Consider the following 60,948-nt stretch of genomic DNA (forward strand, 5'->3'; position numbering starts at 1 on the left):
GCGAGCAGAGAGAGTTGGCCTAAAGGAAAGAAAGGACACTGTTAGCATTTTCCGTAGAGCATTTACTAATGCCCACCACGGCTGGCATGGCTAGTAACCCTCTTGTTCCATTCCTTGACCATTCTGTACGTGCTGCTACACTTTCTATTGGTAAGCAGGTGTGCTCCATTCATTCAAACTAACTTTTCTCTTCAGTGGAAGGTTACAACATTAGTTAGAGAAAAAAAGTATTTTCTTCCAATTTTTGTTGTTTCTCGAGCAGTTTCTTTAGGACCATTTGCTGTGTATTTCTCATTCATTTTTCTTGGCCTCTTTTGAGAACCATGTCTCCTCATGTACCACAATGCACTCCATTATGATCCATTAGTGCTGCTACCCCAAAATGCTAAAAGTCCCGCCTCTTGTTTCCACTCTCTTTGGTTTGAGTGATGAGATTGAGTACATTTACTACCCCTCTCACCGCAGCTCTGTCCCTGTGGTGGTTAGATTGATGGGAGGGGGGGGGGGGATGCACTGAATAGACCTGCCTCTCTGTCCTGTTGAATAGGCCTAGGCTACACTGTGTGTGTAGAGAGAGAGAGTAAGTTCTATTGTCTTTTGGTTACCATGTATATGTGTGAAAAATCTCTCAATGTAGGGTGTGTTCATTAATGAATACCTTGAATCTCTTAGTGACTTCAAATGTAAGCCTCCTTATGAATATAGCCTAGCATTTCGGGCATTGTAGAGTGTGTACCTAAAACAGTGACCATTCAGCCAGAGTGAAGGGGTGTTTTAGAAGAGATCTTATATCACATTCAGTGAAGTTTAAAAGAGAACCACCTTGAATTGCTTTCGTAATATTTACACCTAATCCAACACTACACACAAAGCCAGCAAGGACTTTTTTGTGGTAATGCCTAATCAAAGCCAGCCAATAAGTAAGTCATTATCCAAGCAAACAGTGTTCCTCAGGCAGAACGCATTCAGAAGTGTCTGTTTTTGTTATTCAACCTACCCTTTTCCGAATACCCTATTTCAACCTCCTCCTCCTCTCACCCCTGCCATCTCACTATAAAGGATACAGAAGATCCCAGCATCAGTCAGGTGTTTTAATATGCAGCATGGACCATGTGAGGCGACAGACCTTAATGAGGCACAACTCTTTCACGCCACAGTAGGGGTCACGACCCCCTGGCCTTCGTGGCTGGATGGCCTTAGTAGATGTAGGTAATTAGAAACAGAGGTCAGAGAGAGAGAGAAAAAGTCTGAAAAGGGATGTGTGTGGAGGAGGGTTGAGGGGATAGACTGTATAAGCACATGTCAGCGGGCGTACAAGCCAGGGGGTTCTGTTGGGAGTGGATGTATATGCGAGGGGGCCAGTTTGGATGACGGTGGCTGTGCACTGGATGACAATGTACAGACTTGTTGGTTTGTGGAGATCATCTCTGTTGTTTGTCCTCTGCAAGACACACTGGGCTCCACTTGTATAAACATTGGCGGCAGCGCTGAAACCATGTGCAAAGGCCGTTTTGGTAATTCTGTGTCACCTCAACCAACACAAACTTTGCACCAATACAGACGGAGGATTAAATGGGAGCGTTCGAAAGACTTGTCAAGGGGAGTGAGCAAATTAGCCATTCCACGGTCAATTATGAACAATAGGTGAAAATAGGCACTGTTTTGATCATAACAGGCACAGCAGTGATCAGGAATAAACCCCCCTGGCCCCCGCTCTGTGCCAATCACTAATGAAGTCATGCAACTGTGATGGGGTGTAAAATCAGGAATTTGGCGAGCCCCTGTAGGCTTGTTGAGTGGTTAGATTGTGATGATGTAAACACTTCAGCCTGCAACTGTTAAGTATGGACCATTTGATTGCAGTCACCCCCACCCATTGTCAGAGACCTGCTCACCGCCTCCATGCTAACTAAAACTTTGCTGAAAGAAATGATCAATGTAGTGTCCAAGACAACTAAAGTTAGCGGAAGCAAATTGTGTGTGTGTGTTAGATTAGATTAGATTCAACTTTATTGTCATTGTGCAGAGTACAAGTACAGAGACAACGAAATGCAGTGTGTGTGTGTGTGTGTGTGTTGACAGATGAGGAGGACATGACAGTGTGTCTGGGTGTTTCATAGGGCCTGACCGTGAATGAGTGCAGCCAACTGAAACTAGGCCAGATGAGCCCGTCCACACACACACGTGACACACTCACTTTCACACAACATATCTTTCTGAAACGCGCAGACTCAGATAAAGCTTAGCCTAGCCTAATATGAAACTTAGTTGCTCCAAGCGAGAATAAACAGCTTTTGCGTTGACCTTTTGTTATCTTGTTTTTTTGTAATCGCTTCAGTATCGAATCTTCGATAATGATCAATGTTTCTCTGCTCTCTTCACTCCCCCCCCCCCCCCCCCCCCCCCCCCACACACATCCTCTTCCTCCTTTCTAGGCTGTTCCTCCAAGTCGTTCAAGCTGTACTCCCCAAAGGAGCCCCCCAACGGTAGCGCCTTTCCCCCCTTCCACCCGGGCACCATGCTGGACAGAGACGTGGGGTGAGTAACAAACACAGGACGTCCTTCACTTCATATTTCAGATATACTCCTAAATATACGTTATTGCAACCAAAAGACCATATGATATTGCACAAAGACAGAATAGGCCATGGAGGTGGATTGCTGACTAACGTCCGCAGTTTTTTCTTTGCATTTGTTAGTTTGATGTCGCGTGTACACGTCTGTGTGAGCGTGCGTGCGTGCCTGCCAGTTTGAGTGTGTATGCCTTGAGTGCATGCCCGTGTGTGTCCTGCTGAGTCAGCGCTCAGCGGTTAGCCTCTCCTCTGAGATAAAGGAAGCAGGAAGTTCTGTGGAAGCAGCTGACTCTCTGGGGAGGATTGATCTGGTGGTGCTTGCTGTTATAGTGTTTCTGTGGTGGCTGTGTTGTTATTGGGATGCTCTATCCTCTTTCGTTCCCTCGGGCGATGTAAGATGGAAGCTTTCGGGAGAAGTTGCTGCTAGGCACATATCTGGGATCAGCTTACCTTCTAATTGTCCTCACCTTAAAGCCACACTCCGGAGTCAGTGAAATGGCGAATTGGCTGGCCCACTGCACGTTAGTAAAACCAGAGAGACTGTTTAGCACCGCGACTGCCCTCAAATGTTTTTATTGTGGAATGATAAGGAAACGGCAGCGTAAGGTTACCTGTGCAGTATGCATCTTTCTTTCTGCTCAGACCAGTCCAAGAGGAAGTGTGTACACAACAAGCGCTTCAAACCTCAAACCTCTCTATCATTTTGCAGTAAAACTAAGATGCAGGAAGGTTTTTTCACACCTTAGGACGTGTGTTTTGTGTGAGGGGGGTGCATCCGTATGTTCTTGTGTGGCAGCCCTTCTCTCACTCTGAGAGACAGACAGCAGTGACAGTTGAAGAGTTTCTGTAGACAAACCCAAGTATCAAAAGGGAGCATCCCTGCCTGTATGTGACATTCTTTCTCTCTTCTATGTCTCTCTCTGCAGCCCAACCCCAATGTACCCCCCCACATACCTGGAGCCTGGAATAGGGTAAGAGTCACCTAGGTGTCACCTCTACTTTACCAGGGGAGGCTGCTAGAGGGAGAAATCCAAGGAAACATGTGTTTGACACCATTCCTCATTCCATTCCATTCATTACAATGAGCCCCTCCACTGATTTCTGCCTCCACTGAGGGAGACTACTGCTGGACATGAAGTGTGAATGTCCAGAGATGAAGGTCCTGGTCCTCAGGCCTTAACACTTGTGCTGAACTGAAAAGATGGGATTGGTGGAGCCATAACCTGATATTTGGTAGTTTCAGAGTCTGCCGTGTCCCTGTGCAGCATTTACAGCCATGCAACCTCTGCAGATGTCAGGGATTATACAGGATGTATTTCACCGCCGACCATCAACCAATCAAGTTTTAAATTGTTACAAGCACTGGGAGATGCATGGCATCGCCATACGGAGCTGGATTTGGCTTCCGCGGGCTGTCCGTAAGGAGCCTCCACACCCTAAGTGCTGCATGAAGCAAAAATGGGCTTTAAGCATTATTGTAAAAGATCCTACCACAATTTCAGAGCGCAAAATGGGGCTATAACCATGTTGCTAACACCTATCAAATCCTCTTAGGTCTCCACAAGGGGTTAAGGCTGAGTTGGGTTTGGTGAAAAAGGGATGTCTTGAGACTTAGCTGTGTTTATTTGCAGTTGGCTAACTCCTCCTCTCCCCTTCAGGAGGCACACGCCGTACGGGAACCAGACAGACTACCGGATATTTGAGCTCAACAAACGGCTACAGAACTGGACAGAGGTAGGAGCTCATCCTCTTCTTATCAACCCAAATCTTCCTTGTTTGAATAGTTTCATCCAGCACTTTTAGGAATAGTCCCTTTTGGGCTGTGCAAAAAAAGGCGATTTGTCCCCAGAGTTATAGTGCCCTGTGTAAGTAATAGGACAGTGAACCCTAACCCTAACCATTTTGGCTCTACACTCCAAAAGTTTGGATTTGAAATTGAACAATTACTATTAGGATAAAGTAGAGATTTGATTTGATGGTGTTTGTGTAGATATTGGTTTCACCATTCAGAAATTACAACACATTTTATGCACATTTTATCCCGCTATTTCAGGTACGTGATCGTATTGTATTGCCAGGTCCTTACCAACACCCAGCCCTAGTTCCTTATTGATAGCTAGAGAGCATCTGTACACTGTAACCAGCCACTCTGTTGACATGCCACACAGTGGACAACTGTCAGGGTTAGATTGAGGGTAATCTCGCCCCCCAGCCAGCTCTCTCTCTCTCTGTCCAGCCATCTGGTCTCCCAGCACCTCAGAATGGGACTTGACTTGAATACACATTTTAAATTGAGTCTATAACACAACAAAATGTGGAAAAAGTGAAGGGGTCTGAATACCTTCTGAAGGCACTGTAAATTCAAGGGCTGGAATAATAGTTTAATTCCATGTTTTTTGTGTGAATTTTTCTTCTTTTAAATGTAAAAAACAATGTTGAGACGTGACAGAACCTTACTACACCGCTACATGGCAAAAAACGCCGCTACTGCAAAATGCAGTTAAATTGATGGTTGAACTACATGTAGTGGAACTACTCCCCAACACAGCCACTGGTCCCATTAGCCACTTTACTCCCAGTACATGTCTCCAAAGAGACGACATAGGTTTCATCCTCTTTGACATCTCAAATATCTAATTAAAATATGTAGTCAACAATCTAGCTAAAATAGCATTTACCACCCTGCCACCCTCGATTTGGAGCCAAGCTCAGTCGTGTGATTGACTCTGGTTTTGAATTAATGATGATGTTACCCAGTAAATCCACTTCCCCAAGTCCCAAACAGTCAACACTGTTACCAAGCTCTATGCACTATACATTCCAGCCTGGGGTGAGATTAGATTGAGGGTGATTGATAGGCTGTGGGATTTTTCTTTACTTCAGATTGGATGCGAAAGTCTGGTGCAATGGTAATCCGAGAAATCCGATCTCCTTTAGAGTTGGAGCATCCTCTCGATTTCGGATTGTTCTGGGTTTTTTTTGTCACAGTTTGCATTATTTCGCAAAATGTTCCTGTAAAAAAAATAAAATTAAAAGATCAAAGTACAGTTGATCTGTCCCATCTGGTTGAATGCTCGGTTACCGGTTGCCCTCAATGCTCTCTCTCTCCTTCCGTTCTCTGCCTGTTATATTCTCCCACCCCTTCTCTCTTTCCATACCTCCCTCCCTCCTCTCACTCCTACCCTGACTTCTCTCTATCTCCTCCCTAATTCACCCCCTCATCTTTCTTTCTTTCTTTCTTTCTTTCTTTCTTGTCTTTCTCTCTCTGTTCTCTCTTTTCTCTGCTCATGCTCTCTCTCCCCTCCGCACCCCCAGGAGTGTGACAACCTGTGGTGGGATGCCTTCACCACAGAGTTCTTTGAGGATGACGCCATGTTGACCATTACCTTCTGTCTGGAGGATGGCCCCAAACGCTACAGTAAGTGTACACACACACACACACACACATCCCTTCATGAAGTAACATACTGTAACTCACACCACACACTAAGAGCATTTTTTTAGATCATTGTATGGTTTGCTATCCTTACACTTCCTCTATCTTTCTCCCCTCCACAGCGATTGGTCGGACATTGATTCCACGGTACTTCCGGAGTATATTCGAGGGTGGCGCCACTGAGCTGTACTACGTACTGAAGCATCCCAAGGAGTCGTTCCACAACAACTTTGTCTCTCTGGACTGTGACCAGTGCACTATGGTCACTCAGAACGGCAAGCCCATGTTCACACAGGTGTGTGTGTGTGTGTGTGCGTGCACGCTCGTAATAGACTTTGTGTGTGTGCGCACGTTTGTGTCTGCCTGAACACCGTTATTGACCTCTGACCTGTGCCCTCTCCTGTAGGTGTGTGTGGAGGGTCGTCTGTACTTGGAGTTCATGTTTGACGACATGATGAGAATAAAGACGTGGCACTTCAGCATCAGACAGCATCGTGAGCTCATCCCTCGTAGCATACTGGCCATGCATGTGAGTTTTTTACACACACACACACACACACACACACACACACACACAAAGGAACACTTCGCCCCAATGCCAGCTAATCTCTATGAAGTGTACTCTGACCAGTGGAGGAAGAAATCGGGCTCATTGTAATGCATAGAATGGAATGAGGAATGGTATCAAATGACATGCATTACAATGAGCCTGTCCTCTGTTTTCTACCTCCCCCAGCCTCCCCCTGACCCACAGTTACCCTCCTACTCTCCTCCAGCCTCCCCTGACCCACAGTTACCTCCTACTCTCCCCCCATCTGACCTTGTCTGTTCTTGATTGCTCACATCCTCTGTCCTCACCTTCTCAATGTTCATTGGAGGAGATGATCTGAGGCTCCCTCCCCTTGGACACGCCTCTCCAATGCATGTTGAGAAGGAAGCGAGGAGAGAGGACAGGAGGTCTAAAAACATAAAACTAAAACCACAATCTATTTTTATGTATTGTACAGTGTATTGTTACCACGTAAAATGCACGTTCAGCTGAATAAACGTGACCCTTGTGTTTGCCAGGCCCAGGACCCCCAGATGCTGGACCAGCTGTCCAAGAACATCACCAGATGCGGCCTGTCTAATTCCACCCTCAACTACCTCCGAGTGAGTACTCACACATATACCCACTACATTACCGGTAGAGGTACAAGGGCTAGGGCCAAATACTGAACAAAAAGTCTGATTCACCAGCGTCATCCATTTTCAGATATTATCCGGCACCGGACAGGATTCCTTTCTAAAAAATAAGTACGCCATTGGCCAATTTAGCTGTCTGTAAACCAATGGGAGATGTGTGCGATATACCTGCTGCCATGATTGGATCAGAGCATTGAACTGGACGCTGTGCCTCCCCCTTCCCTCACGCCGTCTCGTTCACCTCAGACAGACAGTTTGAAAGAAGCCAGCGGACGATGTGCAGCTGCAGCAGTCAGTTTTTATGTCAGCTAAAAGCATATACCTTCCGAAACGGTGGTAATATTGTACAAAATTAAATAAAAACGATTGATCTTTGATTTTGTGCGCCAGGTAATACGTATATATCAATCATTTATGCATTTGAAATAACAGCAATTCCTCAGGAGGAATAGCGACAGTCGTTACACTAATATCGGTTCTGATCGATTTGCGCAGCTCAAACAGAACCATCATTTTAAGCATTTAAATCACACCGTCAGTTGTCTGATCACGAGTATCAGCCAGATACGAGCATCTGGAAGTCTGATAAATGGATATGCGTGAGTGTGAAGACTCCTGCACAACCCTAGTTACTTGTAAAGTAGGCATTTCAGTAACACTTTCTAAAAGACACACACATTCATACTCATTATAATGTCTTTAAAATATATCATAATGTCATGTCTCTGTTCGACTTTTTCTTTTTTTTTTCAAATGCTGGAAAAAGCTGCTAATAGCTCTGGACCATTATGAGATGTAAGACATTATTATGCAGTCATACATGCTTATAATGTCTTATAATGCGCTGTCCTATAGAAGCATAGGGATGGACATGCACGCGCAGGAAATCATATCGTCAACATCTCCCACGGACACAAAATGAGTTGCTAACTTCTAGAGGCTTGCCGATGTTAGCTGTCATCATTAGCTATAGAGATTTATTTACATTTATAGAGAGCGCAGTCTCCACCTTCATTCTGAGCCCCACCTCTCAAAACTTGTGACTGGCCGGTAGAGGTGTCTGTCTGTAGGAGACCCTCCCTGGAATGTTATTTTTCCCTAATGCACTATAAGCACAGTATAATGGTATTGTTGTTCTCTATAATGGTGTTGTTGTTGTTTTTAAGTATTGTGTAATGTTGTCTGTTGTTCGAAATATTATTTGATTTGTCTGTTTTAATTAGTTTTATTTTATTTCAATGACTTGCCTGATTCTCTTTGGTTGCTTTCTTTCTGTTTGGAATTTTACTTATGCTGATGTATTTATATTCTCTTGTTTAGTAGCACGTTGTAATCTTGTTTAGAAAGGCACAATATAAATAAAAGTATATTATTTTATTAGTTTTTATTAGTTTTATTTATGCCTGTATACAACTTCTCTCACAACCAATTGTGTTACACCAGTAACAATCAAGATACTCACCTTCTTATTGTGGAGAGTGGAAACCTTCAAATAATCTCACAATAGAATTAAGAATAATTTAATAAAAGTTATTGAACATAATTATTTTTGCAGTGCGTCCCTGACTATTCAAAATGTAAAAATACATCACAGTAAAATGAATGTATTCTTATTATTTAAAATTGTACTTTTTTGTAGGATAAGGAAAAATGCAAGCAACACTTTGGAAAGAAGTTGAATGAATTCTAAGTTGAAGCCAGTTGCCTATCCCTGCTCCATATAATGTGGAGAGGGAGGGAAGGAGGAAGGGAGGGAAATGAATGGATATGCTGTGGTAGAAGGCTTTATTCAGACAGAAACTGAGAGAGAGAAATTAGAGGGAACACGGTATCTAAGGCAGTAGAATTGTTATGGGTGGCCTGGCCCCGCCCACTTGAAACCCAGGCCCAGCCAATCACCTTGCTCTATTTTTCAATTTCACTCATTTTTTTAATGTGAAAAATACAAATTTCACATGTGACATTGTGACTGACCACTGAAACCGGAGGTCATTGACTGCATTACCTTTTTCAAAAGCATTACAACATATAATGAAAGGGTTCTTGTTTCCAACGTAATGCTTTGCACGTCAGTCACTACATGGTTAGATTATTTTCATCTGTGAAAACCATGATGGCAAAACAAAGCTCTCTCTTCAAATTCTTCAATAGACCAGGTACAGAAGTCAGTGATGAATTCTCTGTCCTTTGTTAAGAACATCCTGGTTCTGCCATGTCCTACTTGGCACATAAAAGCACAATGTCTATTTCTACTTTGATGACTTAAAAAAGACGTGCTCAAGGCATGCATAAGATAGGTTAGCAATTTATAGTTGTCGCTAGCTTGATTAATGCTTGATTGGTTTATGATGGAATCACTGTAACATCATCGCACATAATTTGACAGATAACCATTGTAAACCACAGCCTAATGCCTCATTGCCCACTTGGTTTTCAAAGTGCAAGGCACTGCCGACAGGTCAGGTCTCAGGTAGAATTTTACACCCAGGGACAGGGTGCACATAAGAGAGTTTCAAAGGACGCTCCATACAGGTGCATCGGTCTGTAGGAGGAGGAGTTATATCATACCTAATTATTGATGAACAGTAGTCTAATATATCAGAAATGGCCAAATCTTGTGTGGCCTGGGGTGGTCCAGTGGTCTAGCACCATGGCCTACAGTGCACACATATGCCAACGTCGACATGGGTTACAATCCGGCCCATGCCCTGCTGACACACCCCCTCTTTCTCCACTATCTCTATGGAATAAAAATTAAAAATATAAAAGTGGGACTGCCCCACTAAAGGAAAAAAAGAAAAGAAATGGCCAAATCCTGATGTAGACAAAACAAAAATCTCCCATTAGTCATTACGGGGACATTTTACCAGACCACGTTGCCTACCTATGATTAAATGCCTCTCATGAAATATGGAAGGACATTTATGCTTAGTTCCAGTGGTTATGTTGACCACAGAGGCACTGTAACTTGTTATGATTGGTGGCATACATAGAACCTAACCACAATTCTAGATATTGTCATATCATTTGTAAAAAATCGGACACCCTGCGAAAATCCAAATGCCCACTGGCTCTTTGTGATGCGCAATACAGTTGTTAGCAGATGTTGCATTGGCTGTGTTGTCTAGTTATGCACAATTGATGTGTGTCTTAAAGTGTGTAGGGCCTATTGGTTTAAGTGCTTCAGTTCTGGCCCACCCATGAACTCATTCACTGATATACGGTGGAAGAGTTCCCTGCCGCAAGGTGGTACGCGTGGCCCACCCGGTGTCCACTTCCCCACTCGACGCTCAAGACCCACTCTGCCCATTTAATATGTTACAAAGTAATTTAACTTTTTTAATGAGAGCCACCATCTCTTGTGAACATGTCACTAATATTGAACCAGTAAAAAACATAACCTATTTACTTTGAAATCACTGCCCTGAGCGGTGCTGGAGCAGAAATGGAACACAAGTAAAGGCAGATGCTCTGACTTTTTCAAAAGTGCACTCCATGCTCCAGGCCCCAAACCCCCCCCCCCCCAAAAAAAAAAACATGTTTGTTTAAATAGTGTTTTCTCTCTCTCTCTCTGTATCTCTCCTCAGCTGTGTGTGATCCTGGAGCCCATGCAGGAGCTGATGTCCAGACACAAGACCTACAGCCTGAGTCCCAGAGACTGCCTCAAGACCTGTCTCTTCCAAAAGTGGCAGAGGATGGTGGCTCCACCAGGTAGGACAGACGCATACACACACACACACCCATCCACATATACACAGTTATTTATTTAATCCCTAACAGGCTGCATCCTCTCATTTGACTGTTTTGTAGGTAGCTTTTTCAGCCCATTTAGGCTTTCCTGACCTCACCTGCACATGCCTTGTGTTTAACCTGTACTTTGATATTATTTTCTATATGCAAACAAATCAACTAAACTAAACTGGCCCATCTCCCTCCCCAGCTGAGCCGGCGAGACAGGCCCCTAATAAGCGGCGGAAGCGTAAAATGTCGGGGGGCAGCACCATGAGTGCGGGCGGGGGGAACAACAACAACAGCAACAGCAAGAAGAAGAGTCCTGCCAGCAGCTTCCCTCTGTCCAGCCAGGTCCCGGTGAGTACATGTCTGACTGTGGTTCGGAGCTCCTGTGGTGGGATATAAGATAGATTTTTTAAAATCTAGGATTAATGTATGTTGCTGTATGTCATTATAATGTGTGTCTACATCTGTAAATTGTTTCTGGTGTGTATGTCTAAGTTGTATACAGTGCATTAAGTTGTTTATTGTCACATACTGAAATGTTTACACAGGGCCTCAACAGTGTAATACACAATATACAATACATAATAAATACACATACGCTGAATTGCATAATATGAATACACGTTATTAGCAATAGATTCTGACATGAACAATATAAGGGTAGGTGGAATGGGCCATGGAAAATACTGTATATACAATAATATATAAATATATCTATCCGTAGTGCAAATTATCCAATAGAAAGCAGCATTATAAAAGTCGATATGAAAAGTAAATGTATCTGTGTGTGCGTGTGCATGTGTATGTGTGCATGATTCTGTGCGTGTGTGTGTGTGTGTGTGTGTGTGTGTGTGCGCGTGTGTGCGTGCGTGCGTGTGCTATCACCGTTCTAATAGTTAATTCCTATATCATAACCTGATGGTGGCTAGAGACGGGAGTCGTTGTATGTTTATGACCCTCTCTCACCTCCCCCACTGGCTGGTCACTCATGGTCTCTTCCCTCTCTCTCCCATTTAGGACGTGATGGTGGTGGGTGAGCCCACCCTGATGGGCGGGGAGTTTGGCGACGAGGACGAGCGGCTGATCACGCGGCTGGAGAACACACAGTTCGACGCGGCCAATGGCATCGACGATGAGGACAGCTTCAACAACTCCCCGGCCTTGGGCGCCAACTCACCTTGGAACAACAAGGCCCCGTCCAGCCAGGAGAGCAAGAGCGACAACCCCACCTCCCAAGCCTCCCAGTAGAGGGTGTGTGTGTGTGTGTGTGCGTGTGTGTGTGTGTGTGGGGGGCGGGGCAGGGTGGGGGGGAGGGGATATTTCAGTGAAGCAAAATGTTCAGGGCCCCAATTTCCTGAAAGCTTTGTTGCGAACGTGGGTTCTTTATTTCTCCCCCTGACTCAGACCCAGACCCATGGCACCTGAATAACCGCAAAGTGCTTTGACCGTAACACATTAATCTGAAGAATTGTTACTCTCTGGTGACTGTGAGGTTTACAGATAAATAAAGTACCATGTAAGCTACCGAGCTTTAGTGAAACTGGGCCCCGGACGCAGCAGATAGAAATACAATTTATAGAGCTGACATTGACTCCCACGTCCACATGACAGACACTCATACCTGTTCTACATGGCACATTTCTATCGGAACGCTCTCTAACGTTCCAACCTCCCGAACAGGCCCCATATACCCCTATGCCTGCGTCCTTACCTAATTCTCCACCCTTCAGTATCCTCAAAAGTGTCTACTCACTGACCCTGTCCAGAAACAACCTCTAGCCCGTTCTCACTAGACATCTGTGTAGACCTGAAAGGTTAGGATAGGTTAAAGCAAGTTGGTAGTAGTTCCATCTTGCCACTGAAAGGTTATTTTTATGGTATTTTTCACCACCTTTCTAATACTACCAACTTCTCTCAGAAGTGTGTAGAAAGTAGGGCCTCTGGGTTGTTTTTGTACAGGATGGCCTAACCCTTCCCCCTCATGGACCTGTAAAAGGGATGGACCATAAGATATACGGTGGTAACTGTAGCCCTTGCATTACACAAGTGGAATGCTTTTAACCCCTCCAGGGGGGGAGTGAAGGAATGCAGAGGGGGATGTTGTGGGAGAGGTGGAAGGGTTTTTGGGGGACGGCGAGTCATTTAGGGACGACTCTACCCATCTACCTTCAGAAGAATCATGTTCACATGTCACTCAACTGGTCCATGTTGCTACTGGATGGGTCACTGTGTGTGTGTGTGTGTGTGTGTGGGTGTGGGTGTGGGTGTGTGTGTGAGAGAGAGAGACAGAGACTGTTTTGCTGGAGACCTAGTCAGAACAAAAGCTGTGGACTGTGCCAGAGCTAGTGGACTGGTGTTGAAATCCAATCTGTTTTGAGGATATTGATATATACACACACACACACACACACTGCCAGTAGAGCTTACCTGTGGTACCAGGGCTCCGTCACCACCATTCTGTTCTGAGAGATATTACACACACACACACACACACACACACACATACATATATGCACACACACACACACACACAAACAAACCCCTTGAATGAAGGAACTTCGGACCCCTAGTGTCCAAGCTCGTTCCGGTCACAGTGCTGAAGATTCATCCTTTTAAACTGAAAGCATTTAAAGACACAACATTTTAAGAGTTTTATACCAGTCTCTATTTCCCTAGAATGTTTTTTTTAATTTGTATTTCTGCATTTCAGTTACTTTTTATTTTTGTTTATTTTCTACCGATATTGAAAAGCTACAGACCAAGGAGCAACAGGACTTTTACCCCCCAAAAAATATATTTGTTTTTTATCTTTTATGTTTAAAAGAGAAATAATTTAGTGTGGATGTTTTTTCTTTTCTTCTTTTTTTGTTCATTTTTGGAGATTTACTTCTGTTTTTGTGTATTTGTGCTTGTATATTTAAGGTAGTAGCAAAGTTCTGTATGACTGTAATGATATGTATTCTTACTTAGAGTTACCTAAAGCCACCCTGATCTAATGTATAGAAAGAAAAAAAAAGAAGAAAAAAACACATGAACCTTCCCTTCTTCCCCCGATCCTCCCTCTTTTTTTCTCTCTTTTTTTTTTTTTTTTTTTTTTTTACTTGTGTAAATTAAATTACAAACCCTAGGGTACACAGTCACCATTGAAAAGTCATGTTGGCATTTTTCTGCTCTGCAGTTGTTTTATCTATTTATTTTCTGGGCATCAAACATACATTCTGTTGTTTATCCAGTCCTCTGACTTGTAAGCACACTGCTATTTTCAGGCAAGCTTCCAAGCCAGTTCTGTGTACTACTTTTTGAATGTCCTCTTCATAGACTCTTTATTCAAGGAAGTTAAATTATTCAATTTGTTGTATTCATGTTTGATATACAAGTTGAAATCAGGATTTAATGTCCAGTACATGTATGGGCGCTTCATTTTGGCATGAGTTGTAATTGGTTTCATTCAATGTGCATGTGTTTGGTAGCTCCTTTGGAAACACACTAGAGCAATAAGACCTGCTATTTAGACAGAGAACACCGACAGGAACCTCTTAAGGTCTACCATTTCCTCAAAAGGTACTCAATTGGTAGCAGTGTTGCTTTGTTGTTTTCTGTAAAGGCAATTCAAGTCTGTCAAAATATGTGCGAATATGTTTCCATTTAATTGCTTTTCTTGCCAGGAACAGTTGTAATCGAAAGAAAATGGTGACTTGTACCCTCTTGCAAACCCTGTAGAAAAATCCTTGTTTGATATATATTTTTTGATTTGGTTAGTTTCTGCCCTTGATAATTAATTAATGTATGGTACCAATAAAAAAAGATACATTTTCACTTTAAAAAGAACTGTGACTTTGCCTCTGTTATTTGCATTCACCTTTTCTGTCAGGCTATCCAAGGTCATTAATTGTGATGTATTCAAATAGAATGTTGAGACATGTTTAGAACTGTCGTGGTCATCAATGATGACAGGTCAGATGGATAGAAAGACAACATTCTATAGTTGCCATGGTATTTCTTTGTGGACATTTGTTTCATGACTTCAATATCCCTCCAACCTCTTGTGATATAGCCTATATTGTCCACAGCTGGGATATCAAAATCAAGGATTCACAGAAAACTTTGAATTGAATGGAAAATTAGAATTTGTCTATGGAGAGAAAGTTTCTCGCCCTCAACATGACCTAACAAAGTCACTGTTTTTGAATGAATCTAATATCTTTCTAAGGGTATCACCAACATGTGAGAGTCCTCTGCCGTTGCACCTGTAGTGTGAGGGATGGAGGAGAATTGCTGTAGGCCGAGACCAGGCCTCCGGTTTGTTGCTCTGGCTGCCATGGTGGCACTTCTCTTGGGCTGCTGCTGAGCTGAGGAGGGCCAGAGATCCAATTAGACCCAGATCCACCAACACAGAGCTAACAGCTCCTCTCACGCCGCCTCTGACGGCTTCTCTCCCTTCCTCTTCATAGATGGTCTCCAGCAGTTTCCTCACTGTGATCCAGAAGAAGCCCTTCCCCCTGGGTGAGAGAGGGAGGGTTGCAGAGAGGGAGAGAGGAAGGAGAGACATTAGATACAGCATTAGATATGTGGATATTTGACAGTTAAAAGGCTGTCAGTAAAAAATATGTTTGGTTCTGTTTTTGAAAAATCTTTTCTGTTACATTTCCCCCCCCCACCCCCACACAAAATTACTGCATAACATCTTCAACTATGCAGTCACACAGGTAGGTGTAGGTCTGAGCCTACGTATGTGCGTGTGTGTGTGTGTGTGTGTTCAATATCTCTCAGAACAGAATGGTGGTGATAGTCAGCATTCACATTGTACGGCGTTAAACGACCCACTTGCCACTCCCATCTCCCACCACCTCCCTCCCCTCTCCCCTCTCCCCCAGACCGGTCACTGGTGCATGTCAGAGGTGTTGGATTACGAGTATGGTTGGTGGGCGTCTCTTCGCTGGGTCTGTTCTATACCCTGGTGCTGCCAGTAGGTGGCCTAGTGTTAACCTGTCTCAGACACAAGGGCAGGTGTCATTGGCTGCAGTACCAGGAGCCCCACCAGGGACACCACATCCTCCATAAGACCTTCCTCACCCTTAGCCTCCTCCTCATCCTGCTGCTGCTGTAAGGACCCCCCTCCCTCTCCCTTTCCCCCTCCTACCACTACTCCCCCACTCTTTCTTTCTCTCTCTCTCTCTCTGTAGCTAACTTGTTGTGTGTGTATATGTATATACAGTGCCCTCCATAAATATTGGGACATTTGAAGCATTTGTTTTTTCTCTATGCTCAATCTAACACTAGAAGGGTTAAATAATACATTCGTTTTTATTCCTTTGGGAACGTTGTATTTTTTCGCCTCAAACAGTGGACCTCTCCCGCGTATTCTCTTTGATCGTGTTAGAGCGGGCGCTGTTTTGAATAATTCCAAAGCCGCGCTCATACGTCCGCTACTTTCCAAGGTAAACTCCGATCGTTTCCATTGAAATTGTTTTGGGTTCCTAGTTTTGTGAGGAACTCATTTTTATTCATTTTTCCGCTGGGAACCCTGTCTTTTTTCGCCTCAAGCAGTGTACCTCTCCCGCGTATTCTCTTTGATGTGTTAGAGCGTGCGCTGTTTTGAATAATTCCAAAGCAGCGCTCATGCGTCCGCTACGTTCCAAGGTAAAGTCCGATCGTTTCCATTGAAATGGTTTTGGGTTCTTTGTTTTGTTAGAAACACTGGGATATTTCATTTTTATTTCGTTTTTATTCCTCTGGGAACCCTGTCTTTTTTCGCCTCTAACAGTGGACCTCTACCGCGTATTCTTTTTGATCGTGTTAGAGCGGGCGCTGTTTTGAATAATTCCAAAGCTGCGCTCATACGTCCGCTACGTTCCAAGGTAAACTCCGATCGTTTCCATTGAAATTGTTTTGGGTTCGTTGTTTTGTGAGGAACTCATTTTTATTCATTTTTCCGCTGGGAACCCTGTCTTTTTTCGCCTCAAACAGTGGACCTCTCCCGCGTATTCTCTTTGATCGTGTTAGAGCGTGCGCTGTTTTGAATAATTCCAAAGCAGCGCTCATGCGTCCGCTACGTTCCAAGGTAAAGTCCGATGTTTCCATTGAAATGGTTTTGGGTTCTTTGTTTTGTTAGGAACACTGGGATATTTCATTTTTATTTCGTTTTTATTCCTTTGGGAACGTTGTATTTTTTCGCCTCAAACAGTGGACCTCCCCCGCGTATTCTATTTGATCGTGTTAGAGCGGGCGCTGTTTTGAATATTTCCAAAGCCGCGCTCATACGTCCGCTACGTTCCACGGTAAAGTCTGATCGTTTCCATTGAAATAGTTTTGGGTTCTTTGTTTTGTTAGGAACACTGGGATATTTCATTTTTATTTCGTTTTTATTTCTCTGGGAACCCTGTTTTTTTTCGCCTCAAACAGTGGCCCTCTCCCGCGTATTCTCTTTGATCGTGTTAGAGCGTGCGCTGTTTTGAATAATTCCAAAGCAGCGCTCATGCGTACGCTAAGTTCCAAGGTAAAGTCCGATCGTTTCCATTGAAATGGTTTTGGGTTCTTTGTTTTGTTAGAAACACTGGGATATTTCATTTTTATTTCGTTTTTATTCCTCTGGGAACCCAGTCTTTTTTCGCCTCTAACAGTGGACCTCTACCGCGTATTCTTTTTGATCGTGTTAGAGCGGGCGCTGTTTTGAATAATTCCAAAGCCGCGCTCATACGTCCGCTACGTTCCAAGGTAAAGTCCGATCGTTTCCATTGAAATTGTATTGGGTTCCTTGTTTTGTGAGGAACTCATTTTTATTCATTTTTCCGCTGGGAACCCTGTATTTTTTCGCCTCAAACAGTGGACCTCTCCCGCGTATTCTCTTTGATCGTGTTAGAGCGGGCGCTGTTTTGAATAATTCCAAATAGCGCTCATGCGTCCGCTACGTTCCAAGGTAAAGTCCGATGTTTCCATTGAAATGGTTTTGGGTTCTTTGTTTTGTTAGGAACACTGGGATATTTCATTTTTATTTCGTTTTTATTCCTCTGGGAACCCTGTCTTTTTTCGCCTCAAACAGTGGACCTCTACCGCGTATTCTCTTTGATCATGTTAGAGCGGGCGCTGTTTTGAATAATTCCAAAGCCGCGCTCATACGTCCGCTACGCTCCAAGGTAAACTCCGATCGTTTCCATTGAAATTGTATTGGGTTCCTTGTTTTGTGAGGAACTCATTTTTATTCATTTTTCCGCTGGGAACCCTGTCTTTTTTCGCCTCAAACAGTGGACCTCTCCCGCGTATTCTCTTTGATCGTGTTAGAGCGGGCGCTGTTTTGAATAATTCCAAAGCAGCGCTCATACGTCTGCTACGTTCCACGGTAAAGTCCGATCGTTTCCATTGAAATGGTTTTGGGTTCTTTGTTTTGTTAGGAACACTGAGATATTTCATTTTTATTTCGTTTTTATTCCTTTGGGAACGTTGTATTTTTTCGCCTCAAACAGTGGACCTCCCCCGCGTATTCTCTTTGATCGTGTTAGAGCGGGCGCTGTTTTGAATAATTCCAAAGCAGCGCTCATGCGTCCGCTACGTTCCAAGGTAAAGTCCGATCGTTTCCATTGAAATGGTTTTAGGTTCTTTGTTTTGTTAGGAACACTGGGATATTTCATTTTTTATTTCGTTTTTATTCCTCTGGGAACCCTGTCTTTTTCGCCTCAAACAGTGGACCTCGACCGCGTATTCTCTTTGATCGTGTTAGAGCGGGCGCTGTTTTGAATAATTCCAAAGCCGCGCTCATACGTCCGCTACGTTCCACGGTAAAGTCCGATCGTTTCCATTGAAATGGTTTTGGGTTCTTTGTTTTGTTAGGAACACTGGGATATTTCATTTTTATTTCGTTTTTATTCCTTTGGGAACGTTGTATTTTTTCGCCTCAAACAGTGGACAATGGATCGTTTCCATTGAAATTGTATTGGGTTCCTTGTTTTGTGAGGAACTCATTTTTATTCATTTTTCCGCTGGGAACCCTGTCTTTTTTCGCCTCAAACAGTGGACCTCTCCCGCGTATTCTCTTTGATCGTGTTAGAGCGGGCGCTGTTTTGAATAATTCCAAATAGCGCTCATGCGTCCGCTACGTTCCAAGGTAAAGTCCGATGTTTCCATTGAAATGGTTTTGGGTTCTTTGTTTTGTTAGGAACACTGGGATATTTCATTTTTATTTCGTTTTTATTCCTCTGGGAACCCTGTCTTTTTTCGCCTCAAACAGTGGACCTCTACCGCGTATTCTCTTTGATCATGTTAGAGCGGGCGCTGTTTTGAATAATTCCAAAGCCGCGCTCATACGTCCGCTACGCTCCAAGGTAAACTCCGATCGTTTCCATTGAAATTGTATTGGGTTCCTTGTTTTGTGAGGAACTCATTTTTATTCATTTTTCCGCTGGGAACCCTGTCTTTTTCGCCTCAAACAGTGGACCTCTCCCGCGTATTCTCTTTGATCGTGTTAGAGCGGGCGCTGTTTTGAATAATTCCAAAGCCGCGCTCATACGTCCGCTACGTTCCACGGTAAAGTCCGATCGTTTCCATTGAAATGGTTTTGGATTCCTTGTTTTGTGAGGAACTCATTTTTATTCATTTTTCCGCTGGGAACCCTGTATTTTTTCGCCTCAAACAGTGGACCTCTCCCGCGTATTCTCTTTGATCGTGTTAGAGCGGGCGCTGTTTTGAATAATTCCAAATAGCGCTCATGCGTCCGCTACGTTCCAATGTAAAGTCCGATGTTTCCATTGAAATGGTTTTGGGTTCTTTGTTTTGTTAGGAACACTGGGATATTTCATTTTTATTTCGTTTTTATTCCTCTGGGAACCCTGTCTTTTTTCGCCTCAAACAGTGGACCTCTACCGCGTATTCTCTTTGATCATGTTAGAGCGGGCGCTGTTTTGAATAATTCCAAAGCCGCGCTCATACGTCCGCTACGCTCCAAGGTAAACTCCGATCGTTTCCATTGAAATTGTATTGGGTTCCTTGTTTTGTGAGGAACTCATTTTTATTCATTTTTCCGCTGGGAACCCTGTCTTTTTTCGCCTCAAACAGTGGACCTCTCCCGCGTATTCTCTTTGATCGTGTTAGAGCGGGCGCTGTTTTGAATAATTCCAAATAGCGCTCATGCGTCCGCTACGTTCCAAGGTAAAGTCCGATGTTTCCATTGAAATGGTTTTGGGTTCTTTGTTTTGTTAGGAACACTGGGATATTTCATTTTTATTTCGTTTTTATTCCTCTGGGAACCCTGTCTTTTTTCGCCTCAAACAGTGGACCTCTACCGCGTATTCTCTTTGATCATGTTAGAGCGGGCGCTGTTTTGAATAATTCCAAAGCCGCGCTCATACGTCCGCTACGCTCCAAGGTAAACTCCGATCGTTTCCATTGAAATTGTATTGGGTTCCTTGTTTTGTGAGGAACTCATTTTTATTCATTTTTCCGCTGGGAACCCTGTCTTTTTCGCCTCAAACAGTGGACCTCTCCCGCGTATTCTCTTTGATCGTGTTAGAGCGGGCGCTGTTTTGAATAATTCCAAAGCCGCGCTCATACGTCCGCTACGTTCCACGGTAAAGTCCGATCGTTTCCATTGAAATGGTTTTGGGTTCCTTGTTTTGTGAGGAACTCATTTTTATTCATTTTTCCGCTGGGAACCCTGTATTTTTTCGCCTCAAACAGTGGACCTCTCCCGCGTATTCTCTTTGATCGTGTTAGAGCGGGCGCTGTTTTGAATAATTCCAAAGCAGCGCTCATACGTCTGCTACGTTCCACGGTAAAGTCCGATCGTTTCCATTGAAATGGTTTTGGGTTCTTTGTTTTGTTAGGAACACTGGGATATTTCATTTTTTATTTCGTTTTTATTCCTCTGGGAACCCTGTCTTTTTCGCCTCAATCAGTGGACCTCGACCGCGTATTCTCTTTGATCGTGTTAGAGCGGGCGCTGTTTTGAATAATTCCAAAGCCGCGCTCATACGTCCGCTACGTTCCACGGTAAAGTCCGATCGTTTCCATTGAAATGGTTTTGGGTTCTTTGTTTTGTTAGGAACACTGGGATATTTCATTTTTATTTCGTTTTTATTCCTTTGGGAACGTTGTATTTTTTCGCCTCAAACAGTGGACAATGGATCGTTTCCATTGAAATTGTATTGGGTTCCTTGTTTTGTGAGGAACTCATTTTTATTCATCTTTCCGCTGGGAACCCTGTCTTTTTTCCCCTCAAACAGTGGACCTCTCCCGCGTATTCTCTTTGATCGTGTTAGAGCGGGCGCTGTTTTGAATATTTCCAAAGCCGCGCTCATGCGTCCGCTACGTTCCACGGTAAAGTCCGATGTTTCCATTGAAATGGTTTTGGGTTCTTTGTTTTGTTAGGAACACTGGGATATTTCATTTTTATTTCGTTTTTATTCCTCTGGGAACCCTGTCTTTTTTCGCCTCAAACAGTGGACCTCTCCCGCGTATTCTCTTTGATCGTGTTAGAGCGGGCGCTGTTTTGAATAATTCCAAAGCCGCGCTCATACGTCCGCTACGTTCCAAGTTAAACTCCGATCGTTTCCATTGAAATTGTTTTGGGTTCCTTGTTTTGTGAGGAACTCATTTTTATTCATTTTTCCGCTGGGAACCCTGTCTTTTTCGCCTCAAACAGTGGACCTCTCCCGCGTATTCTCTTTGATCGTGTTAGAGCGGGCGCTGTTTTGAATAATTCCAAAGCCGCGCTCATACGTCCGCTACGTTCCAAGTTAAACTCCGATCGTTTCCATTGAAATTGTTTTGGGTTCCTTGTTTTGTGAGGAACTCATTTTTATTCATTTTTCCGCTGGGAACCCTGTCTTTTTCGCCTCAAACAGTGGACCTCTCCCGCGTATTCTCTTTGATCGTGTTAGAGCGTGCGCTGTTTTGAATAATTCCAAAGCCGCGCTCATACGTCCGCTACGTTCCACGGTAAAGTCCGATCGTTTCCATTGAAATGGTTTTGGGTTCTTTGTTTTGTTAGGAACACTGGGATATTTCATTTTTATTTACGTCCGCTATTGTTCTTGATGCAGGGTAAGCTCGAAAAGCTCAGTTCACACACATATGTCGTGGAAAAGGGTAACAGTATGTCAACGACACTACTTGACACTATCGGTATTCCTTTTCCAATGATATCCAAAATGTATCCAATGTCATATCTTGAAATTTCATCCTTAATGTACGATCTTCTTTCATCTCTGCCAGTTGCTCCTGTGCCTGCATTGGCAGGTCGGCTGCGCTCTCCAAAGCGCACGAATTCCAAGGGTCACGGACCCAGTCAAAACCAGCAAAGGTCTCAGCTGGAAAATACTTATTAAATCTCTCGTCAAGGGTTTGCAGATGCTGAGAGATAATGCCAGAAAGTTTTTTGTTGTTTGGATGTGCACTGTACAGGGGAATTAACTATGTCCACTGCCCTGTCCAGTACATCTGAAAGATATTTCGGTAAAGTCTTGGCAACCAGTGCCTCCCTGTGATGGAAACAATGCGTTGTGCGAACATTTTGGTTTTGCGCTCTGATCCTGCTGATGAAACCTTTGACATTGCCGGTCATCGCAGCAGCGCCATCGTGCAGACACTGATACAATTTTTCCAACTTAGACCTCCCTGTTCAAGGTACTCTGTTGTGTCACGGTATATTTCCTCTCCCGTTGTTTTGTGCGGCAAACACTTGCAAAATAAAAAATTCTCACGAATTTCTCCTCCATCAATAAATCTCACAAATCCCCAAAGTTGTGCGTGGCCACTCACGTCTGTTGATTCATCAACTTGCAGAGAGAATTTCCCACATCGCCTTATTTTCTCTAAGACCACGTCTTCTATGTCTGCCGACATGTCATTTATACGCCTTCCAATGGTAGAGTTATAAAGTGGTACCTTTGCGATCTCTTTAGCTGCTTGTGGGCCTATCATTTTGTTTACAATAGCCGTGCAGGCTGGCATTATTACTGATTTGGCAATGGTGTGAGGCTTTTTAGCCTTAGCTATTATTTCGGCTACCAGATAGCTAGCCTCCAGTGCATTGTTTGAGACTTTCGCACACTTGAACATCACCTGCTCCTGTCGGCTGTGTTCGCTTTTCAAACGAACAAAGTATTCCCTACTTTGGTTGGCATGTGATGGGTGATTGGTTGTCAGATGTCTTTTCAACTTGCTGGGTACCATTGCCTGGTTGGACAATTTCATACCACATAACAGGCACAGGGGGAGAGGACATGACAGCTCTCCAGTGAAGATGAATCCAAACGTGAGGTAATTGTCATCATACTGTCGTTTCTTCATCTTGCTGGAGGTGCCTACCTCCTTCACTGACTGACCACACGATGACGATGTTGAGGGCTCAGATTCAGATATATCAGACTGTGGAGCTTTTCTTTTCAAAAACTTGTCCATGCTGCTGGCTAATTAACCGCTGCACAACGCTATGACAACTCATCCGATATCGCGCGCTGTAAATAAAAGTATTTGCCTACGTCATGCAGCCTACTTTCCAAACACTGATTGCAGCGTCTGTAGGCTACTAGAAAATTAATCCGAACTATTTTCTCTGATGTGTGCCTTGATTTACTTAACTGTATGATACAGCTAAAAGAAAGATTCCAAAATGATGCATTCATTTATTTCAATTTCACTATATTAGCCTAGTGTCAGCCACGTTTCTGCGGCACCCCTAAGGATGCCAGACGGCAGCCAAGGGTGCCGCGGCACCCCTGTTGAGAAACACTGCCCTAGAAGATTACTAACAGAAGCTCATCTTCTATTTAAAAATGGCCTTTTTGCAGATTACAACATCAAATTTTCTGTTTGAAATACTGTACAAAGTGTCACCCTTCTTTAAACAAGACATACAAAGCTAGTTACAATTTACATTTTATTCTCCAGAACAGTCAGATCAAATAATACCAAATAATCTGGTTTAACTCAAATATACTCCAAAAAAATATAGAAAAAAAACAACGTTCATGGAATAAATTTACGGAATCATCTTCATCAATGATATTATGAAGGATGAAAATATTATGTCACATAAACAACTTTTAAAATAATATGGGACTGTATGCTCAATCAAAATTACAATCAACAAGCAGCCATGCCACAAAATTGGAAGAGGAAAATTGGAAAATTAAAAATCACAAATGGCTGAAAAAGATGGTATAAATAGATCAGTATACCAGTTTCATTTAAGGTCAAAAACACTGACCACTGCACCATATAGAATACAAGAATACTAGGAACAGATATTTTACATTCCTATCCCATGGCATCAGGTTTATGAATAAATATATAAAACAAAAATTGACTCATCAATTCGCTTTTTCCAATTTAAATTACTGTATACAATTATTGCAACCAAAAGAATGCTCACCATATGGGTCATTGAACAATCAGCACAATGCAGATTTTGTAGTGAGGAAACTGAAGCAATAGATCTGATTTGGTATTGCCCTATGTGTCTGACTTTTGGTCTAAGTTTCAGGAATGGCTGGGGAAAAACAATATGGCTGGGGAAAAACAATATATATATATATATAATTATGATTTTCTCCAATTAGGGGAGGGTTGGGGCAGAGGAAAAAGGGACTAGAAATGATACAAGCAATGCTATCGGATAGAACTTAAATGTTATTTCCTAATTTCAAAGCTGATCTATCCCTAAAAATATAATATAACTCATAATATCTCTCCCCGGGGGCGCCACAGACATTTAAATTCCCCATATCTTATGTTCTCAATACATGGCTCCGACGCACAAGGCTCTACTTTGTTACACATTACACAGACAGCATCAGAAGACCCTGAGTATTCCCATAGGGACAAAATGTGATATACCACCCATTTTTAGACATGGTAGGTCAAACAAAATAAAGTACTGGTATGACAGAGTTCAATAAGGGTTCACAAAGGAGGGACACTCCGGACAATTCCTGAGACCCAGATTCCTTCACTGCGGTATATACAGTAAAAGCTCCCAGGATAGTGATGCAGGTATTTAAGCATCACAATGAGTGGGAGTGTTGCAGTTTCAAAATGACATATTTGAGTGCTTTTGGAGCCTTTGTTCTTGGTTTCCAGTTTGTCCCTATTTTTCCAATGTAGACTGATGAGGACGTCGCTGGTGCCAGTAAGTTAAAAAAAAGAAAGAAAAGCAAAATAACAAAAAACAGTGTCTGTATGCTTTTACAACATGCCATTTACATGGAAAAAATATAGATTTGTTTAAGAAAAACTGAATGTATCGTTTAAGAATGAGGAAAGTAGTGTTACGGTCCCTCACCCTAACCTACCCTCTGGCACCACCTTGAGGCCCCAGCGATCATCGCTGGAGCGTCCACCTCCCTGTCGACAGCACACCTGTATATCTCCACTCAGCACACCTGCGACCCATTCCCAATCACCCTCCTATAAGAACCCTGCCCAGTCTTCACTCCAGTGCCAGAACGTACTGTGTCTATGGTAACCTTCCCAGTAACCCGCATTACGCTTCAAGCCCTCTCGTGTTCCACCGTGCCTCTCCAGAACCCTCGTATTCCCTTGGACTCCCTCGTAATCCCACAGACCTACCCCTACCCCTCTGTACTACTGGATCTCCCGCTACGGAACCCTGGACTGGACCCCAACGACTCTCTCCTGGATCATCCTTCTCCCACCGACCTCTCTCCGCTATTGGACCTCCCACTGCCGAACCCTGGACCAGACCCTGACGACCACTTTGGATTATCCTTCTTTCCCCTCTCCCTATTATTATTATTATTATTATTATTATTATTATTATTATTATTATTATTATTAGCATCATCATTAAATACGCCTTCGGGCTGTTCTACTCTCTCTGTGTGTGCCGTCATTGTGGTTCTTCAGATGTTCACGGGCATCAAGTAGTCTACCAAACATAAATTAACCGTACAAATGTTTCTTATACCTTATGTTTCAGCTCTCAACGATGACAACTATCATGGACACAGCTGAAAACATCAATGTAAGAGAACTTTTTATTGATCTTTTTTTTCATAGCTTCATTTTCATTTCATTAGGTATGACTGAGTCAGGAGTCCTACATAAACACATTGCCCTGTAGGCAATGTGTAAATGCATTATCCAATAGGAGCGTGTGTTTGTGTGGTCTTATGATGACAAAGCTTTATTTGTGAATCACTTTCCAAATGTACAAATGGTGTTGGAAGAGCGAAAAGATGTAAGTGTGTTTGTATGTCTACCACTTTTTGATCTCCATGTCTCCTCACTGTTCATTTAGGATGTGGCTATCGCCTTTATTAAGAACGCAACCCATGCTGACTACTCTGTAACCTAAAAGATGTACGGTAAGTAGCTGCTCTACCCTTCTTACTATTTCTACTGTATAAACTATAGAAAACTGTAACGTCCATTTGTATGCTGATGATACTGTCGTATATTCTGTTGTCCCTTCAGTTGAACAGGCTTTCTGTCAGGCTTTTTAGAAAACCCTTGTTTAAATTTAATTTAGTTATTCTTTTGTAGATTTAAATTTCTTCCCCCTCTTATTTTTAATTTTTTAGATTATGTAATTTTGTCTGTCTAGAAGTTTCCTTTATCTTATTCCCTGTTGCCATATACCTTGTCCTTACAGGGCTCTTCTGTAAAATAGACTCTCAGTAAGATCTCCCTGTATAAATAAAGGATAAATACAGCTGTTTAGACAAACTTGGACATATCATACAGTTCTAGCATCATGTTGCCAATAAATTGACACATAACACATGCTTCAGTGATTAACTGAAATCTGACAGTTATAATTCTCACCTTTTATAATATTGTAAATTGTGTATGATATATTGTATGCATTAACCTTTAAATGCACCTGCAGCCAGGGAAATTCTCTCAAACTACAATGGAAAAATGTTTTGTGTGTAATGTAATAATCTTTAAGGGTTCTTTTTTTAGGGTAGGTATTGTAGAACCCAAGTGTGTAGGAAATTTCAGCTTCTAAAAGTTGGTGCTGTAATATTTTCAAATCGTAACGCCAACATTGGCAAATGGCAGTCTCACATCAGCTCACTTGCTAGGAGGATTGGTGTTATTTGAAGTGTGTCCTTAAAAACAAGTGCCAAGGTTCCAGTTTCAGGCATCACAAGCAGGGGCATTTAAGACCCACCAAAAACACCTGTTAGCGTAAAAACTGTTGTTTATGACAGCATGTGACTGATAGCGGTGGCGCATTATGTTGTTCATTTGAAAAATAGGCCTTTTGTCTAATAGGATGTTTAGTCTACTTCGTTCATTGGTGCTCTTGGCAACAAATTCATAGCTTATGTGAAAGCTTCACAAATAATAATAATAATAATAATGCATTTTATTTGGAGGCGCCTTTCAGGTCACCCAAGGTCACCTTACAGAAGAGAAGTAAAAGCAAAAGCATGACATCAATCATTAAAAACAAAACAAACAACACATTAAGATAAAAACAAGTGAAGTGCAGAGTGTCCAAATTATAGATAGTATGCCAGTTTGAACAGGTGGGTTTTGAGTTGGGACTTGAATGTTGTGATGGAGTCTGACTGTCTTATGTGTGGGGGGAGAGAATTCCAGAAAATTCCAGAAAATTCTCAGCATGTAGGGGGCATGCTCTTATAGTAGGCCTGACGATAACTAAATGTATTTTGGGTGAGTGAACCGGCACTATAAAAAAATAACACTACACCCCTGGACAACACAAAACAAAAAATGGCTTAACACAAGAGAATGAAAAGGTGCGAGAGGAAAGTTTTGTATCTGAAGATTTATGGTCTTCCTTGCAGTCACTCTCTCCAAAGGGAAGTTGAGTTTAAAATAACAACGAAAGCCAAGTTCAAATGTGCACTTAAAATTGAGCTCCTGTCTGGCCTCCTGGAGGAGTTGCAGCTACCTTTCCTGATCATTATGAAGTAGGCCTACCTGGGTGATAACCTTTCGTTTTGATGATTGTTTGGGTACTCAACAGGATCTTACACTAAATTAATATGAAATATTACAATCCAGAGCATATGAAAAGCTATGAATGAGACTTGTGTGGCGGTTAGGCAGTTTTAGGCATTACCTTTGAGTGGTTGAGGTTAGGGTAAGTTGTCAGGGAAAGGCATTAGCAAACATAAGCATCAGCAACAAGAATTAGCAGACACTAAAAAACAGTGTCCCAACAAGAATTAGCAAAAAAAAAAGAGAAAATGATTTCCCCACCACAATTCGAACAATGTTGAGATTGCAAACACAAAAAGTGATTACCAACCTCAATGGAATGTGAAAACACTTAGGATGAGAGCAATTTTGTAGGTACTTTTTAGCAAACTGTAACCTGACCATCCTTTTTGAGGATAACTAGTGGTTTGCACCTTGAAGTGAAGCCTCTGTAGTTCAGCTGTTGGTGTATTCTGCGGATGGTAGTCTCTGACACATTCACACCTACCTCCTGGAGAGTGTTCCTGATATGTGGGACAGTTGTTTTGGGGTTTTTCTTAATTATGGTGAACATTCTTCCTTGGCCTACCAGCCCATTTGCAATTGCTGAGCTCACTACTTTTTCTGCTAGAAATTAAAGTTTTAATGAGCAAATGACGCACTGTGCAATGTGGAGATAGTCGGGTGGCCAGATAAACACGGAACAAATAGCCAGGTAAAACAACCTAGAATTACATAATACAACTCAGTATCTTTTGTGTGTTCTTAATATTTGCCTGTGTTTAACTTTTCAAAATAGCAAAATCTCCCACAAAATCCCCCCTCAAGAGAGCCCCAATAAGTCATGTCAAACTGTGTAGAATTGCAGGAAATGCATTTCTAGGGGTCAACATTTTTTCCGGGGAAGGACCACCGGAACCCCTGTCACTTGGTCGTTGTTCCAAAAATCTACACTCACTCTTTCTCTCTCATTGCACCTTATTTTTTCCTGTGACAGCTGAAGGGAGTTGGTCGATGCTCTTCCATGGCCGAAGTGTTAAATGAAGTGGCAGTGTGTGCTCACGTGGCCGAGCACCTGGTGAGACAGAACACAAACACACAAACACTTTAACTGTTTCACAACTCTAATTTCTCCTAATTCATTACCTCTCTCCGTCTAGAATAAGATTTGGTTCAGTCTTGGCTTCTGTCTGCTTCTGTTCATTCCCTTGATCCTCATCTCAGCCAAACTCTCCTCCTTCTACCAGCGCATGACCTACAAAAATGCCTATGACTATGATGAGTGAGTAAAAACTCTAAGGGATGGTATTCCAGACCTAGAGTAAGCATAGTCTAAGATGAGAAAAGCGTCTCTAATGGAAAATCTAGGTCTCGGAAACCACCTGTATAGGTTTCGTCCAGTGAAGGCTGATGGAAGCAGAAATCGGAGGACGGGCTCATTGTGTTTGATACCATTCCTCATTCCGTTCCTTTTTATGGGCCTCATCAACTATTTTACTGTTGAGTTCTGTAAATGCTTTTAGTCTGCTTTATGGTCTCACTCCTGTTTTTGGTGTGATTGTTTGCTGCCACTTTTGGAAGTCTCTCTTGTTAAATATATATTTGTATCTCAATGAGCTAACTGTATAAATAAAGGCTAAATTAAAAATGTTGTGTGTTTGTCAGTGTGTGTGCACACGTTTGTATGTTGATGAAGGACAGTGTCAGTTTCTCTCTCTCTTCTCACTCACTATCTATCCCTACTTCATTGTCTCTCTCTCCCTCCTCTTCCTTCCTCCCTCTCTCTCCAGGGGTAACCTCCCCCCTATTCTGAGGATATCCAGAGTGACTCTGAACAGGAGAGAGAATGCCGACCCCTCCTCTGTGGAGATCATGGTGGAACCACACCACTCCTGTTCCTCCATCTTGCCATAGCCCTCTGGCACCCTACATGATGACACCCCTATGTCAGCACCCTCCACCCATCTACGATTCCTCAGCTCAATCGAAGACCTAGTGACCGCTTAGTCCTACTGTTCCCAATCTCAGCTCCAAACAGCCCAGCTGCACTGCAACCAACTTTCTCTACCTTTTAAACCTTAGCTGGACACTTTTGAACCTCCACCGGGCCCAGCCGAAATGACCGGAACAGCGTCACCTCAACACGCCCCTTCATCAGGGGTAGTCAATGCTGCTACATCTTCTGGCACACTGCCTGCGTGTCACTCGCCCTCCATGTCCTCTGTCTCCCCGATGCCTCGCACCTCAAATGCGCTCCCGCCCTGTCTACTGCCTCTCGCCACCCCACCACCACCCCCCAGTCTCCCCTAATGCAGTACAGGGAAGTACAATGATTCTCTACAGGCACGCAGACATCCCCCAGGCCCCCTAATCCTCCCCCCATTGCTTCCCCGTCAGACAGTCTGTTCCCAATTTTTGACTTTTTCAAATAGACCACATCCACACACACTAACAAAAACATACACAGAGGCATGGAGTCTCAACCTCATCGTTAACATTTTAAAATACAACTGCAGATATTAATTAAATAAAAAAAAGAAGCTTCATGGTAGTTTACCTGCCTTGACTTTCATTTTGCGGGGAGAGATGGGAAGAAGGCTTGTGGTTGACCTCAAGACTCTTGGTCTTGGTTGGTCTAAAGAAGACAATAGTCTGACATCCAAGTAGTTGGCAACACTATTGAGAAACAGTAAAGTGAAAGCAGCATATGTGGTATGCATCTTTCTTTCTGCTCTGATTGGTCTGAGAGGAATAGTGCAACTGAAAATCAATAAGCATGGAGATTATCAGTGTGCTACTGAAACCTCAAATCATACTTACAAAAAATCCTTAATTCCCTCTGCAATAACCATCCTAAACAAACAATAAGTGTTGGGGTCCAGAAAATGCAGAAGAGACGTCCTAGAGTTTTGGGCAGTCAAGTATTGAGGCAGAATCGATTCCAGAGTCAAACCTTTCTGGGACGCAGCCGGAAGGCATAATTAACTTTTTCAGAGCAGAACACACAGGACTTTGTCCTTGGTGCAAACCATCTGTTGTTTTGGGTGATTAGGCAATGAGTCTACAACAGGGTAGGTATATGTTTAGACAAAACAAGACCATGTTTGGAGGCCATTTGGGGACAGACTCAGAGACCCAGAGGAATGTTAATAGGAGACCCAAGGCAAAAACCCCACAGAGGGGTTCAAATACATTCTTAACATAAGGACACAATTGCACTTTTTGCAGAAGTCACTGCACTTCAATATTGCATACTATATCGAGTTCCCTGCATAAGTAATGGGAGAGTGAAGCATTTTTTCATTTTGAAAAAAAAGAAATCTTAAAGAAAACCCATCAGAAACATAGCCAAAAGCAGTTAGCCAGTTCTAGTGGCTTTTTGCAGTGAAGCCCGTTGTAGTTTGGCTGGTGACGTATTCTGAGGATGGTAGTCTCTGAGAAATTCATGCCTACCTCCTGGAGAGTGTCCCTGATCTTGAGTTTTTTCTTAATTATGGCAAGCATTTTTTGGTCATCCACTGTAGAAGTCTGCCTAGGTCTACCAGCCTGTTTGCAATTGCTGAGGTCACCAGTGTTCATGTTCTACACTGTTGATTTTGGCAAGCCTAAGGTTTTGGCTATGTTTCTGATAGTTTTTACAGATTTGTCAGCCTATTAAAGGCTTCCTTGACTTTCATTGACACCGCTTTGGTCCTCATGTTGACAGACCCCAATAGCTGATTCCAAAGGCAAACACAAAGCCTAGAATCAATATTAGACATTGAGAGCTCTCTTATGACTGCACAAATGATGTGACGGAACACACCTGACTTACCAGAAACACCTGTCAAGCCAGTTGTCACATTAATTTTGGGTAAAAAAGAAATAATCCTTCCTTTTTCTAGCATTGTGACTGCCAATGGCACCTGGTCCTAGCATAGATTTTTCCTTATGATGACTGATGTATAAATGATTTACTTACTTTTGACAAATGTAGTTGTTGTAAGTCACTTTGGATAAAAGCTACTGCTAAATGTAAAAAAAAAAAAAAGTAAAATGTACGCTGAAATAGGGGGACTATGCATAAAAATGTGCACAAATGGTGAAATCAATATATGTACACAAATATCATGAAATGAAAGCTGAAAATCTCTACTTTAACCTCACAGTAATTGTTTGATTTCAAATACAAACTTTTGGAGTATAGAGCCAAAAGTAGAAAAAATGCTTCACTGTCTCCTTACTTTTACAGAGCACTGTATCTGTTTATTTCATACTGCAACATTGTTTGGGGCAGCACTCACAAGAGCAATCTAATCTTTTCATTTTGCAGAAGCATTTTGTAAGGATGGCAATCTTTTCTGACCCCCTTACTAGCTCACACCCTTTGTTTTACTTAAGATTCTTAACATCTATGACGTCAACAAATTACAGATCTGCCTTCAATTTCAAAAGGAATCTTCACCCGTGTTCTCTGAGCTCGAATAAACTCCAACCTTTTAAACTATGAAGTTTGAACTCCAAAAACTCTCTTCCAGTTAACCAACCAACTCTACCACTCAATCAACCAACACTATACCATCTCCACAAATCAATCTATCGAAACATCTTTAAACCTTCAAACCCAAAACTTTGCAAGCCAACAAAGTTTCTTCTAGAACTTCTTTTTCTAGTTTTTAGTAGTTATTGCTCATACTTATTAGTGGGCTTGCTTCAGCAATGAGGGGTGTCATACGAACAATTATGTGCCAATAATTGTTCGTATGACACCCCTGTGTGACATATAATATTTTGTGTACAGTCCATTATGTGTTCCCTATGCAATTTAGAGGTCGCACGATTAACTGTTGGGCCACAGTAAATGGCCAATAAATCGTATTACACCCCTCATGGTTGAAACTCAGTTGATAAGTGTTGTTGAGTTCAGTGGTAGTAAAAATCATGTTTAGCCTTGGAAAATATTTTGTATACAGTCCATTATGTGTCTTACGCAGTGCAGATAGGGCACTTTGAAGTGCATGAGCGGAGTAAATAAACAACATTTACTAAGACATCGCTTTAGACTCAAACTCGTCTGACCCATATTCTAGAAGTGTTGTCAAGTACAGTGGTAGTAAAAATTATGTTTAGCCTTGGAAAACATTTTGTGAACTGTCCACCAGTGCAGCAAGGGTAAATTGAATTACAGAATTACAAACCCTTAAAAACACAAATAATACATTAAGAGGATTAAATGTTTATTCCCATGTATAGTTACACATCATATGTGGTTCCTTTATCCATATTGAGTATTTTTAAACGCTAAAACAAGTTTAACGTGAGCGCTTTTATTTTGAAGAAATCGTCATTTACATTTACATGCATTTACATTTACATGCATTTACATTGACCAGATGTAGGTGGGCGGAGTTCCACTATTGGAGCTCAGAGAACACAGAAACAATCTTCTACCTATCAGCTTTCACAACATGTTTCAGTTCAACGAACAAGTTCAGTTACTCCACAAGATCCTCCTTAAAACTCCCTACATCAGAAGTAGTACAACATTCTCAATGCGATAAGAGTTTTTTTTCTGGAACAGCCACCCAGGTCATCTGACAAATTGCACTAGTATTTACCTATTTTAAAAATAAATAAATAAATATCTCTTGTAGTATATTTTTTACGTAGGCTCAGCAGCATACAATCATTCCAAATATGTTGTTTTACAACAGTGTGTGTGTGTGTATGTGGCGGAATATGTACTGCACTAGGACCATGTTGCCTAATCTCCATGCAGATCCGCACACCCTGGAAAGTGATCTAGGTAGCTAGGTAGCAGCACTAAGAAGCTACATTGGTTGTAACGTTAGCCACATTTCTCTGAACGGCATGAGTTCAAGAAAATAACAATTTGAGGTAAGAAAAGGTTTACCATATCCTATATGGAACACCTATAGGTATCTTACTTAATACTTCTTAAACGTTAAAGAAATCGTATGTTAGCTAGCTAGAAAGTAAAAAGGGTAGCTCACGCCCATGAAGAATGTAGCGTCTACTAAAGCTTGCAACAATATAGCAAGCTAGCTTAACTAGCCAGACTATAACAGTTTATAGATTTGGCTAGTTAACCTTCTTTTAGAAACATTTATTTTACAATACCGTTAAATAGTTAGTCAACATACCTAGCCAAACATGACAAAGTTGAACAGATGCCTTTGCAGTTCCCCACTCGTTTGCTAGCTAAGTAAATGCTATTCCTAGCGTAGTCTTGTTATTAGCATTAGCTGTAGCTATTCAGTCAGCCAGCCTCAACCACAGGAATGTGTACACAATTAGCTATGCATTGAATATCATTGTGTCGTGTGCACTGTTCCTAATTAATGTAGATGATGTCAATAAGATAGCTCCCTCCAAGGCTTGAATTCAGTCTCTCAGTACCATGCGAATCTAGGTATAATTAGATGGCCAATGCTTAGCTTGCAAAGTTATCTAGCTAAAATGCATTGCAATGCTTTTCAGTCAGGTCAACATGAAATACCCTTTATTGCGCAAAGAGGTTTGCCATGATATACTGATAAGAATGTGATTGTGATGATAGGATCGTAGCGTTTCTAGCAAGTATTCTTGGTTCTATCAATTTTATCGATGCAGTGAAGGAAAACTAGCCTACATTGTTTACAGCTAGCTGGTTAAAAATGTTATCAATAATTGTTCTACCACCTGATTTTTTTCTGCCTTATGTTATGTTTAATTCACGTCATAATCGTAGTCAGAAATGACTAGCTTTATTGGAAATAGGTTGGTTACTAGTGACAGTTGGCCAGTGTCAGTAGCTAGCTACTAGCGGTGATATCATTCTATTAACTGGCTGGACACAACATTCCTGTCCTAGCCAGCATCACGTGCACCTCCTAAATTGAGAGCACAGCTAGTGTGTCCTGGAATGAAAACAGGACACCAATACTTGTGTTTGTTTGTGTTTACAAGCCACTGTGCATATGTTCTATATGTTTACTGTAGGTGTGTGTGTCCGTCCATCCTCAGACCCAGACATGTCTCAGGTGGAGAAGAAGGCTGGGCTGCTAAGGAGAACCTCCTCCTCTAAGAAGCCCCTGAAGGAGAAGGTGGTGCTGATGTATGACCAGGTCTTTGCGGTAAGAGAAAGAAAAAGAGGAAAGGAGCATTATTTTTCGCAGTAGTGTAAACTTTGGGAGGTGGGATAGACGGGTGGGGATATAGAGCATCCAAATAGGGTTGGGAGAGAGAAGGGGAGGAATAACGAGAGAAAGAGAGGGAGAGGGAAAGTAATAACAATAGAGAAGAAGTGGGAGGACATGGGATGGTGAAATGATGGCCCTTTCTCAATTGTTATCAACTCGATTCCTCCGTCCTCCACTCGCCTCCTTCTCAAAAAATAATTGGATGAGAGTATCTAAGGGCAGGAACCTAGATCTTCTCCTCCAATGTGTTTTGAGGGGGTGAATGGAGGACAAAGGAAAGGATGCAAGGAATCAAGTTTTTAACAATTGAGAAAGGATGGCTGTGTCCCATATCTTCACCCTTCTCCTGAAGTATGCGCTTGCTCACTTCCTCACATGGATTAACCACTTCATCCCTTTTAAATCCGTATTGGGTGATTCCAAGTCTACACTCGCAGAGAGACAGGGACAGACCCTACACTGACAGACATTGAAGTGGTGTTATGGATTTTCACTTCTCCCCACAGAAAGAGGACCCGGCCAAGAACAACTCTCGTTTCTGGGATGAGCTGTTCCTCATGAAGGTGAGAGAGCCAGAGCTTTTATAGCAAGGCACATTGTATCAAAATGTCTCTGAAACCCGGAGCATGTTCGCATCCCAGTAGAAGTTCACTGGGTTCGTTAAGACACTGACTTAATTTCAGAAAAACATTTGTGTGTGAACTTGCTAACAGTTCAAGTTGAAACTAGTGTTTTGTTCTGGTAAAAGTTTTTAAATGTTTTGGTCTCTCAGTAAGAAATGAATAATGAGGAAGCTCATATAGAGACTACAGTTGGCTAACTTAAAGACTAATCAAATGGAAGTTAATCGGAAAAGGAAACTGAGAAATCTATATGTTACACAACACTTATAAGCTATTGAAAGTGTTCTCCTTGAGCTGAAAGCAATTTAAACAAATGGCATTGATGTCACACTTCGCAGCTCTTTTGTTTACATTAGAGGTGTAGGGCCTATGTAGCTAAGCCTGATTTGCGTATAGTGTCATCTACTGTATTGGAGTGGTATAGATGCAAACTTAAAGCAGATGTGCAGGAGTGTGCTGTACTCAATTTGCAGAAATCATGTAGAAATGTTGCGCAATCCAGCAGAATTTTGACTTTGATTAAAACATGCCGATGTCTTTCCTTTAGTTACACACCTCTACATTCGCCGATCCAGCGTAGCTAGTGGGACTTTCTGGACTCCGATTGGTAGTTGCAGGCGAAAATGTGCCTAAGAGAGCTTGTTTTTCCTCTTTGCGCATGTCTCCTCATTCTCATGTGACCTACTCAACCACCCCCTAGGTGAACTTGGAGTACCTGGAGGCCAAGCTGGAGTCTCTGGATGGGGACGAGGTGATGAGGATCCAGGACAACATCAACAGCCTGTTCCACCACTGCGTGCAGGCCCTTAGGGAGGAGCACCAGATCAAGGTGGTTAACGCCCTGCAGGTGAGGGCCCGCCACGACTCCACACTACCGCTGGCCATCCCTTGGACCTACCCCTCAATATTAAAGCCATGTTCCACTGTATTTACATCTTATAGTTGTCCAGCACTAGAATTCCCCAGGCAGTTCTGACAAGCTTTGATGGTCTATTTTGATGTTCTTCATTTCTGTCAGAATCGCTATATTTCCATAACAACACTAAAAGTACTCAGAAGCAACATTGTGCTAATATATCCTTGATTTGAGTTTTTGGGGTATGTTTTAGATATTCTTATGGAATGAATGGCCTTCAATGGACAAAACGAGATGATGAAAGGCTGCATCTAAATACCTAAAGTAGCGACATGGAACTTTGTAGAATGCTACTCTCCTTTAAATAAAAAAAATAAAAATAAAAGCATTCCTTTCCTTGTTTCCGTTCCCTCTTCTGCAATGATCTGGGAGGACTTTGGACAGTTCTGTCTGTCCCTTATTCACACTTTATTTGTTCTCTAATATTCTCTCAATTCTCTCCCCCCCCCCCCTACATTCACACTTTCTCCTCTTCTCCTCTCTTCTCAGACCCTGTGTGCGTTGTTCCGGGGAGTCCATCAGAAGAACAAATCAGCCTCTGGCTTTGATATCATCAACATGTTGATGGGCTTTGACAAGGCTGAACTCAGGATGAAGGTATGTGTGTGTGTATGGTATTTGTGTACATATTGGTTTCACCATTCAGAAATTACAACACTTTTTTATGCATAGTCCCTCTATTTGTTCAGTATTTGGTCGACAATCTTTGCATGCAATAACTGCCTGAAGTCTGCGATCCATTGACCCCACCAGACGCTGGGTATCTTCTCTGGTGATGCTCTGCCAGGCCTATACTCCAGCCATCTTCAATTGTTGTTTGTTTTGAGGTCTTTTTACATAAAGTCTTATCATCAGGAAATTAAATACATGTTCAGTTGGATTTAAATCTGAAGATTGGCTTGGCCAGTCAAGACCTTTCCACTTTTTGGCCCTGAAAAACTCCCTAGTTGCTATGGCTATGTGTTGGGTCATTGTCTTACTGTATTATGAAGCTCCATCCAATGAATTTGGTGGCATTTGCTTATACTTGAGCTAACAAGATGTTTCTGTACACATCAGAATACATTCTGCTGCTGCTGTCAGCAGTTATGAGTTAAGACAACGTAGCAAGTTCTTGTTGCAGCTATACATGCCCAAACCTAACACCTAGCACCTTGTTTCACAGATGAGGTGGTGTGAAGTAAATCTTGGACAGATCCTTTTTTCTCCAAACTTTCCTCTTGCAATCACTTCGGTAAATGATAAGATTAATCTTATCTGCCTAAAATACCCTTTTCCAGACCTCTGCAGGCTTTTTAGCAAACTGTAACCTGACTATTCTTTTTGAGGATAACTAGTGGTTTGCTCCTTGCAGTGAAGCGTCTGTAGTTCCCCTGGTGAAGTCTTCTGCATATGGTAGTCTCTGACATATTCACTCCTACATCCTGGAGAGTGTTCCTGATCTGTGGAACAGTTGTTTTGGGGTTTTACTTAATTATGGTGAGCATTTTTCCACTGTGGAAGTCTTCTTTGGCTTACTAGCCCACTTGCGATTGCTGAGCTCACCAGTGCTTTTTTTTCCTTTTAATAATGTTCCACAGTGTTGATTTTGGCAAGCCTAAGGTTTTGGTGATGTTTCTGATTTTTCAGCCTAATAATGGCTTCCTTGACATTCATTGACAGCCCTTTGGTCCTCATGTTGACAGACACCAATAGCAGACTCCAATGGCAAATGCAAAGGCAAGAATCAAGGAGCTGGAAACATTCCTCAGAAATTTTGGTCCATATTGACATGTCAGCTGCACATCCATGAAGCGAATCTCCCATTCCACCACATCCCAAAGGTGCTCTATTGGATTGAGATCTGGTGACTGTGGAGGCCATTGGAGTACAGTGAACTCATTGTCATGTTCAAGAAACCAGTTTGAGATGATGTGAGCTTTGTGACATGGCGTGTTATCCTGCTGGAAGTAGCCATCAGAAGATGGGTACACTGTGGTCATAAAGGGATGGACATGGTCAGCAACAATACTCAGGTAGGCTGTGGCGTTTAAACAATGCTCAATTGGTACTAAGGGGCCCAAAGTGTGCCAAGAAGATATCCCCCACACCATTAGATATTTGCATTAACAAGCAGTTAAACAGGTGTACCTAATAAAGTGGCCGGTGAGTGTATAAAAAGTGTTGTCATTTCTAAATGGTGAAACCAATGTGTACTAATACCCTCAAATTAAAGCTGAGAATCTCTAAGTTAATGTCATAATAATTGTTTGATCTCAAAATTTGGAGTATAGAGCCAAAGGAAGGTCATGGAGGACATGAAGACGGAGGAACAATTGAGGAAGGGCTGTATGTAATGTATGTGCATCTCTCTTCCAGGATCTAATGGAGAGTTTGGATAGTCTGCTCTGTGGTGACGGCTCAGAAAGTCTGAAGAGCCTGTGTCTGAAGCTGCTATTGTGTCTGGTGACGGTGAGACCACTCTCTCTCTCTCATTCTCTCATTTAGACAATATATGGGAATGTATAAAATACTTTGTATCAAGGGAACTAATCAATAAATGTGTTGCAGGTAACGGACAACATCAGTCAAAACACAATTCTGGAGTATGTCATGATCAACAGCATTTTTGAGGCCATTCTACAGGTGTGTGTACGTGTGCGCGCGTGCGTGTGTGTGCGCATTTAATTGAAATGGATTCTTATTGAAGGTGATGTGTTAAGGCTATTGCTATCTGTCTCTCCTACAGATCCTGTCAGATGTATCCAGTAGAGGGCAGCATGGTTATGATGCTGTGGTTCTCCTAGCTCTCCTGGTCAACTACAGGAAATATGAGGTGTGTGTGAGAGAGAGAGAGAGAAACTAGAGGACATTCCAAGTGCATCCTAATAGTCTAAAGTGTCCTCCTGACTTTGAATCTTTCCCATTATCTTTATTCACCTGGTGATCCTGTCAAGGAGACCAGAAGTGGAGGACATTTTAAACTATTGAGAGAGGACTATTGTCGTTGATTACTGTGTTATAGCCATGCATTGTAACTCTGTCTTTCTTTAACTTTGATTGACAGTCTGTGAATCCATATATTGTGAAGTTGTCGATTGTGGACGATGAGCCAACCCTTGACGTGAGTGCCTATTTGTTCAATAATTTACTTTTATTTGTTATTTTAAAACGTGTTTTTCTCACTATCAGGCCGACCCGAACTGTACAGTTTTTTTTCTTGCTTGGCTCTCTAAAAGTGGGCTGAACTGGCTCTGTTTCATAGCTGGTGCTAAGTCAGGACTCTATGCTCAAAATGTTACTAAAAATCGAGGACCACACATTCACATTTAGGAGCACACATAATGGTGGATTTGTATTGTTTTTATTTGCGTTCCGAGCATATACCCTAACCTAGGGGTAGGCAACTCCAGTCCCAGAGGGCCTTTTGTTTCAGCCTAATACAAACACACTTGATTCAAGATTCTTTATTTGTCACGTGCATACAAGTATGCAGTGAAATGCAAAAGTGACAGTGCCACAGAGTAGTGCAACAATACAATAAGTTTTAAAATAGAATAAAATAAAAATAGAAGTACTAAAAATTATACAGTATAAACATATGAACAGTATAAGCAGTAAGCAATATAAACAGCAGATGGATGATTATGTGTGTGCATATGTGTTATGATGTCAGTGAGTGACTTGAGGGGGGCACTGGTGGGGGTCATCGTTGATGATTCTGATGGCGTGGGGGAAGAAACTCAGCCTTAGCCTCTCTGTTCTTGCTGCATAACAGCGGAGGTGTTTGCCTGACCGCAGCGGCTGGAACAGTCCGTTTTTCGGGTGGTGAGGGTCCTTCATAATCCTGTAGGCTCTGGTCCTACACCTCCTGGTGTACAGGACATGGAGAGGGGGGTTGGAGCTCCCATGGTCTTTTCTGCCAGGCGTACCACCCTTTGTGCCGATTGATCGTGATAGGTTGTTTAAACTACTGTACAATTAAGATGTTTTAGTGTTTGTGTTCAATAAAGATAGAACCTTGTCCTGACCTTTCCCATTGAGACCCCAGGCTATGCTTTAATGCCCATACATTTTCCCTTTTCTTAAGTAATTGATATTAATAAATTAGACGCAAACCACAAGAGTCCTATTTTTGGCAAACATTCACTTGTTCACATTACAGGTATGCTGACCCATTGTCCCTCCCTCGTCAACCAGCTATCTGAGAAACTTGCGAAACAAGATGACTGCACTCAATTGACCCCTGAATTGTGTTCACAAGCTTATCGTATAACAATCTTCCAAATGCAATAAAAAATCTGACATAAAAGACGCGTATGTTTTCATAACATTGTATTCACCAGTATCACCACATTCCTCTGCCTGTATCTCAGCGCATGAATGTGCTCACACACTGGCGGTGACATCAGAGCAAATCGCTCGTCTGGATTCGTCCACAAGCCCCATAGATTAAGTGTGCAACGAGTCAAAACCAAACCAGTAACATGTTTTAAACACGTTAAACGGCTTCATTTACCACTTAATTTTCAACAGGTTTAAGAGCAATCAAAATAGCTACGCAAGCAAGCATTTAGTTTCCAAGTGTAAAGTGCTCCTCAATTATGTGTTCAGCTCACACTGTCACAATTATAGGCACAATTTAAACAAAACACTCGCACTGTAGAGCTCTGTACTCACTGAAAAGAGTACGGTATGGGTCAGCACGATTGGGTGAAAGACCCCTAAGACTGTATATTGGTTTGCAGTTATTCTGAACAACTTCCTATCTTGAAAAATGTTTAAATTCTTTTCCAGGGTATGGGTTTGGTTGTCGGCCAAGCTCTGACAGAATATAACAGGTAAGATCTCAAGGCAACCTAAAATGTCTAACTGTCATGTGTTCTTATAATTGTTAGATCAACTTGAGACCCTGTCTGAGGTTTTGTTCCAGTTCTATTTTTGCTCTGCAAATGGGGACTTTTTTTTTCTGCAGTTTTATATCTTTGACAGCTTGCTTTTGAGTGTATATCTATCTTTGAGGAGGTAGGTTTTGCCGGTTTGCTTAGGAAGAAACATGATGTGATGGATGACAGTCTACAAGTTCTCAGATTTAGAGTGTGGAAGTGTATGTACAATTTTGAGATTGCGATGAACTCAAAAGGCGCTTTCTCCCATGATTGTTCCTAATTTCTTTCTCTCACTCTCCTTGTTTTTCTCTCCTTTCTTCCACCTCTCCTCCTCTATCTAGGCAGTATAAAGACAAAGAGGAAGAGAACCAGGGAGGGTTCTTCTCGACCCTCACCAGCATGGTAAGAAACTATATCTGATACAGCAGGGTTGTATCAGCTGACTGCAGGGTTGTATCAGCTGACTGCAGCTATGAAATTACAGGCACAGCTGGAGGTGCTTGGTACCCCCTAAAACATCAGGGCCCTCCTATCATAATGATTTCTGGTAGCCCTTTATTTTAACACCCTGTAATAATAATGCATTTACTTAGAAAGTACCAGGTTTAATTACATTAATTACACTCAATTTCTTTTAGATTCACTGACTCAACCACCTCTGTGTCATTTAGTACCAGGTAGTTACAACTGTGTTGAATTTATTGAGGTAAGTAAGTACCGGAAAGTATCTTCCAGTAAATAATTAAATACCAGCTGAAACAGGGCTGTAAAATAAAAGGTAACTGAATGTTCCACGCACGTTTTCAACTTGCGCCATTAATGTTGGTCTGCTTAGCTTAGCTGCCAGTTTACAGGGAGTAATCGTTGGTTCAGTTCAGTTCCAAACCTCATTGGCACTAGCCTGTACTTACTCACCCAGAGATAACGAGGAACAGAACTTTGGCTGATCTGTTATTTAAATCTTTGATAACTTACAGCCATGTCTATATACCACTGGCAGTTCCGTTTTTTTCTTACCAACCGCATGTCATTTCTCTTTTGTCCACAGGTGGGCAGTATGTTCATTGCAGATGCTGATGAGAAGCTGTCAGTGCAGTAAGTACACACGCTCAAGGTTGAAGTAGGCGGGAGGCACAGATCTAGGATCAGCTAACCTTCCACCAGACTGTTATCTTTTGTTGGGGGGGGGGGGGGTGAAAAACTGATCGTAGGTCAGTGTTAAGGGACAACTTCGAGGTGGACGGCGATTTTGTTGTACTCGTATCGTACTTGTTGTTCTCGATGATACTTGTGATCGGCCATGCGATGTAAATGCTCTAAAAATGATAGGGCCGCGCAAGTTGGTCAGAACCGATATAAGTGAGGGCTTGTCACTATTTCTCCTCAAACTGCGAAGGAGCTAGCGGAGATGGTCATGATCATGATGATGACAGACACACAAACTGCTGCACGTCGTCTCGCCTTTTGAACGAGAGACCGGCTCATTGTACTGTAGTCTGCTCAGATCCGATAACAGCAGCAGGCTCATCGCACACATCTCCCATTGGTTTACAGACAGTTAAACTGGCCAGTGGAGTTACTATTTGGTCAGACCTCCTGTGATGAATACTGACCTCACAAATCCAACCATTAGTCATTAGTCAACCATTAGTCATACTCTTATTGGCTGACGATGACCTTTGATCTCTCTCTGACCCCCCTCCCCCAAGGACCAACGAGGCGATTCTTCTGGCGCTTTATGAAGCTGTGCATCTTAACCGAAATTTCATCACCATCCTGGCTCAGGTAAGACGTTTCCCTTTTCTCTTTTAGATATGCAACACTCTTGTTCTTTTGAGTTGTTGAATTGTACGTCCTACTCTTCTGTGTGAAAGGTTGGCACTTGCATTTTGCGTTTGGGTTTTCTGTCAGGCAGGCATCTCTGATGTCGGATAGTGTTGGATGTAACAAGAGAATGGGTAGGTGCGAGGGTTGGACGCTGCTTGGAAAAGCAGGAGAGGAGAAAGAGGTGGATTTATTTTTAAGATTTTGTGAGCAAAAGGACTGGCAGAGGTCTTTTGACTAGGGCTGGGTACCCTTTGGGTACCAAAGTTTCGGTTCCTTAGTGGATCTGTCTGAATCATGTCGATGCCAAGTAGAACCGGAACGCGTCCAAAAATGTTGTTTCAACTTTCGTTTCTTTTGATGAAGAAGAAGTGGCCATGCAATCAATTTTCATCAATTGTAGGAATTTGATACGTGCACCCCCGTAATATTTAATTTATGAACACTGTTTTGGTCCGGAAAAAGCCCTTTCTAAAATGGTGTCCTACCCGACACTCGGTTTGCATATAAACATGTTGTTACTGCCAGGGGTGTTCTAGGGGAGTGGACTAGATTTTTGCCTTTTTGTCTCTGGTGGCTGCCTCTCCAGATTGTCTGGCATGCAGAAACACAGCAAGATAACTGTTGTGGGCAGTCCGACACGGCAAGTCCATTTCGGGGGTTATATCATTGATCAAATACTAGAAACTGATTTCCATAGAGTTATTGCAGGCAAGACAACTAAATTGTTTTAGCTTTGTATACAAGGTACCGATTTTTCAAAAATGAATACTACAGATTTCATATTTTGCAGTTCAACTAGCTAACATATCAGCTGTTTGGTGTTGTGAACTACACTGGCTGGCGCTGACTTTTTATATTTGAAAAGTAATAAGCATAGACCTAAATGATGGGGAAAAAATAACTGTTTAGGAACTGGTATCGAATTCAAGAACCGGAACCAGTACCGGAATCTACACATTTCCAACGATACCTAGCCCTACTTTTGACTTGAATTGCCTAATAAATACATAGATTTAAAGGCTAAAACAACAAACAATAAATATATCAGTTGGTGTTCATGTAGTGGATGTAGGGAATAGCATTCAGTTCTTGCTTTGACAGGCCTAAGTTTGTGTGAGTGGCATGTTTCCCTGTATGAGATTGTGTTTGTTGGTTGTGTTAGCAGATGTCTCTTCTCGACCCCTGCTACCACATCTGCTGTAGTTGATGTTGGTAGAGGGAGTGGAGGCTGATCTGGGTTGTTCTATCAGTCAGTGAGCTGAGATTGAGGGCTGAACGTGTGGATGTGAAGCAGGCCATCATAATGTAGTTCGTTGAACTTACTTAAATCCCCATAATTTTTTTCCATCAAGCTGTTTAGTTCAAACAGCTAATATACGTGTTGTGTAACATATAGGCTTACAGGTTTTTTGTATACGTTATCTTGTCTCATTAGTTAGCGTTTGATTAGCCTTTAAGTTAGTTAGTTTTGACAAAATAATTAAGAGACAGTTAATCTGAGAGAAAAAAAAAGTACAAGGATATGTACACCACAACACAACACTTATATTAGCTATTGGAAAAATTAATCTGGATTTTCGGCTTGAACATTTTGTCTTGTACATTTTGACGAAACCACTGTGCCTCCCTATAGCTTTTTGTCCCAGAATGATTATGCTTCTGTGTCAGCAGGAGAATTACTGTACTATACTGTCTCTCTTTATTTTATATACCCCAGTTAAACAAGATATTTCACGTAATACCTGTACCTTTGAACTTGAATTTGTCTTCTGTCAATCCACAGAGTCACCCAGAGTGTGACATCCCAACCATGCCCACCACCCCTGTCCCGACCACACCCACTACACCACTGGGAACAACCCCGCCCTCTCTAGACAGTGAGTTCTCCTATTGGTCAAATCTCCCCCTATGGGCAGCTTTTTAGAGCAGTCTTCAGATCCTAACCTCAAACATAAGGTATTGGAAAGACACACACACACACACACACACACACACACACACACACACACACACACACACACACTCAATCACTTCCTCCCTCCCTCCCTCCCTCCCTCCCTCCCTCCCTTAGCCCCCTGTCCTCTAAAAGGTTGGGAAATAGGAGGGAAACTTTTGAAAAGCTTCTGCATCTTGTGCTACCCTTCTTGAAGTTGCTCCTCAGTGTTTTTCAACATCCATTTTTGATAACCTCCACAACACACACGCACACACCCTCTCCCCTTATGAAATATTTTATAGATCGTATAAATATTGCACAAGTAAGATACTGCATGTGATAATTTTATGCCTTTACACATGACATTTATATACTGCCCATGTATTTCTTCATAATTGCATATTAGTGTTAGTTTCAGGTTCAGTAGATTGTGTCACTCTGGTTTATTTCCATCTACCAATAGGTCTGATGTGTCACTTCTGGACAACATCTCCTTAGGCCAATATGATGGTGTGATTTTAAACCTGTGACATGAATACCCCAGCCCCCCAGGTCTAGTAAATGCTGTGACACCACGCTGTGTTGGTCCTGCACAGGTGTCAAACTCATTCCACGGAGGGCCGAGTGTCTACAGGTTTTTGCTCTTCCCATCTACTTGATTGATGAATTAAGGTCACTAATTAGTATGGAACTCCCCTCACCTGGTTGACAAGGTCTTAATTGAAAGGAAAAACCAAAAACCTGCCGACACTCGGCCCTCCATGGAATGAGTTTGACACCTGTGGTCTAGAGCCTAGGCCTAACCTAAATTCTGTGACACCACCCTATGTTGTCGCTGCAGCAGTACACGCTCGCCGAATCGGAGCACGGTTCATTTTGTGCTTGCGTGCGCTGTAACTGTTAGAACATGCAAGTCTCGCTCGCTCACTCAGGAGTGCTAAAACCTGAAAGCCATTTGCTGTATAAAATATTAACCTCTGACCACACACACACAGATCTGAGGACTGTAGAGACTAATGCAAGGTAAAACAAAATTAATAAGATATAACAAATAAAATGTTAAAAAGATTTAAAAGCACTCTGTGTAAAAGCGAGGCTAAAAAGTTTTAAGTTGCTGTCGCTGGCATGGTGATGCTTCAAAAGCTGACGAAGAACATCACCGAGGACCACGGTTAGGGTCCATTCAGGAAGTGAGTTGAATTTACAATTCAAAAAGGAAAAACTTCAAATAAATGCCCTATTTGCAGTCATTGAATTGTGATCTCAACTGACCCCCAACCTTGGTTCCAGTAATACTGTTATTACATTGAATTGAAGTTAAGTTGTCTCTCTCTCCCCCTAGCTTTCATTCCAGTATTGTTCCAGTAATGCTTATCAGGTTGAATTGACGTGGTCTATCCTGTGTTGCAGTGATGAACCATCCAGAGCTGCCTCTGGACCCTAACCTCCAGACCAGTAACTTGCTCATCACCTTCCTCAAATACTCTTCTATAGTCATGCAGGATACCAAAGGTAAGAAACCCCTTGTCGCTCTTTCTGAGTCGAACTCTCTCACTGTCTTTCTTGGTCCCTCTTGTCGAACTCATGCAGCACAGGAAAAGCAGTCTGGCAGAACTTTCCATTGGAAATTACTTTTGTCCAATCACAAACCTCTAGCACATTAGGTGCTCCGATTTGCATGTGCAAAAAAGTGACCAAAGTTGGCCATCTTAACCGTAATATTTCCAATGGACGTGATGAGACATAATCCAACGGGAGTTTCAAATACTGTAACTTACATTTGCATGATGCGCAATGAATTTTCTGACTCTTTACTAAAACTGAGAATAATCACTGTTTTCTCAAATACATTGATAAAGACGAGGCATGATACAAATCGTGCTGTAGATTATTCTGAGTTGGTTTTTTTGCATGTTTTGTTGTGTTTTTTGCTCTGCTTAGCACTATTTGCTCCAGCAAATTGAAACTAAAGTGTGTCCTTGACAGAAAAGTCATTTCCTTCTTGTCCACTTTTCGCCTCTCTCTATCTCTCAGTTTGCGAAACCATGTTTGTCTTTTGCAATTTTCTGAGCTGTTTTCTCCCTCTGTTTCAGATGAACACAGACTCAATAGTGCCAGACTGTGTCTCATCATCCTCACCTGTATAGCAGAGGTAAGTCTACTCTGACACTGTCTGGCTGTCCCTCTCTGTCTCTCATTCTGTTAGTGTTGACTGTCTGGCATGACTGTGCCTGTCTGCCTGTCTCTCTCTCTCTCTCCTCCTTTAGTTGTCTCTTTCTCTCTCTCTTTCTCTCTCTCTTTCTCTCTCTCTCTCTCTCTCTCTCCTCCTTCAGTTGTCTCTTTCTCTCTCTCTCTCTCTCTCTCTCCCTCTCTCTCCTCCTTCAGTTGTCTCTTTCTCTCTCTCTCTCCTTTGACTCTATATGTTTGTAATTGACAGGACCAGTATGCTGATGCCTTTCTCCACGATGACAACATGAATTTCAGAGTCAACCTGCACAGAATGGTAACAGCCCCAAGTGTGTGTGTGTGTGTGCGCGTGTGTGTGTGTGTGTGTGCGCGCGTGTGTGCGCTTGCGTGTGTGTGTGTGTGTGCACTCACTCACTCTCTGTTTTGTGTATATTCCAGCCTATGAGACACAGGAAAAAGGCAGCGGACAGAAACATGCCCTCCCGACCTCTGGTGTGTGCTGTTCTAGGTGCGTGGAACCCTTGAAGCTCCTTGTTCTAGATTTCCAACATGGTTTAGCCTCAATCGTGTATATTTAGATACCTTCTCTATGTTTATTGTATGATAAATGCGTGCCCTCTCTCTCTCCCCCCCCCTCCCTCTAGACCTGATGGTAGAGTTCATTGTCACTCACATGATGAAGGAGTTCCCCATGGATCTGTACATGTAAGCACACACACCACATCTTCTTACTTCTGATTGAACTGTTGCTAGACATGTTGGGGTCAATTCTGCTTTCGAGGTTGGCATTAGTTCCATAAAGGGATGATGATGACACTGATGATAATGCTGATACTGGGGTGTGTGTGTGTGTGTGTGTTTATCCACCCAGGCGCTGTGTGCAGGTGATCCACAAGCTTATCTGTTACCAGAAGAAATGTAGAATCAGGTTACACTATACCTGGAGGGAACTCTGGTCAGGTAGGACTGACTACATCACACACACACACACACACACACTCTCTGACTGATTGTCAGGAACAAGCATCGACCAACACATGAATATTGAGAACGATCTGTCCTACATTGTCTCTCTTCCCACCTTCAAACATCTGTTTGTTTTAGCCCTAAGCTGCAAAAACATTAAAATGACGTGTGTGTGTGTGTGCGTGCGCACGCGCGCATGTGTGTATGCTCCTCTGAACTCCCTATAGCTCTATGAATAATGCCTTAATAACGCATCATGAATATAGTCATGATGTTCAACACTCTTAGAGTAACAGCTATAAAGTGATTTTGTCTTTGTGAAAAGGGAAAAACTCAATTGAAAAGCTATATCATTCATATGATAGAGATAGGAGAGCAGACAGATTCATCTAAGTGTAGAGTTAGATATGTTTAAGAATGTCATCCCTCCTCTCTCTCCCATCCTTCCTGTCAATCTCTACTGTGTCTATCCCAATAAAGCAGAAATGCCCAAAAAAATATATAATAAAAAAAAAAAAAGAAAAAAGATATGTTTAAGAACAGGGAGTGTTGCATGCTAGACTCTAACCTAGGTTAGCGACCATAGGGTTAGATGATGGCCGCTTAAGAAAGCATGAGCTAGCCTAGCCTATCTACTCTGCGCAAACTCAACTCCTCATTACGTAACGTAATAAATACTGCCCCTTCAACTTCAGCTCGTCACACAATCATGTAATTAAGAAATTTGCTGGAGAGAAACGTCGGCATTAGTTATGGTTATATTGTTTTGTTAAATAGTTACGACCGGTTTGAGGCTGAAACTCAAGTTTGTTTGTCCCTTTGGAACCATGGTCATGTTTTTGACTGCGCGTATTTTAGCCGGGTTACTTTTTTTTTTTGCCTTCTTATCATTATTTTCAAGTTAATGGACAGATCAGTGTGGCCGTGGTCGCGCTGTCTGTCAAGACATTGCATCTGCACAAGTGCCATCGGAGTAGAAGTAGTTGTTTTTGGACAGGGCCAAAGTATTCATTTGGAAACAAAAACGACTATTAGGGTTTGACAATGAGCTCCCTAAGACAGGCTAGGCTAGGTAATGCTATCTACTCAGGTCAACAGATATCAATACAAACCTTAATGTCCTCCCTAAAGATCTGTGTCTCTCAATAAAAGGATAATACCTAATCGAGCTAATATTTCAGCGCCTGAATTCCCTCAATACCTCTCACTTTGACATAACGCAATGCAATAAGAATGGTGTGAACAGGAAAAAAAAAAAGAAGGAAAAGAGAACAAAATAAAATGAATGGATTTGTTTGTGTCCTGCTTTGTAATGGAAGTCCCAGCTCGGCTTGTTGAAGTCACCCACTGTAACAGATTGGAACTGTTTCTCTGGATACAAACCTGTGTTCTCTGTTGAATAAGTAGATGTTAATGGATGTGAGTAGCAGTCTAAATGGTGCTCACACGTGCATGCGCACTCTCTCTCTCTCTCTCTCTCCATCAGTCAATCACACACACATTGTGTAGAAATGTGTTGATATTTGGGGTGCTGTCCCCCACTTATGATTGAGTGTAAATGAAATGGATGTGTTTGCTCCCCCAGCTCTGATCAACCTGCTGAAGTTCCTGCTATCCAATGAGACTATTCTGTTGGCCAAGCACAACATCTTCCACCTGGCCCTACTGGTGAGACATGGGCCTGATTCCAAATCAGCCCCTATACACTTCCCCTAGCCTCTACCCTTAGACACTTCCCCTAACCTCTACCCTTAGACACTTCCCCTAACCTCTACCCTTAGACACTTCCCCTAACCTCTACCCTTAGACACTTCCCCTAACCTCTACCCTTAGACACTTCCCCTAACCTCTACCCTTAGACACTTCCCCTAACCTCTACCCTTAGACACTTCCCCTAACCTCTACCCTTAGACACTTCCCCTAACCTCTACCCTTAGACACTTCCCCTAACCTCTACCCTTAGACACTTCCCCTAACCTCTACCCTTAGACACTTCCCCTAGCCTCTACCCTTAGACACTTCCCCTAGCCTCTACCCTTAGACACTTCCCCTAGCCTCTACCCTTAGACACTTCCCCTAGCCTCTACCCTTAGACACTTCCCCTAACCTCTACCCTTAGACACTTCCCCTAACCTCTACCCTTAGACACTTCCCCTAGCCTCTACCCTTAGACACTTCCCCTAGCCTCTACCCTTAGACACTTCCCCTAACCTCTACCCTTAGACACTTCCCCTAGCCTCTACCCTTAGACACTTCCCCTAGCCTCTACCCTTAGACACTTCCCCTAACCTCTACCCTTAGACACTTCCCCTAACCTCTACCCTTAGACACTTCCCCTAGCCTCTACCCTTAGACACTTCCCCTAGCCTCTACCCTTAGACACTTCCCCTAACCTCTACCCTTAGACACTTCCCCTAACCTCTACCCTTAGACACTTCCCCTAACCTCTACCCTTAGACACTCTCTTCCACCTGGTCCTACTGGTGAGACAAGCCTAATTCCAAATCAACCCCTAGCCTATATACATTTGATTTATTATTATTATTATTATTATTATTATTATTATTATTATTATCATCTATGGTATTTTGGGCCTGTTTTCCTTAATGCCATCAAAAGAAAATGGCATACTGAATTGCATGTTTTTGATTGAAAAGACAAAGAGAACATAAAGGAATAAGACTGGTCTCCTCCGAGACTTTGATCTACATGTCTTGACCGTTTACCCTGGCTTTGTCACCCTATGCTAAAAGAAAAGTTGGAGAACAATCACTTGTATGTTTCTTTCTTGATGAAGCTGGTGTATGTTGGGTGCTGGACAGTGATACGATTTTATTCACTAGATGTTCAAGTGTCAAGCAGTGCGTGCACACACCTCTCGTTGCATTTGAATGTCAGTAGTCCTGACTAATCACCTACGAGAGGGTAATGGCTTAGTGTGACCATGATGAAAAACATTCAGAGCGACAGAGAAACACAAACTAATACAAGCCTCCATGTCTAGTTTATCTGAATGTAAATTTTTCAGGGTAACAAAATCGGGTGTTATGGTATTGCCATTTGATATCACAACAATAATAAAATAGGACTGTGATTCGGTCTCTGTCCGTTCGTATGTCACGCTTTTTCTCCGACACCAGAGTGTGTGTGCGAGGTCAGTTTTAGCTTGCCTCAATTCACTGCCATGCTCTGCAGAGGCACGAATGAAGTGCGCTACATCTGTAAACACACGTGTGTGTTTGTGTGTGTGTTTGAAATTGACGTGTGTGTTTTTCTCCCCCATCCAGGTGGTGAACCTGTTCAACATGTTCATTACCTACGGTGACACGTTCCTTCCCACCTCCAACAGTTATGATGAGCTCTACTATGAAATTGTCCGCATGCACCAGGTCTTTGACAACCTCTACTGCATGGGTAAGGCTCTGGAAGGAATGGAAGGACAGTACTTCCACTTCTGTGTTTCAGAAATCCTTTGCTTGTGTATCAGGCAGCAGAGCAAGTGGGAATACAGCAGCAAAGCAGCATTGTGATGTTCCATGCTCTGAGTACAGAGGAGTGGTCTGAACCTCACAACTGAATATTCCATCAGCTCTTCTATAGAGCTTGAACCCCTTTTGATCTATCATCCAGTCTGAAGCAGTGTACTCATTCTAAGCGTCTGTCGTCTAAATCACTATGTTAATTTGTTTGACGGTTCTTGTCACACTCCACTTGATCCCTCACTGAAAACCCACATCAGAATCTGGAAGTCAGAATCTGGAAGGCTGGGATTGGCATAAGCAATTTGGTGGAGCTACCACCGTCTCGCTTATTATACCTGTTCAATCCTTTCAAATATATACACACGTGTTTAAGGGGGAAAAGGTTGTTTACGGACAGAGCTCTCTTGTTACCGCAGCTCCCCCCCCCCTCCCTCAGCCTTTCTCTCTCTACCCCCCAGACGCCCCAACCTTCACACCACCTTCTTACTCTCTCCTCGCGTCTCTTCTCCACAGTGCTTCGAGTGTCCACCAACACAGGACAGTGGAAGGAGCCTGCCAGTAAAGTCACACACTCCCTGGTCAATGTCAGGTGAGAGAGAGAGAGAGAGAGGGTGAGAGAGAGAGAGAGAGAGAGAGAGAGAGAGTTGGAGAGAGAGAAAGATCAGAGGTCAAATGAAAGTGAGAGGGTGGATGGATGGATACTTGCCACTTGGCACCTGTAAGCCTGTGTGTGTTGTTGCAGGGCCATCATCAACCATTTCAACCCCAAGATTGAATCCTATGCTGCCGTGAACCACATCTCCCAGCTGTCTGAGGACCAGGTAAACATAACATCTTTTTGTTGTTGTGGTATTAAACAGGTGTTAAAACCAAAAAGCCATAGGCAAACATTGTTTTTACTATTACAATTGTGTGCCTTCGGTTATTCTTTTCCTCCACTATTACTGACGTTTGGCAAATAATTTTCAAAAAACAAGTCTTTGGCTGTAATAGGTAACTCCCTCCTGGGTGTCGTATAAGGTCTTTATTATTAAAGGAGTGTCTCAAATTCTTTGCAAAATGTATATTCAGCTGGCAGTACATAAGGCCAACCCACAAAACACTTATCAAAACTAAAATGGTAATAAATGTCTAAAAACCCTGCAACATCCTTCAAAAGACACTCAACATGCTTCCTATGTTTTATGTCACTACAGTTCTTTTGTTATGTCATAGTGGGCCTCTTGATGTCGCAATAATCCTCTTATTATTAGTGTGTTCCAACTACATTGCAGTCGTACCGCATCCATCCACCAATGGTTGCGTGCCACGTCATCGACTGCACTGGAAGGTGGCTGATGTCACAAAGGCCCTCTCATGATGTGACATTAGCTCTCATTATCATGTGACTCACTTCATGTCACCACAGTCCCGGTTTCCTGTGAGCACTTTCCTGGCCAAATACATTGCAGTCGTGCCGCATCCATCAACCAATGGTTGCGTGCCACATCATCGACTGTACTGATGGTTGTCTGATAGCTATAACACACGATGCCTATAGCTGATTCAGTATGTTAACTACTTTCACTCAAGTCAGTTTAACCATTAAACCATTTAACCGTTGAACCGTTTAACCAACCCCCCCCCCCCCATGAAAGTTTGAAGTCTGTCCATCGAAGCTGACAGTCATGCAAAAAATATCAGCTAGCTGGTAGCCTATTCTTTTTTTTTCTTCCAATTCAGCTGCAGCAAACTTTTTTTTATTATTATAATTCTTCTTCATTGAATGGCTTGTTCTCCATCTGGTTGACATCCTCATAAAACAGGTGTCTCTCGCTTTCATTCTTTTTTATTTTCAGCAAGAACCATGCTTGATCACAGTTCAGTTCAGTTGCCACAAGGGATCGCTAGCTCTCCTGCCAGCGGCATCAAGCAGTGATGAGCTTCGTTCCTGTCTCTTCTCCGCTCCACTTTCAGTTCCATTTGACCCACTTTATCACATGAAAGTTGTCTTTTTAACCTTCCCGACTTGTCCTTCACAATATTAGACGTGTCTTACTTGGCAACAAGCTTTTGATTAGATAAAATACTAAAGCAGTTGACTGTACAGCTGCGTTGACTGTCGTTGCCCAGGGCTGTCACGATAGCCTCATATTTAGTCATCACATGCTTCTTTTGAAGCCACCATAGCAGTCAAGTTATGATGTCACCAGGGCCCTCTAAAGATTGTCCTCTTGTTAGGTCACAGGGAACCAATTATGATGTCACAATAGCCCTCTTACTATGACAACACCATGACCCACTTGGAACAATGTCTCAATGGCCCCTTGTGATGTCACAATAGCCCTGTCCTAGCACTTCATATGCCCTCTCATTAGTGGCGGATGTCAGTCATCCGCCACAAGGGGCGGCAGGTAGCCTGGAGGTTAAAGAGGCCGGCCAGCAATCGGAAGGTTGCTGGTTCGATCCCCGCTCCAGGAGGGATCTGGATGTGAGTTGGTGACTGGAGGGTTGCTGGCAGCATATCCAGGTCCCTACCACTGCCGTTGTGCCCTTGAGCAAGGCACTTAACCCCGAATTGCTCCAGGGGCGCTGACTTGGCTGACCCTGTGCCCAGAGCCCAGCGCTCTGTTCTCCCTGGGGGGGTGTGCACGTGTGTTGTCTCGGAGGGGGGGTGTGCAGTGCGTGTGTGTTGTCTCGGGGGGGGGGGGGCATGGCAAATAAACAGACTTTGACTTTGACTTTGATGCCACAACAACCCTGTGGCCCAACATGATGTCATAGATGTCGTAAAGGAGGACGGGAGAGAGAGGGAGTGATGGGTGAAAGAGTATGAAGAATGGAAAGAGAGCTTTTATGCACATCAGGAGCAGGACAAAAAGAGAATTTAGAAGAAAAGAGGAAAGTTTGTGTGCGTCACGTCTCGATTATTGATTACATAACAGCGTGAGCGACATTCCTCTTTTCGTGAAAGAGTACAATTGATGTCACCACACTTCTTCTGCCACCAGCTTTTAACAACAGTAGAAAAGGGAGGGAAAATAAAGAAAAGGAAAAGGTTTAGCGTCTTATTTATGAGTTGATAAGAAGTGATGGATTCCGTCGTTATACTCCACAATTACCTCTCTGCTCTTATCTTGCCGATGTATTCCAAACAAAGACAAAAGGGAGAAGCGAGGGTCCAATCAATGGCTCGACACAGTTATAATTTCCAGTGCTCTGACGTTAGATATCCCCGCTGTTAATGGGGAATTTAATGACCTGTGATATGCCCATCTGATTTAGGAAATGGGTGCGTGCGTATACACACACACATACACAGGTGCATGTTCATTTGCATAGTGGAGCGTGTGTGTGTTTTGGCAAAGGGAAGCATAGGTTTGTGTGCACAGGTGTGTTCATTAGCCTTTGACAGTGTGCCTGATTGAGCCAGGTGGAGAAGCAGTCGGGCCAGTCTGCAGATGGTCACCTCTTCTCACAGCTGCTACTGTCTCTCCTCCCTCTCTCCCTCCCTCCCTCTCTCTCACACCTCTTTTTCTCTTTCTTCGTTCCCCTCCAAGCAATGCACCTTCCTCTTTCTTTCTTGCTCGCTCTCTACATTCTCCCTCTTTTACACCCTCTCTCTCTCTCTCTCTACAGTGCCCTCCTTAAGTATTGGAAAGAGGAAGCATTTTGTTTTATTTTAGCACGATACTCCAACAGTTTTGATTTTAAATCAAACAATTCATATGGTGTCGAAGTATAGATTTTAAAGATAACTCCCCCTATTTCAGGGATCAAAAATCATATAATGTCCAAATAAAGTACTCATGTTTAGTATTTGGTCGACAATCCTTTGCATGCAATAACTGCCCGAAGTCTGCAATCCATTGACCCCACCAGACGCTGGGTATCTTCTCTGGTGATGCTCTGCCAGGCCTGTACTGCAGCCCTCTTCAGTTGTTTGTTTTGAGGTCTTTTTGTCTAAAATCTTATCAGGAAATTGAATGCATGTTCAATTGGATTAAATCCGAAAGTTCTTGACTTGGCCAGTCAAGAATTTTCCACTTTTTGGCCCTGAAACACTCCCTAGTTGCTATGGCAGTATGGGGGTCATTGTCTTACTGTATGATGAAGCGCCATCCAATGAATTGAGGCATTTAGTTCTACTCGAGCAAACAAGACGTTTCTGTACACTTCAGAATACATTCTGCTGCTGCTGTCAGCAGTAACATCATGAATTAAGTTAGACAGTTCTTGTGCCAGCTTTACATGCTCAAACCCCCCCTCCACGATGTTTCACTAAAGTGGTATGCTGTAAATCCTTGCAGATCCCTTTTTCTCCAAACTTTCCTCTTGCAATTACTCTGGTACATGATAATATTAATCGTATCTGTCCACCAGACCTCTGCAGGCTTTTTAAATACTTTTTAGCAAACTGTAACCTGACCATCCTTTTTGAGGGTAACTAGTGGTTTGGACGGGCCCAAAGTGTGCCAAGAAAACATTCCCCACACCATTACACCACCCCCACCATGAGAAGGTGTACAGGTGTTCCTAATAAAGTGTTCAGTGAGTGTGTGTATATATGTTATATAATCAGTTCCTGTTCCTGTGTCTGTATCTGTCCTGCCTGGCACCAGTCCCCTCTCTCTCTTTGTTAATGAGATGTAAAATCCTTCTTTCCCTCTTCTCCATTTCTTGGCATGTCGTAAAATCCTTCTTTTCCCTCTTCTCTGTCCCCCCCCCCCCCCCCCATCCTCCATACCCTAAGATGACACTGGAAGATGGATGGCAGCCAGAACACACAATTGAAATGGACATGATAAGGCACTGCACACTCACACTCACTCAAACACACACTCAAAGGTCTTCACACACTTTACTATGCACATTTTAAAAGCAGAAATGTAACCATTAATACACACGAGACAGTACTTACACATTCGTGTGCACAGGCACAAATGTACACACACACACACACTGTTCATATGTGCTTTGCGATGCAGACAGCGGCTGTCCTTGGATGAGCCTGTCTTATCTGAGCCAAACACACATCATCCATTTTCCCATTAAATTAGTGTGATCAAAGCTGTCTCCCTCTCCTCCCTGCCCCTCCTCCCCTCCTTCGTTCCTTTTCTCCCTAAGAGTGTAACATGAACACACACACAGAAAGAAAGATGTTTCCATTACTCTCAAAGTGTTTTGCTCTTGTTGTAGGGAGAGAGAGTAAGAGTTGGAGGTGTATCGGCAGGTACAGAGGTAGGGAGAAAGGGAGCAAGAGAAGGGTAGGAAACATAAAGAGTGATAGAGAGAAACGTGGGGTGGGTAACAGAGAAGAGATTTGATAAATATTTCAGCAGTCTGCCATCAGACTTGGAAATAAAAACAACAGTACTTTTCCCAGCGCATTGGTAGATCTGTCAGAGTAAAGGAGAAGAAATTCAACTTCAACTTCTGTTGTTCAATTTTATGGCTATAAAAGATGAACTTGCCTGATGTTTGAGCTTATATGAATAGTTATTTTAAATTAATTAGTATTGTTGTGTGTCTGCGCGTTTGCCTGTCTGACTGTGTAAAATATTGTAACTAGCAGTCCGGGTCGGGATTGCCACAGGGCTCTGGTTAATGACACAACAGCTAATTTATGCGAGGGGAGGGAGGGGGTGAGAGAGAGAGTGGGGTGAGAGCTATTTGTCCTGATTCCCTCAATGACAAGATGTCCCACATTATACAGGGTAAGTAATGGGACAGTGCATTTTTTTCTTCTTTTGGCTCTTTACTTCAAAAGTTTGGGTTTAAAAACAACTATGAGGTTAACATAGAGAACAACCTCATGTTATTCAAAAAAAAAAAAAGGTCTGAATGTCCACGGTCCCTGGCTGTTCAGGTACGGGTCTGACTAGAGGTCTCTATATCAAAAGAAGAACATTGTTGGACCAGAGAAGACCTCTAATGTACCTACTACTACCATGCTATGCTACATGTGAGCAGCAAAGCTAGGTGTCTCTATAGCGTTGTTTACATTTCAAGGCAACACATATCTGTGTCTCATGCCCTTAAACAACCTGATAAAGCGGCTCACACTTGTCGAGTTCTATGCCTCTGGTCTAGCAGTCAAAGAGGATGCTGACAGAAGACAAACACGGTACAGCTCTGGGATTATCCTTCTGGGGACAGACAGATCACTGCTAAACGACTGCAACAGAAATTGGGTTGTAGGAACTAATGGTCTGTGGAGTTGGGGAGAAACAGGCAAAACAACAAATGACCAAACTGGATGACAATTAGCTGGAGTGGGAGCCTGTAGGGGAGCCTTCCCCCCTCCCTGACACACACACACACACACACTCTCACATACATACACACACACACACACCACAATAGTGCAAAAGGTCCTGTATGTAGATTTGACCTTTTGAAAGTGCGAAATGATAAATTGGTAGCGATCAAGAAATTAGATCGCATGATAAAGAATGTTGAGCGGAGAGCACTGTTTTGGTCCAAACAAAGAGCTTTCTCAAATCTGGTGTTGAGATTGCACCCTGGCCTTTGGGTACCATTTGTGCGTTTCGTCTATTTACATGGATATGCACATATTTGCCGGTATTAGAAAATGTTGCATATCGACATTTTAACAACTTCCATTGTGGCCAACGAGGGCAGCAATTTGCCAAACTACATGCTTGACTTTTACGTTTTTTTTAATTTTTTTAATTTAATTTTATTATTATTATTGATGTTTTCTTTCCCTCTCCCCCCAGGTGTTGGAGGTGGTACGGTCCAACTATGACACACTCACCCTGAAGCTGCAGGATGGTCTGGACCAGTTTGAGAGATACTCGGAGCAGCCGAAAGAGGCGGCCTTCTTCAAGGACCTGGTGAGAGCGCAGTGCACTACAAACACATTTGGGGTTAACCCTGACCCTAAACCATCAGCTCATCCTCCCACAAATCCTAACCATATCCATTAGGGGGGGGGGGGGGGGGGGAACTAAACTGATGTTATATCAGAATCTAGAGGCAATCTCAATCGGCAACCTCAAACCTCAACGACTCTGCATTGTGTATAATTAGCGACAGGACTGACATTTCAAGAAAGGGTAAAGGGTTGTTTAGATTCCCTCCCTGCGTCCTTATACATGTGTATGTAGCATTGAAATACGTGTGTGTGTGTGTGTGTGTGCGCGTGCCACTCTTTCTAACTCTCTCTCTCTGTCTCAGGTGCGTTCCATCAGTCTGAATGTGAGGAAGAATGTTTCTCTGAACACGCTGAGTCAGGATGTCCTACTCAAGGAGTTCTCCACCATCTCCTGAAAGGGACCGTCGCACACACACCCACCTCTCCCACACACACTTGGCTGCGCCCCTACAGCTCTCTGTGCTCAGCTCTGTTACCTTGGATTCATCCTCCCAATCAACCCCCCTGAGGGATCCTCCTCTCTGCATCCAAGAGGGGTGGAAACAAAGAACACACACTACTGGCCTCTACAGCCCCCCCCTCCTTACACACACACACACATACACACACACATTCTGGTCTCCTTCCTCTTGCCCCCAGCTCCCTCTGGTTCTCCGCACCCGCATTGAAGGAATGCCAACTTTGCCAGAGACAGACAGACTCAGACACACTGAGTGGATTCTCCCCATGATGCACCGTATCACTCTGAGGAAGAACTGATGCTCGCTGTCTGGAATTCTGCTTTACTGGCTGTGTGTGTGAAAGTGGTTTCATACACTTTGTGTCTGATTGAGTGTGTACTCTTGCGTGCGTGTGTGTGTGTTTGCATGTGTGTGCGTTTGAGAGAGAGAGAGTGTGTTAATACTCATACTTCACTGGTTGGCTGTGTATGAGTGGACCGTATTGGCAGGACTGTTATCAGACTATGTCTTATCTCCTCCTGATCTGCGCCTCTCGCCTGTTGATATTGTAACTAACTTTCTGTTGTCAAACTGATCAATGCATCAAATGATTTTTCTTTGTTTTTGTCTAAAATGCTTTTAGTTGTGACTATTTTCTTAACAACATTGGACACTCACCGACCTGAGGTGACCTTTTGAGTTTGATTAATCATACTTGAACTTTTCCTCTTGGATGAAGAAAAATGAAACAAAAATCAAAACAAATGTTTCCTTGTGTGACTGAATGTTCAGTGTGTGGGAGCACTCCACACCCCCCTCCCTCCCTCCCTCTCTCCCTTGCTGAACTTTTTTTTTTTTTTTTATGAATTCCATAGTTCTCTGTAGTAATTTGCTCTGACTGATTGATTGAAGTTGTTTCATAAAATTGCAGAAAGATTTGGTTAACTTCGCACAACATATGTGATCCTGAACAAAGCATGTTAAGTCTACTGTAGGCCTAAGCTGTAGTCAGATTTTCTCCAATAGATTGAACAAGACCGTCTGAATGTGAAACTTTGATTGATAAGTTGGATCTAATAGCTGACAGGGACTCGTTCAAGAGGGTAACATTTTACAGAATGTTTAGATGGAAATGTATTGTGTAGAACAGATACGATGCTCTGGCGTGGAGAAAGGGGAGTCATCAGTAATGTCAGCTTTGTAAACATTTTACTCTATTGAACGGACCCTTGTTTTAACTCACACTTATTAGACCCATACTTTACTGGAGACTGATACAAATTATGCAACTCTCATTTGTGTAGGACCCCCTTTCTTTTCCCTCTCTAACGCCTGTATTATTTGTGTGTGCGTGCGTGTGTGTGTGTGCGCGTGTGTTTTTTAATAAAAGTTGGTTTCCTACTACTCAAACAATGGTGTTTCTTTATCATGACTGCTCAATGTTGGAGAGAGAGATTGTTTAGAAGTTGTTTTCTCAAGCTTGGTCTTTTCCCACCAAAATTCCACCCGTCATCGATCAAAAGTCCTCTGTCTGTCCATCAAACCATTCAACTCAATTCAATACTAGTCCCCACCCACCCTGCCCAAAAAACATTTATCTTCTGCAAAGGGAACCATGTTTTAATCTGAAAGATGATCGTGTCAGTGCTTGATGTATGCGTCTGATTTACAAGCCCATCTATTTGTTTCGCCACAGGTGACTTCCAATGGGGACGTATTGTCTTTGAATAACAAGCCACAGTGGGTGTAATTTTTTCTGTGCTGTAGTGCCTCGTTGAGATATTACTACTTCTCCTCTCCCC

At 42.7% G+C, this 60,948-nt stretch overlaps 2 protein-coding genes across 5 annotated transcripts in view; both read left to right on the forward strand.

The window, feature by feature from the left end:
• ldb1b (LIM-domain binding 1b) overlaps positions 1-13,968 on the forward strand; it is a 27,345-nt gene extending 13,377 nt beyond the window's left edge. For all 3 annotated transcript variants that reach the window (XM_083697176.1, XM_083697175.1, XM_083697177.1), the window contains exons 2-11: positions 2,436-2,538; positions 3,500-3,544; positions 4,232-4,307; positions 5,889-5,991; positions 6,132-6,304; positions 6,416-6,538; positions 7,078-7,161; positions 10,782-10,905; positions 11,135-11,283; positions 11,950-13,968. In XM_083697176.1, coding sequence (XP_083553302.1) covers positions 2,436-2,538; positions 3,500-3,544; positions 4,232-4,307; positions 5,889-5,991; positions 6,132-6,304; positions 6,416-6,538; positions 7,078-7,161; positions 10,782-10,905; positions 11,135-11,283; positions 11,950-12,180 — 1,211 coding nt within the window. In that variant the 3' untranslated portion in view covers positions 12,181-13,968. The remainder of the gene's footprint in view (positions 1-2,435; positions 2,539-3,499; positions 3,545-4,231; positions 4,308-5,888; positions 5,992-6,131; positions 6,305-6,415; positions 6,539-7,077; positions 7,162-10,781; positions 10,906-11,134; positions 11,284-11,949) is intronic.
• A 19,669-nt stretch (positions 13,969-33,637) lies between these two features.
• armh3 (armadillo like helical domain containing 3) lies at positions 33,638-60,550 on the forward strand. 2 transcript variants are annotated; one of them, XM_083697173.1, is made up of 26 exons: positions 33,638-33,717; positions 34,846-34,955; positions 35,528-35,584; positions 36,345-36,491; positions 37,050-37,157; positions 38,919-39,011; positions 39,111-39,185; positions 39,289-39,375; positions 39,607-39,663; positions 41,337-41,380; positions 41,770-41,830; positions 42,477-42,523; positions 43,138-43,213; positions 45,039-45,132; positions 46,602-46,703; positions 47,285-47,343; positions 47,629-47,694; positions 47,817-47,886; positions 48,023-48,083; positions 48,250-48,338; positions 49,930-50,012; positions 51,632-51,758; positions 52,340-52,415; positions 52,569-52,647; positions 58,549-58,665; positions 59,009-60,550. In XM_083697173.1, exons 2-26 carry the CDS (start codon positions 34,854-34,856, stop codon positions 59,099-59,101), a joined length of 2,070 nt encoding a protein of 689 aa, XP_083553299.1. In that variant the 5' UTR covers positions 33,638-33,717; positions 34,846-34,853; the 3' UTR covers positions 59,102-60,550. The 2 variants fall into 2 exon arrangements, with proteins under 2 accessions (XP_083553299.1, XP_083553300.1); XM_083697174.1 differs by having other exon boundaries at positions 33,657-33,717; positions 34,822-34,955.
• The last annotated feature ends 398 nt before the right edge of the window (positions 60,551-60,948 follow it).

The sequence above is a fragment of the Argentina silus genome (assembly GCF_951799395.1).
Source record: "Argentina silus genome assembly, chromosome: Y".
In the NCBI taxonomy this organism is placed as follows: Eukaryota; Metazoa; Chordata; class Actinopteri; order Argentiniformes; family Argentinidae; genus Argentina; species Argentina silus.

Coding starts and splice junctions, on each gene's coding strand:
- armh3 (XM_083697173.1), top strand. CDS start 34,854: ATGTCTCAGGTGGAGAAGAAGGCTGGGCTGCTAAGGAGAACCTCCTCC. Junction 39,664..41,336: donor ACGATGAGCCAACCCTTGAC/GTGAGTGCCTAT, acceptor ATTCTTTTCCAG/GGTATGGGTTTGGTTGTCGG. Junction 52,416..52,568: donor CACTCCCTGGTCAATGTCAG/GTGAGAGAGAGA, acceptor GTGTTGTTGCAG/GGCCATCATCAACCATTTCA.